Source organism: Punica granatum, chromosome 5 (genome assembly GCF_007655135.1).
Source record: "Punica granatum isolate Tunisia-2019 chromosome 5, ASM765513v2, whole genome shotgun sequence".
Taxonomy (NCBI): Eukaryota; Viridiplantae; Streptophyta; class Magnoliopsida; order Myrtales; family Lythraceae; genus Punica; species Punica granatum.
In genome coordinates this window covers 4,899,836-4,967,160 of record NC_045131.1, presented here as the reverse complement: position 1 = coordinate 4,967,160, position 67,325 = coordinate 4,899,836, and the positions used below count along the sequence as shown (strand labels likewise).

Below are 67,325 nucleotides of genomic sequence, written 5' to 3'. Positions count from 1 at the left end.
ATAATTTCAAAAGATTAAAAAATTACTAACGAAAAAAAGGAGGAAAAGAAAATGAAACAATAATCTTTCAAAGTAGGAAGTAATTGTATATATATTAAAATTGACGGGAAAATTGAACCCAATATGAGAGAAAAAATCCTCACCAACTTTATCATTTGACTACTGGGAAATAAGAATAAGAAAAGGAAAAAGAAAAAAAGAGCCGTAGTAGCAGTTGGCAGGTGAGGCATCAACCACAATTTCCGATTTATAAAAGCTTTTAATGTTTTCGATCTATTTCGTAAAACGAAAGGGATACTGCTGGAGCTTCTATAATCCGTTTTTAATATTGTTTAATTTCCTAATTATTCATGAAAGAGAAAATCATTTTCTTGAAGAAATTCCTTTCACATTATCTCGATCGTTTCTACTTTCTAGCCCTACTTCGCAGAGACTTCCATTTAGAAACAATTCATACGTACAACTTCAATGTCATTTCACGGGGCCATATGGAAATTGTCGATATGGCCAACTTAAGAAAATTGACCAAACTATACAGAAATTATACAAAAATAAAAAGGAGTGATGAATTATATATATATATATATATATATCATTGTGAATGTAAAAAATTTACTTTCGAAGAGTTTTATCGTTTAGTAGGCCGATCCGGCTTGATTGGATTAGTCAATACTCAATTGAGTTTTTGGATACCGGAATCATACCGAAAAATGCAGGATACCGAAATCTCTCATTCAGATTCGAATAAATTAATATTATGTAACTACCAATGATTAGATTCAAAACTTTTAAATCTCGTATAAACATTCGATGATAATTATATATCAGGAAAATGCAGATACACCGGACATGATATTTCGTCCAAATAAATTAATGGTTTCGATTGAATGAAAGTACAAACTAATTACTAAAACGCGGTCCAAATTTAAAATCATGCATTGGCATAAGGTGGTCCACCATATGGAATTGGCCTAGGAAAAATACGAGGGACCCGAAAGTTACCTCCCTATATTATGCATGCCTGGGCCCTTTCGTATCTTATTGCCGTGTTTAAATCGCATGGTTATTAAATAATTGTAAACGGACATTCGAATTTAATCCGCATTTTTAGGGACAGGATCAAGATTTTGAAATAGAGCAGATAGGTTGAAATAGATTAATTTTGATCCATATTTAAGTTATAATGCATGTCTAATGCTTTTTTTTTTTAGTATGCACCATCCGAAAATCCTATAGACCCAAACTGATTCAAGTTCTAGCAGCATCAGCCTACTTAAAGATAAAACTATTTCAATCATGCCTACTTTTATAATTACGCCTCACAAAACATGCGTCTTTTCAGAATGGGAAATTTCTATTTTATGGACTATATGGAGTATTACCATTATTTTGTTCTTTAAAAGATGAAAAATGAAATGCAAGGCAAAGGGGTCAAATAGGATCAAAAAGATCCACATGGAATTACCAGGAAAGCAAGCAAACACACACAACATGACAATATATTTAGAGAAAGGCATGGGACAATAGACAAGAGATTTTTGTTTTTTTGGATTATTCAATATCTAGTACAATAAAAAATGAATAATAAATAACTAATAAATGGACATAAGTAATCTCATTAGGTATCGAAGACCTCTAGATCAACGGGTGAAGGGGTGTGTCATTGCGCTACACCTTCTCCTGATATAAGAGATCTAATTTAACAACTCTTTTTGGTACCGATGTCTTGACAATTGAAGTAATCCCTGACCGCAATATCGAGGCTGGCTTTGAGTTTAGAGTGGATATTGATCAACTTTAGATGCAGCGCCGAGGGTCGAGTATCCACATGGATAAGGTGTTGAAGAGAAACGTACAAACCCTATCTTTGTTTGATCATATTTGACCGGATGATTATTTGGACGATCAAAGTGGGTCATATATAAGCCTACCGGCCCGATCCTAGTTGACCCCTTCTCAAGAACAGCTTATGTATAGCGAAAGACCAACAAAATTTGACTTACTCTTGCTATTTAAGAAATAATTGCACACAAGAAGGCTCAAGGAACTTAAGTAGATGGACTAGTGGGAATGGCCATAAAGTATAATTGACTGACAATAACTTTACAAATTTAGAATTTAGGGGGGGGGGGGGGGGGGGGGGGACATGGCCTTTATTTTAAGAAAATTATGAAAAATGTATTTGTGTAAGGTTTTTCTTAAGAATTAGAGACACATTTTATTTAAATCGTAAAAGAAATTGATTGAATTAAATGTATATTAGTATTTAGAGGGGGACATAAATCCTAGCTAGAGTACATAAAGTCACTCACCGACTCCAACCCAATCTTCAGTAGATTTCCTTATGTGAAAAAAAACATAAAAATATATATGGGTCGTGGAAGCCTCTCTTTATTTATTTTGATGAAATTAGGAAAAAAAATAAATACATAAAAACAAAAGCCATGAGAGGTTGGTGAGAGAAGCTTATCTGGCTATGACTCATGCCAAGTCCACACGTATGCACCAATATTCGGTCTTATCCAAAAAAATGAAGTACTTTTTTTTTTTTAAGAAATAATAAAATGAGACAAAATCGATACATGGGAGAGACCAGACCGGACCACAGGAGAAAGTACTGGTGGGGCCACGTCCAAGAGGAGCAGACCATGGGACCCAGCCAGGCATCCCCCGCTACCAGAAATGGATACGGTGGCACATAGATTTCAGATAATTTGTTTATTAAAATAAACAATAATGAAAATGTTAATATTGATTGGTTGAATCGGTTCGCACTCACCCTTGTTTGGTACAATCTCGTTTGGAGGCATTTAGATGGAAAAGAACCATATACTAAGAGAGTTTTACACATAAGTGGATTAATCTTTGTTCAAATTAAATTAGTCGTGACCATTATATTTTCAAATACTCACAAATCAAAGAAAATAAAGGAAAATAAAAAAACACATGAGTCTTAAGAGATCGTGGTTTCATGGGTAAGGACCAATTGGTACTTTACACTGCTATATTAAGACTTTCCTCCCTAAGAAATTTCATATAAAAACTAAATAGAAGATGAAAAGCTTAAAAAACCTACCATTCTCAGGGTCAATGTCAAATTGGTCCTCAAAACCCTCCCTTTGTTTCCACCGTGCATATCTAGAGAATCCGTTTGTGATGAACCCGGTCCTTCGTTGAGTGGGCTGAACACGTAGACGGTTGAAATAACAGCTATGAATAGTAGGAAACTCGGTTCACCGATCAGGGCCGGTTCCATGAATCGATGCTAGAGATTGTAGGTTCATTGGTTGCGACCTATAGCGCATAAGCTCAGTGAGTATGAGCCTCGGCGAAGTAAGGCGGGCTTGTTAGACTGCGAAGGATGTTTTTTCGATGCTCTCCGTGGGCCAGGGAAGGAAGATATAAGACTCTTGGGGTTGTTTTGAAAGATATAGAAGTTTAGGGTCGAAATGAAATTAACCGAACTACGCAGTATCCCCTGTTGCCTGTGGGCCATGGAAGGAAGATCTAAGACTCTTAGGGAAATTGTGAAATACATAGAAGTTTAGGGTCGAAATGCAATTAACCGAAGTACGCAGAATCCCCCGTTCTTTCTCCGTTCGCGCTCGCACAGTAACATCTGACTGCCACTTCTTTTTTATAAATGGCTTCAGCATCAAAACCAACCCTTCCCTCATATCATACCCTCCCGTTGAGAAAAAGAGACCGCAGACAGCGATATAAGAGCTTCGCGTGCCTCTGCAATTCCATTTCTTCAGGAACAATTCATTGCCCGCCCCGGTATATCGATTCTGCCGTCAATTTCACGTGAGTATGCAGCTCTTGCTTCTTTCCCATTGGTTGTGAGCTGGTGAAAGCTTCGTTAAATGTGAGCTTCCAAGATTTGATTTTTTCGAAAATTTTCGTATGGGGTGCATAAGAGGGTAATGATTCCTTGATTAATCCTTTCTGGGTTCTACGAAAGATAGAATTTTTTTTGCAGAAATTCGGGTTTTCAACATTTACCCCAAAATCTGTGCTTTAAGCTCCTTTGGAGAGGCAATGTAGTGTGCTGAATCTGTCATGCGTGTTCCTCTTTTGGGGTTTCATGAAAGGGCTTTTGCCTCAAACATTGCTTGCTGTAGCTTTTTGGTTTCTGGATGGGGAAGTCTTCCGTTTTCTAGTTGCTCTGAATCCATGGGGAAATTTTCCCTATGGTAGGTTAATAGTTGATATGCATTTATAAAGCATTCTCATAAGAAAATCTGGACATTCCATGAGTATTTGCTGCCTATTCCATAGATTTGGTCATCTATTCATTTGTTTATGCCAATTGGGCGAGGGAGTAAAAGGCCAATTTGTTTCATCTCAATTGCAGAAGCCACCCATCTTATTGTTGTGAATCTAGTCTCCCCAGTACGAATTTATTGATCCAATTTGGAGGCGAAAGTGAGCTCTCCCGGAACAAACGATGGAGGTGAAGGTCGTACAGAGGCCGCAAATCTCGATGTGGATCGAGATGGACAAGATCGGGAGGAAACCGAGTGGTTCGCTTCGGTTTGATCCTCATAGAGCAAGGGGCCAGCAAAGGGTTCAGGTGCTGATATCTGCCCGTCTGCAGCCAGCTAGAGTCTCTAATAAGCAAAGGGCAAGTGCTCTGGAGGCCTCTTATAATTCTTACAAGAATTTCCCAGGTACTTGAATGGACTTCTCTTCGTTTATTGCCTTATCTTGATTATGATTTTGGGTCGTTGTATTGAATTTGGTGGCTGCTTTGTCGTGTAAAGGTTTTCCAGTTTTCCCTTTTTCGGCTTCTTTTCCCTTTCCTTGAATAATGAAAACAGAAAATTGGAGATGTTCTCTATGAGCGATTTGAGCCCTTTTCTGAATTTTGTCGCGGGCTCTTTAGTTTGCAAAATTGTCTTGATTTATCTGAATGACGAGTTGATATGACATCTGGCAGCCCTTGACAGTTCTTTTTCAATATCATTTTTGCAGCTTCAATATTGGAATCCGAAAGTATTAATGGTCCCTATGATGAATCTGTAATTCTGAAGGTATGAGATCATTTTCCTCAGTTTTTTAGTCTTTTGGTTGCTGGCTTTCGCGGCCCATCTTGCTTATTAATAGACGCTGATTCTGATTAAGGCTATGAAAGTTTTTACTATCAGTTTGGTGAATTTAGGTCATCTAGATCATATTGCTGTATGTATCTAACTAAATGTCTGAAAAATTGCAGAATAAATCTCAAGAGATTGAACCATATTTAAGTGGGCGCTGTATATATCTTGTTGGTTAGTTTCTATCTCCTGAACCTTCAGTATCCATCACGTTTCTGTAGAGTATTTATTCTCACCCACAAGATGAAACTGCAGGTATGATGGGCTCCGGAAAAACTACGGTGGGCAAGGTCCTATCGCAAGTGCTCGGATACTCTTTCTGCGACAGGTTTGACTCTTGTTCTCAGTCATATAGTTCCATGTAGCATTTAAAGCCAATTGGGTGCATGACAACAAGAAAAACGGCCTATATAAACTAATTCGGGAGCAAATAAATTTGATTGTCTTGTTGATTTTCAATTATTGATTTCTCGGATGACTAATGTCTCTGTTTTCATATCTGGTGATTCAGTGACTCATTGATAGAAGAGGAAGTAAATGGAACTCCTGTGTCTGATATCTTCCAGCTTTATGGAGAAGGCTTCTTCAGGGACAAGGAGGTTCGTAGAATTTGTTATGACAGGATAGTTGAAACAAGATAAAATCTAAACCAAGAAAAGAAGCATCCCATTTCATCTCAAATTACTGATTATATCATAATAGTTTTGCAGACTGAAATATTGCGGAAGCTTTCGATAATGCACCGAATCGTTGTCTCTACTGGCGGTGGCGCAGTCATGCGGCCAATCAATTGGTACTTCCCGTTAACAAATAGCTTTTCCTCTTTAAAAAACTGGGGGGAAAGAACAATGTCTTTTGGCTCCATAATCATCTTTTTCGACAATTTATTCATGTGTTCCTTTTGTCTCATGCAGGAAACACATGCAGAATGGAATTAGTGTCTGGTTGGATGTCCCATTAGAAGCATTGGCGCAGAGAATTTCTGCTGTGGGAACTAAATCTCGTCCCCTTTTGCATAGCGATTCCAGTGATGCCTACAGAAATGTATGTTCTCTTCTGCACTTTTCCAGAGTCTTTAGTTATAATTCATCTCTGTTTTTCTATTGGCTGAGACTTACGGACATTCTTGCAGACATACAAGCGACTATCTAACCTTTTTGAAGAGAGAAGTGAAGCATATGCAAATGCCAATGCTCGGGTTTCCTTGGAAAGTAAGTTTCTACTTTCAATTTTGTTGAAAGTGAATGCCAATAGGTTTATATTCTCTTGCTTGGGGTCTCTTTAGTTCCGAAGTGGCATTAAGCACATTCTTCTATTTTCTCTACTTTCCAAGAATTAAAAAGTGTTAGAGAATTGGAAGAATCTTCTTTATCATTATTTGTTCGTAATTCTTACCATGGTCGTTCATTGTATGTGAGCTGATGTTTAGACATCTCGACCTCGCAGATATTGCTGTCAAGCTTGGTTACAGGGACGTGTCTACTCTCACACCAACTGCCATAGCAATTGAGGTTCCTCTCTCCCCCTATCTGTCCTCTGGTTAAAACAAAGGCACTATATTGGTCCAACGACTAACTAGAGAATGCATCTCTGCAGGCTCTGGATCAGATTGAGAACTACTTGAAGGATGAAGAAGGCATGTCTTTCGGGACATTCTAGCTTGAATTCGGATCTCGTGTATACCTTATTTTTTTTTTTTCCTTTTTCTTTTTTTCTTTTAACATCGTACTCCCTGTGATTCTTTGTAATCTTAATGAAAGCTTTGCACGTGCCAGCTTCCTATTTTTAGTGATGAATGTGGCACGTGCAGGCATTGTTATTATCCTGGCTATGTAAAATCGGGATGCAAATCGGTTGAATTAAAACCGGGGAACAAAAAAAAAAGAGTAAAAAGTATGTACTGTTTTTCCATGTTTGCAGTATTTCCTTTTTACAGTCCTCAGTCGAAGAAGCCATGTGATTATGTCTCGGATATCTTTTTGAATGCCATGGTCGGTGACACAAGCAGAAAATAGTTGTTAGACGAAAGGGTATATGAATGTGCAGAACATTGTAGTACTCTTGTAGTCTGATGATTTTTCTTGGACGATTGTATCATTTAATCAAATCTTGCGATCTATTGACTTCTAACAGTTCTCTCTTCTGATGGTCCTTTTGCCTTCTGCAATTTGATAATCCCAGTCCACCTCTTGATATATAAGAAGATAAGCCAGGTTTCCGTCGACGTCGAGGACTATTATCAATCCTTTAAATTGGGTCCGGAGGTTGAGAGATCCCATCTTCACTTAGTAAGAAAGCTACTTATCAACATCCCCAACAATCTAATGATTTGTGAAAATGCTTCTCGTGCCGATTGTAGCTGAATTATCCTCACCATCATCGAAGAGGGCAGCAACATTATCAATGATATGACTAGAAAGTTGGTTTTGTTAGACAACATGAATCTCGGCCATTGAATGGTGGAAGGGTTCAACATGAAATTATGAATCCATCTCTGACCTTCCCTGTATCTGATGACCGATGTTGAAGGGTTAAAAAAGGTGGTGAATCGATAAACATGAAGCTCTACATTGTCTGATAAGATCTCGAGTAGACTTGTACACAATCTTACTATGATAGCAGGAGTAACGGGCTTATCACTACGTACATCTACTTGATACATCGCGTCAACACAATTTATACACAATTTGTGGATATGCTACATATCACAGGGTTCTTTTACATCTTATTCACTCCTCATGCTAATCATCCGGATCGTGGATATGCTCGACTTATATTTGGCTTGATAAGCGGCCAAAAGCAAGATAACTGCATCCCCTTTTCGGCATCAGGTAACGATTGGTTGTTGAATAGTAGTCCCAACAGTCTTGTTATCCTACATGAAGAAACTGGTAAAGGTTAGCAAGTTATCAGAGACAAGAATCCTAATACGAGGATAATAAGAACAAATTCGTGCTGAAATGAACCGTTTAACAACGTGGAATAAGATCGTTCTTTATTACATAAATGAACGAGCACAATCATCACGATGACAAATATGCACAAGAAATGAGTTTTTTGCAGTCTATTCTGCTCTTCTGACGTGAATAGGATTCAGTGTCCACGCCAAATATAACACCAGGAAATAAGCCTTGCAAGTAATCCTTTTATATAACCAACCAGCTGCAAATTCTAAAGAATGCCGACTTAAGACAGCTAAGATCCGAATCTATGGCTTATTTGGGAGAATCAAGATTAGAACAGAAATGCAAACTAGGAATCATGGCATCGATGTTCAATGGATTATAATCCATTACCAGGAATCCAACCTTGTATCAGGCCAAATCGATATGCATTGCATACTATAGTAATCAAGCTTTCATGGAAAGCCCAAGTACGAGGCTACCCATGTTTTGAGCTTGATTGAAGCTGAGGTTTCTACTTTATTGCAAAGGCGGTCCACCGCTAAAATATTCAACTTTAGAGGCTCACTAGCCTAATCACGCTCATCCAAGCTATTGGCTGAAGCATTTTGCAGAAGTATGCAATCCAGCTTCGTAACCAGCTTGTTCACGCAATTAACTCGAAGCAGGCAACTACTTCCTGAAACTTTAAACTAGACCAGCCGTATATACCCGCAAAGAAAACTAACCCGAGGAAAATCAAGCAACATCTCGGAAAATGTATCGGATAAAGGAATCAGCAAGAACCGTCACAATGTGACTGCCACACAGTGGACAATTGAGGACCGGGCAGGAACCGTTAAAACCGACTCCGACCAACGAATCTCACCCACCAGCTCCCCATTGCAATCCTTCCTCACCTCAATCTCCGCACACCAGACCTCCATCTCCTTCCCATTTCCGACGGCTGACTTCCCTTCCCAAACCACAATCAAATTACCACCCATATTGGCCATTGTCGCGCCGCAAAGGAACCTCGGGAGGCCCTTCTCGACCCCCTTTAGCTCCTTCCAAAGCCCTTCTCCCCAGTCGAACCCCCGAATCTTGCCCAAGTAGTCGTAGCAATACAAAATTCCATCAACCACGCAAGCTCTCCCTCTCCAGCCATTGTCGAGCTCATTTTCCACCGGGGACCACACCTCCCTCCTCGAATCATACACGACCCCACCCCGATCGGCCATTGCGTACAGTTTTCCATCGATCACCGCGCTCGCGTGCATCCACTTTTCCCTCACCTCGTCCGGGCTCGGTACCGCTGCCCACGAGCCAGTCTTCGGGTCGAGGGCCTCAGCCCAATTGGCGGCGCGAGCCCATGTGTCTGCCACGCAACCACCCATCACGTAGAGCTTACCGTCGACCACACCCGCAGCGGCGAATTCACGGGGGACCCGCATGGATGGGCCGGGGCGCCAGGTGTTAAACCGGCAGTCAAGGACCCAGACCCGAGCGGAGGCCACGTCGTTGTGGGACCCTCCGAGGACGTAGAGCTCTGGACCGAGGACGGCGTAAGCGGACCCGATGTAGGGGGATGGAACCGGGGAGATGGGGACGAGGCGCCGGCGGAGAAGGGTGAAGCAGAGGAGGGAGGAGGTGGAGCTGGAGCGAAGGGTGAGGTAGAGGGAGGGCTCGGTGGGGCTGAGGAGGCGGCGGGTGGTGGCGAAGAGGGCGGAGGAGAGGAGGGATCTGAAGGCTCTGGAGACTAGGCAGAGGACCGGGTGTTGAGACCTCGGGACCCGGGCGAGGATGCTCACAGCGACGTCGTCAGGGAGGCATGGAATCAGAGTCTGAGCTTCCGGCGCCGGCGGAGAAGACGTGGCGGACATCGAGGTTAGGTGGAGGAGATGATCACAGGTCCGGGGAGTGAGGAGGACTGCGAGGGGATGGACAGCTCATATCATTTTCGAGAAAATAGAATTACACAACCCCCTATTCTTAAATAATTCGAAAATGAACCCAATACTTTCATGTCCTGCTTCTGGAAAATTTCTTTTGTGGAGGTTGGGCTCCATTGGACCCACAAACACTTATGGGCCTCGGCCCATCGATTCGTCTTGTTTGTTGAAATCATAAGAGCACACGAGGGAGGAATTGATGGTAAGAAATCATAGAGACAAAGAACACATTTGCTATTCATATATTGGGTTCTTCTACGAAGTTCTGGTTCTGAGCCATTTATGCTGCTAACACTACCCTGGAGAGGAAGGATCTCTGGAGCTCAATTAAGAACATGAAGAATTTGGTTGGGAAGGCTCCCCGGATGCTTGCAGGAGATTTCAATGTTATTAAAGAAACTAGAGAATCAAGTAATTCAGACACCAGTGACCTCCCTGGCATGGCTGAGTTTAAGGAATTGCTTGATGAAGCTGGTCTTGAAGACCATAGCTGGACAGGTTATTATTACACCTGGACAAACAAGAGGGCTGAAGGTTTCATAGCTCGTAAGCTTGGCAGGGTGCTTGTGAATGACTATTGTTTTGAAGGTTTTCCAAATTCCACAGTGGAATTCCTTTCCACCATTGTTTCTGATCACTCGCCAAGCTGTGTCACATTGGGTCAGAATAGTCCCTCTTTTAGAAGCCACCTTAAAATTTTCAATTACTGGACCATGCATGGAAAATAAGAAGTGCGCAAGGTTTGGTCCACTGATATTAAAGGCACTCCAATGTATGTCTTGTGCAAGAAACAGAAGTTATTGAAATGTGAGCTGAAGATATTCAATAGATTAGAGAGAATTATGGGGATATTTCATGTAGAACAAAGGAGATCAAGCATCAGCTGAAAGAGGTGCAAGATGGTATCCTTAGTGGTAATTCAAGTGCTTCTCTCTTAGCTCTTGAAAAGGAGTTGCACGCGCTATATTGAGCTCAGGACTGCAGAGGAGGCATTCTATAAGCAGAAAGCTCGAGTAAGATGGCTCTCTTCAGGGGATCAAAATACAAGTTATTTTCATACGATTGTCCAGGTGAAGAGAGCAAGGAGCACTATTAAGGCACTTATTGCAGAGGATGATAGAAGTCTTCATAACCCCAAAGACAAAAACTTTTTACAACAGATTCCTGGGTACTTTAGATTCTTGTGTTCATGGCAGTAGTGTCTCTGAGCTGCAGAAACTTCTACACTATAGGCTGACTCCTGATCAAGCTAATAGTCTTACTACTAGAGTCACTGAAAAAGAAATTAATTGTGGAGTATGGACAGTGACAGAGCACCTGGCCCAGATGGGTACAGTGTGCACTTTTATAAATCTTCTTGGATCCTGGCTAATCGTCTGAAGTGTTTCTTATCTGAATTCATATCCCCATTCAGATTGCGTTTGTAGATGGGAGAAGAATTGGAGACAACATTCTTCTTGCTCATGAACTTGTTAAAGGCTGTAAAAAGGAAGGTGTTTCTCATAGATGTGCAGTGAAGGCTGACATAATGAAGGCCTTTGACTCGGTTAGTTGGAGTTTCTTGTTGAATATTTTTCATGCTATTGGGCTGCCTGAACAATTCACAAGCTGGATATTTGAGTGTATCACTGGCCCTAGATATTCTGTTGTTATTAATGGGGGTATGGAAGGTTATTTCAGGGGAATGAAGGGGCTGAGGCAAAGAGACCCTCTCTCCCCTTATCTCTTTGTTGTGGCCATTGAGGTTTTGTCAAGGCTTTTTGAGGCTGCAGCTCAAGATGGCAGAATTTCGAGTCAACCTTTCTGTAAAAAACTGAATATCACCCACTTAGGGTTTGCTGATAATTTGCTTATATTCTTGAAAGGGGATGATGGTTCTCTTAGAGCAATTATGGATATTTTTGAGGTTTTCTATGGGATGTCGGGTCTTAGGCTTAACCCAAAGAAGACTGAAATTTATTGTGCTGGTTTGGGTAGTTCTACAGTGCAGGAGCTGCTGCTGATCAGTGGTTTCAAGAGGGGTTCCCTCCTTGTGAAGTAATTGGGTGTCCCTTTGGTTCCTGGTAAACTCAGTGATAAGGGATGTAGGCCTCTTATTGAGAAGATTACAAATAGAATAGATGGTTGGGCCACAAAAAAGGTTTCCTGTGCTGGGAGGCTTCAACTTGTTAAATCTGTCAGACATTCCTTAGTCAAATTTTGGTGCAATGCTTTTGTGTTGCCCAAAAAAGTTCTTAAAACTGTAGAACAAAAATGCAGAAGTTTCCTTTGGAAAGGAAAACAAATTGATGCTAGGGGTGCTAAAGTGGCATGGGAGGTGGTTTGTCTTCGCAAGTGTGAGGGAGGGCTCGGGGTTAAAAAGCTTGATGACTGGAATGCTGCATGTATCTTGAGGGCTCATTTGGCTCTTGTTTCAGCAAGCTGGTTCTTTGTGGATAGCCTGGATTAGGGCTTACCTGATTAAAGATAGGAGTCTTTGGAGTCTCAATGTTTCTTCCTCTAGCTCTTATGCATGGAGGAAACTCCTGAAAGTAAGGAATGTGGCTTATTCTTTCCTAAAGTATACAGTGAAGGATTGGATGAGCACTTAATTTTGGTTTGACAACTGGAACTCTCTTAGTCCTTTGTTGCAGCTTACTGAGGGTGCTTGTTGGGGATTCCTCTGTTTGCTACTGTTGCTGATGCCCTCTGATACAAGATGGTTTGGGAGGACAAGCAGGGACCAGAGGAAGAGAAGGTTGGAGGAGGCAATAGGGACTACTAGGCTTGGTCCAGGGCATGATGTATGTGGTAAGACAGACCGTAAGCAGGAAGGGGGATTTTACTGTCTCTAGCACTTGGAAAGCCTTGAGAATAAAGAATCCTGCAGTTGGATTGATGAGCTCACGAACCAGAACTGGATAAGGAAAAAGCGTGGAGGGTAGAACCAACAAAACTCACTCGATAAAATGACTCGCCACGAGTAAGAAAAGTCGAGTTGATTCGCCACGCTCAAGGATAAACAATAATAATCGGGATTTTAGCCACTAAACAAGAAACTTGTTCAAATAAGAAAAGATAAAAAACGTTCTAAGCAATTTCATTCAAAATATTTATCAAATTCGTATTTTTTTCACATTTCGTCCTAGCATATATATATAGAGAGTGAAGACACCTCCCTTAACTCCAGATTAGGAAACTGACATCTAATATTCTCCAGATTACTTTCTTAAAATAGAATAAGAAAACAATATGAAATATGAAACTTAAGACTACTGAATCAAGCTAATAATGAAAATAATATCTAATTAAGAGAAACTATATTATAGCAATATAGAAAACTTAATATCAAATTAATCTAAATTCTTATTTCAGAGTCTTCTAGAATGCGTATCTAGTCCCGAAAATTTGAATACACGTTGGGCTACAATCTGAAGCACATCATGGATGGTATAGGCTTATCTGGTTCTACCCTTGCATCCCGAGGCATTGTTTCATTAGTTGGCTAGCAATTCATAATAAGCCTGCTACTCTTGATAGAATTGCCTTGTGGGGTCATTGGATTAACACTGCCTGTTGTTTCTGTATGCAAGAAGAGGAAACCAAAAGCCATATTTTTTTCACCTGCCCTTTCACTAAGAAAGTCCGGGAGAGAGCTCTGCAGATGAATTGTGTTAGCAGAACGGTAGATGATTGGGATAGTGAGCTGCAACGGGCACTTTCCTCTCTCAAAGACAGATCCATTGAGACCATTGCTCTTAAGGTTGCTTGGAATGCATATTTGTATTTTGTTTGGTATGCTCGGAGCCGGCATCTCCATAAGGGTATCGCACCTGCTATTGAAGGCATTTAGCATTCGGCGAGCAAGGCAGTTGAGGGGAGGCTGCTGGTTATCAGCAATTTGCACAGGAAAGTAAAGAATGATGCACAGAAGCTGATACTTGTAAATTGGGGAGTTGCTGTCAACAGTTCAAATTTCTTTTCTCGGGTTTGCACGCCTCTTTTTTTTTTTTTTTCCTGTGAGTTGGTTCTGTGAGGCCTGCGTGTCTCTTTCTTGGGATGGGCTTAATTTCCTATGATTTTGGCCCTCTGGTTAGGCAGTGGGTGGTTGTAATGTGTTGACTATTTGATGATTAATATAAGAGCACTGATCTTGATCGGAAAAAATTAGCCGTATAGATTAGTGATTGACTTGGGTTTGCCATACGGATAAGAGAAAGAACTATCAAATCCGAGGATTGAGAACAATCACTCAGGGTGTGACTGTTTTAACTTAATTAAAATAAATACTTAAAAGTCAGTTACAAATTAGTTTTAAAGGAAAATGAATGGAAGGAGGAGGAAAAATGAGAAATGAGGGTGAAGCAAAAATATTTAATTTAATGAAATAAATCATTTTTCACTTATTAATATCATTTCTCATTCACAAAACATATCATCATCCTTATTATTTATTCACTCTTCCTATACATTTATTTTCTTAACTAATTAAGCGTTTAATTTATCAAACGCCACCTTACTTTATGTTCCTACTTTTTTTTTTTTGTAAGCTCCCTTCTGAGATCGTATGTGATAAAAGAAAATATCAAAATATGATCAATAAAGCTTAATAATCCTCATGCATGTTAACTATGCTATTGCTAACATCGTATTGGCCAAAAATTTGCTAAGAGCTTGTTATTGATAGTGTAACATGCATGCACGACATACAACCTTTTATGGCTCTGGGATCATAAGGTTTTCCATGGAGGATATTCGATTTTGGTTCTTAATATAATCCTTGAACACTGATATGCACCTTAGCTTTTTCTAAACATGTAAAAATGGTATACGCATACTATATCAACACCACCGGGTTATAGGGATCGATGCGTGTTGACGTGATTCAACGTCAAAACGTGTGGGAAGTGCCGCTTCTATCTTGCGAGTTAGGAAGGGCTATCGACTCGAGAAAATAATAAGATAAAAAAAATCATACAAAATTAAGTTGACGGACGATTAGGATACATTTGTTATTGCGCTAAAACAAATTTTAGCATAGAGATTAGCTGACGAGAACTTTCCTAGCATAGTATGTGGTACCTTCGTATGCTGTCGTTCGCTGTTGTGCGGTCTCCCTCGTGATTAGGTCATTCCTTGTCTGTCATGGTCGGATGGTCCTGCTCTTAGCCTCTTACCAAAGGAGAGGGAATTCCCTACATGTGCCTCCGCCGTTCATTTGGTATAGTATAGTCTCGACTTATTGCAACTCTCGATTTCGTCTCCCTGACAGTTGGGTCGGCTTGACGATGAGCCGCGAAGATATGATTAGCTAGCTATAGCTATTCAAGAATTTGGGACACTCTATTGGCCTGGTTGTAATAATAGAATCAAGAGATAAATTTTAGGTTATTTTGCCTTGCCTTTCAAAAGAATGATTCATAAGACATCCGTATACCGTATATTGTGACATATATTCCTCTTATTTTGTACATTAATACTTTCGCGATTTGGACTTTGGAGGCAGGTTGCTTTTTCGTCCAAGGCAGAAAGCTATTCAGGCAAATATACCGATATAATATATATATATATATATATATATGCGTGAAAGCTACTTTTATTAACTATTTTTAAAGGCAATTGGACGGTGAAAAGTAAACTATAGCCAGTCAATAGGAGATCGTGCCTAGGATTAAGAAATTTGTCGAGAAGACTATGGAATTAAGAAATTCGTCAAGTCAATTTGAGACTCTTTGAAAAATGAGCTAATATTCGATGAGTACTATTCAGCCACTTGACTGTGTAATACTCAATCAAAAAGTATGTAAGTGAGAAATTAACTCTACAATGGGTCCGTAAATTCACACTTATAAGCATTCTGATTGGTTATTATTTATCTAAAATAGATGGGTAATATTCAATCAATATTTTCTCTTGGAAAACGCATAAGAAATACCTTTCAGTCAATAACTTATTTGAATAGGTAGCCATTATGTTTAACTCGATCATATAGACCCACGACTAAATAGTAAATAGATCGTATCACGTCATAAGAAAATTAATAAAACACGTTCATTTGACTGAGCATACTATGTTTTCCTTATATCGATCGATCTCTCTCTCTCTCTCGCTATATATATATATATATATATATATAAAGGTCGCTACATGTAAGGATGGGCCGAGGAGGTAATTGCCCAATCACCCTCCCTCGATAATATGAACCGAGGGGGCAGTCAATAGACTCCATGTATAACCTGTTTGAGTAGGCAGTCATTATATTTAACTCGATCATATGGACCCACGACTAAATAGATCGTATCACCTTGTAAGAAAATTAATAGAACACGTTTATTTGACTAAGCAGCTTACATATGATTCCTCAAATCTTAATGAAATTCTTTATATCGTTTTTCAGGTGAAGTTGTCGTTGCTTAAAGTCTATTTATTACATATATCTTATTTATATCCCGTCAATGAGTGCATGTCTCTCCATCAAAAAATATAATTAGGAAAAAGTATAGATTTGATCCTCTAGATTTGAGCACTTTTCTATTTTCTATCTTTTTTATTATTTTTTCTGTTTTTATTTTTTATCTTTGAACACTTTTCTATTTTAATCATTCCGTTACAAAAATTGTTAAATGTGGCTGAGTTGAAGCTGCAACACATTCCACGTCAATATTAGGAGAAAGAAAAAAAAAGTCAATAATGGAAAATAAATTGACTTCTTCGGGGAAGGCAACACCAAGAACTCAAACAGTAACAACGTCTTCTTTTTCTTCTTCAGCTCCGACATTGAACTTTCTTCTGCTGACATTCGAAGAAGAATTAATTGGATTCTTCACCTCAGCCACATATGGAGCTTTGGAAGCACCAGAGCCCAAAAGCGAACACACGCAGCGTTTTCTTCTTTTCGGCTCCAACACAATCGATGATTCCAAGGAAGAGGATATATCCAATAGATGTCCTTCGCAGCTTCACTTGAAGAACAACTCACAAATATCTGAACAATTCAACACAAAATGCTGTAAAATCCCCTAATTTCAGTGCCTTGATCTTTGTAACAAAATTTGAAGTTGAGCCCAGCTTGGTTTACTCTAATTCACACTCCCCATCTCATCATAAGCTTCCTGTAAAATGCTATTTTATTGAAGAAGAGGAATTGAGCCATAATTGGTGGGGCAGGAAGACAGAAGAAGAGAGAGAGAGAGAGAGAGAACTGAACAATGGCCGCAACAATTTTGACAGTGGTCTAGTAGGGAATTTTTGTTTTTGATGGTGGCCTTGGCGTCTTCTCGAATCTTCAAAATACGTCAGCCTTCCTTGCCGATGAACTTCCCAATCTGTCTCGACAGGACCATTTTCAGGAATATCACGTCCTACGTCACCGCCCTCCGCTTCATCCCCGATTCCTCCACCGGCCCCCTCCTTCGCCCCCGCCCGACGCTTCGTCGTGGAAGAAAGGCCCTGCTTGGCGGAGATTCCAGGGATAGAAGGTTGTGTTGACTTGTCGGTATTTGGGCCGTGCAAATTGTAGAACTAAAGAAACAATTTTTTTATTTTATTTTGACCGGAGGAAGAAAGTAGGAAGCCAAATGACTTGACTATCGAGTTTTCCTTTTTTTGTTTTTTAATATTGACGTGAAATGTGTTGTGCATATGGCGACTGATGTAGTTCCAACTCAATCACATTTAATGTGTTGTTCAAATTTAGAGGATTAAATCTATACTTTTTTCAATATAATTATGAGACACCTGTCACATTTTTATTTGTAAAGAAATGAAATGTCACGTAATAAGAGGCTTGTTTTGTATTATATTTCTGAGAGATTTGTCTACAAGATGGAGCAGAAATGTGAAATAGCTGTCATTCCATTGCTACTGAACTTCATCTTAATTTTTATGTCGTATATTAGAAAATGTATAGCGCAGTGATGCATACTTTCGCCTGGTAATCAAGAAGTTTCAGGTTTTATGTCCAAATGGTGGGACTAGTCGTGTTCCTTTATTTAATGTATAAGATTTCTGTTTCATTTAACTACACTTGTGAGCCTCATTGGTAACATTAAAAGGAAATATATATATATATATATATATATATATAGATGATTAGGCAACAAATAATAAGACCGTGTTTTCAGGGCAACTGCCGCTATATTAACCCATAAAAAGATCATTAATATATAAAGTCATGCATTTGTCGTCGTTGAACATTACGCTTTTTATTAGAACGATCATTGATATTAATGTCAATATTATTGTACATCATATCAAAGGAAACTTGAATTCTCTTTATATACCATGCATTTTGTCAAATTCATCATGATGGACCGTCAATATCATCATTTTATTTGGAGATGAGGGGAGAGCCTAGTACGTGCAAATTAGTAGTCAACATGTCATATCATCCAGCAATTTAAGCCATCTAAACTAATTAAAAACAATATTCGTTTTTTAATCATCTTCCCATAGATTAAATTTAAGACACATATATATGTTATAGATGTCTTAGGCTGTCTATTGTCCCACTCTGTGGTGCGCTGTCATATAGGTTTTTTCAGTATAGAAATTGAAGAAGACAAAGTACGTAAAAACCTCCCCAACTCGATGATAAATTCATAAATCAACGCCTCGAACGAGACACCCACATCTCTTTGCAGTACATGTGAATGGAAATTCCATAGTCAAATTCCCTCCCACTTTCCTCTTGATTCCACGCGAAACTACGTGTGTTTTCCTAACAAATATTAATAGTTGCATGAAAGCGTTTGTTATCAGACCAAAAGATTATTGGTCAACCTGTCCCTCTCACAAAATCTTATTCAAATATCGTTACCAACAACCTTAATTTTACCTACTGTAACGTAAGCAAAATTTAATTCGGTTTGCGCGTGAACGGGAATTAGTCTCAGTTAATAAGTTCATGAATTAATCAAAATAAAATTAATGAAAATCTCCTTTCTGTACTGCTCCTCTCTATAAAATCCCTTCTTCGCCTTTCATTACAAACCACTTCAAACGTTAATAGAAACCTGCAAACAAAAACACAAACAGTATATTGATGGAGTATTTTGGGGTTTCGAAAGACACGATATGGTGGCTCTTCACCCTTCCAGCTTTCCTGGGCTCCGAAACCCTAGTCGATGGCTATTTCATCTTCTCACTAGCTATGACCTTCCTTGCACTAGGGTTTCTCTCGTGGGCTGTCACGAGCGGTGGAACCGCGTGGAAGAACGGTCGAAACCGGATTGGTTTTGTCCCTGTGCCAGGACCCAGAGGCCTCCCAATCTTTGGGAGCCTCTTTGCGCTGAGCCGAGGACTGGCTCATCGTACCTTGGCTGCCATGGCTCGCAGCCGAGGCAGCACTCAGCTTATGGCTTTCAGCCTTGGCTCCCAACCTTTTGTCGTGGCTTCCGACCCATACACTGCCCGCGAGATCCTAACATCCCCTTCCTTTGCTGACCGGCCACTCAAACAATCGGTTCAGAATCTCATGTTCAGCCGAGCCATCGGCTTTGCACCTAACGGCTCATACTGGCGACTCCTAAGGAGAGTAGCCGCATCCCATCTCTTCTCGCCCCGACGTATTCTGGCCCACGAAGCAGGTGCATGGTGATGCAAAAGAGTTTATTTGTGTACTTGATATATAATATTTTTAAAAACTCTCCGCGAGATAATCTAAAAGCTTAGCTTTTATTTAAAAAATTCACTATATATCTACCGAAAGAATATTCATTATATGGACACAAGAACCAATATCTCTATTTTTTTTAACTTTAAACCCAATGATTTCTTTCTATTTTTCCGATGTGAGATTGATAATTGTCAACATTACATTATACAACTTAAATACTAATCAGTTCAATTTGGTTAATTTTTAATATAGATCGCCAACTAGACTGTGCCATAATGATTCGAGACATCGAGAAAGAGCAGAAAACTCGTGAATTCGTCTCTCTCAGGAAACACCTCCAGCACGCAGCCCTAAACAACGTCATGGGAAGTGTTTTTGGAAGAAGATACGACCAGGTCCATGACTGCGAAGAGCTCCAAGAACTGATGGAAATAGTGACGGAAGGGTTCAAGCTGCTGGGTGCTTTCAATTGGTCGGATTATTTGCCATGGCTGCGCTATTTCTATGATCCACTGCGTGTGGAGGAGCGCTGTGCAAAGCTCGTGCCCCGAGTCAAGAAGCTCATCCGGAGAATCATCGATCAACACAGACTCGACGTTCCAAAGAAGCCATCCGATGATTCTGACTTTGTCGATGTGCTGCTTTCCTTGGAAGGTCAAGAGAAGCTTCAAGAAGATGATATGATCGCTGTGTTATGGGTATGCATAGTACTTCGTATTATCTAACTTTATAAGGAAAAATTAGTTGAAGATTTCATCATACTTTTAATGCTAAATATAGCCAAAAAAAAGTCATCACCAGAAAAGACTAATTCATTCCTTTTTTGTTGCATGGTACGTGGTTTTCTATTATTAGGAACACTATGAATGATGAAAACAATTAATGATAGTGTTACTATACGTATTTATAATGGAAACTAATTTTCTAGGAGATTTGATAAAGTTTTATAAGATTATGAAATTTTACATATTTTTCTAACTTTTGAAAACTGAAAGATTAATGTCTAAAAAATAATTCTCACACGTACGCACGCGCGCATATATATATATATGAAATTATAAGAACTATATATACTTACTAAAAGATATATATATATTATAGACTTTTTTTTGGTGAATAATATATACGATACACTATTTACCTTCTTTTTAGTGACAACACTTATGATTTACGAAGAATCATGTTGGCTCGGGTGACTTGCACCTATTTCGCAGGAAATGATCTTTAGGGGTACAGACACGACTGCTCTATTGACCGAGTGGGTTATGGCTGAGCTGACACTTAACCTGGACGTGCAAGAAAGGCTTCAGAGAGAGCTCGACAAGGTTGTCAGGGACAGGACCTCCACCTTGATCGACTCTGACATTGCAAAGTTACCCTACTTGCAGGCAGTGGTGAAGGAAACCCTAAGAGTCCATCCTCCTGGCCCTCTCCTCTCGTGGGCTCGCAGGTCCACATCCAACGTCCAGTTCAGCAATGGGATGGTCGTCCCAGCCAACACAGGCGCCATGGTCAATATGTGGGCTATAGCCCATGACCCGCAAATTTGGGATGACCCGGATCAGTTCATGCCTGAAAGGTTCCTAGCTAATGACATAGATGTAAAGGGCGGGGACCTAAGGCTTGCACCCTTCGGGGCTGGCCGGCGGGCCTGCCCTGGCAAGAACCTGGGCCTGGCCATGGTGGCCCTATGGGTGGCTGAGCTGGTGAGCCACTTCGATTGGGTTCAGCACGTGGCGCATCCAGTTGACCTCACCGAGGTCCTGAAGCTGTCATGTGAGATGAAGCACCCTTTGCATGTAGTAGCTGTGAAGAAGACGAGAATTTCCGTTTATATTGGGGCTAATTCTGGTACATCGATTTAAAATTATTCCAATTGAAATAATGTCTTAATATGATTGCGCTAGGTACTACCATATAAATGGGTTTTCATAACATTTGGAATGATACTATGTTAGAATTAGGTGCGTTTACAAGGTCACATATGTAACCTAGCAGTGAATGTTTGATGTACCTTGATGTTACACAAAAATAAAATTTGTATAATATTTTGATAGATATTGTAAGTAATATTCGACCTACCAAGCCCTAAAATGAATAAGTTCATTATGTCATTATGTTTTAGTACAATAAAATAAAATTAAAAATTAAATTGATAACGAAAAACTAGAGATGATCATTGTCATGTTCAGCTGAATAATATATATATCTCAATTCTTAATGCAGCTAAGATTATCCTTGCATAAAATGTCTTAAATAAGTTGTTTGAGTATTCATATATATAATATCTAAGCAAATTGCTAGTTTGGACCAAGCTTTCCAATTATTTTCGGGCTCCTCATAAGGAGGACTCCAATCAATTCGTTCTATCATCCTGCCATTCCACTTATACGTAAGACATATTCATCGATCATCTCTTCAGATTTTCTGTATTGAAAGAATCACCGTCTGCCTTATGCTTTATGAACCTGACCGACCTGATTTATATGCGAACCTTTTCGATTATCTAAGTTTCACACGTACTGAACGTATATTCATTTTGAAAGATCATTCTAATCATTAGTGACGGCGTAGGATCTATACATAATATTCATACCTGTGCAGTTTTGGAGGCATCTACACGTACCTCAGCCGCATTTCTGTTTCGTCATACTCAAATAGTTGTAGTGATTGTTATCGAACTTTATCTTATAGTCTTTTCTTAAATGTGACTGAGACCCACAAAATTGTCCGTTCTGAATACAAGAACTGTTGCACTGCTCAGGGAGATCGTAAGCATGCATATATATATATATATATATATATATAGGTGTGTGTTTGTGTGTCTAGATATATATATATATATATTTTTTATATAGTATATATATAATCATATAATCATATATTATATTGTTTATGATTCAACAACCTTGAATAGTCGATAGTGGTCGAATATTGCCATATTTTTTGTGTTCAAGGAATCGTAGTTAAGGTCGCATTTGCACCAAAAAACACTAAGGTACAAGATCCTAACATATCATGTTATGTTTATACAATCATGCATATATCTCAGAGATCGTCAAGATATAAAGCTATATTACTTGGGGCCGATATCAAAGGTTAATCTTTTGAGCCATTTGGGATAATCATATGAGTAACACATCGGGTTTACTATATGGAAACCATCTATCTCCGAGATGATGATGGACCAGGGAGATTTCAATTCTATGGGCTGCTAAACAAGGTCGATCTATACCGAGCTAATATCATTCTTGCCGTACTAATTAGTAGTTCCTGACTAACTTTGTTCTTTTTTATCGTAAAATCTATTGAGACAATATAAATCTAGATAGCTACATGTGGAATAGGCGAAACTGAGGTTATGGATAGATGTGATGTAATTGCAACTTGGGCGTTCGATATATGACTGCACATATAATGCCAGAACTATAAAACAACAATAACAACAAAAACATGCTTTATATATAGATAAGTAGCCCTCTTGTTAAATTTTAATTACTACTACGTGCAATAATAATAAGGCGAATCCAAGGGATTAGATTATAATTAAATCAATTAATAGAGGGAAATTAACTTATGCAACTGATCGAGCTTCACCAATTAGTGATATCAGATAATTGATGTTAATCAGATCTATTATATACCCCTGTGCCAACATTTGCTAATTCCCGTTTTCCCAATTAACTCCTTTGGTTGTTCTAATTAAGTTGATGTTGACCTTTTTTTAATTAAATCATCAATTCGTGGAGAGATTAATCTTCTCTTCTCTGATCAATTAACTAATCTTTCCTAAAATAACGTGATTAAGGAGTACATTTTTACGCCATTTAGTCGACATTGAGGAAATTGACTAGAGAAACTTGTCTGCAATAGTCGACAGACGTTACAAAATATTAATTATAGGATCACTCCCATTTCACGTATAAGAAACGATAAAATAATCGAGCTCTTGTACTGTACTAGTTGTATTGAATCATAGAGATTCCCTGGAAAGTTCGTTGCAGTTTTTGGAATAGTAGCTTTTTCGATTGAAAAATAAAAACAATGAACCCGGTACAAATAAACTGAAAAGAAAATAAAAGAGGTGTAGGTAGTTTGGCCAATGAAAATTGAACCTAAAATCTCTAGATTAACAAGCAAGGCATGTGTTTTTGCACTACACCCCTTTCTTTGGAATGTACGGTTTAGTTTGTGAATAGTGTATATAATGTTTATACTAATCTATCTATAAGTCTATATGCTAAAATAGAGATCTAAAATGAAATTCTTATGAAGAGTAGAGCATTCTTTACTCTCACAATTGTTTTTTTCTTCTTTCAATTTTCACTAAGAAATAAGAATTAGGTAGTGGGATTGTAATAATTTGATTTTTGTTTTAATGAAAAGTAGCTAGGTAATAAGTTCTAATTAAACACACTAGAGTTTGCACTCGCGCTACAGATACGCGGCGCACAATAAAAAAACGTGATTTAAAACTTCCTTTTGTATTTTTAGCATTGTATACTATACAATTCCGCTAGGTTTATAAGCGATTAGGCCTATCTTTAACTCAAAAGTTCGAGCTGATAGGTCGTGGAACCCAATTTCATATAAACCCATTCAGTTACTCTTAACTTTTCCATGTGAGATTCTAAATCTTAAAATCCATCCTCATGTGGCAACGCGTAGTCCAGCACATGCCACGTGGACTTAGAACTCGCCCTCAAATTGACCACGAGCCGGACATATTATCTTCCGTGCTCGGGTGAGGGGCACAAAAATCAAACTAATTACCATGAATTCCATTGGAGCGTACTCAAACTGACCACGAGCCGAAGATATTATCTTCCGTGCTTGGGCTATGAGGGGACAAATCAAACTAATTACCATGAGTTCCACTGAGGTGCACTTTTGGCTACCTTGAAACTGAACGTAGCCACACTTGGGCCAAACACAAAGATACATTAGACCTGACGTGGTGCGAGCCTACACGGGCGCACGAAAATATGACTCACTTTGATATGATGCAAAATTTCACTAAGCTTATAAGCGATTATGCCCATCTCCAATTTAAAAGTTCAAGTTGATAGATTGTAAAACTCAATCTCATATAAACTCATTCATTTACTCTTAACTTTTTCATGTGGGATTCTAAATCGCAACATATACCATCCTTAATTATACATAATTGGGCTATAATTTTTTTTAAGAGAAAAATTGAGAAAATAAAAATAACTTTTACTTTTTGGTTAAAAGAAAAGAAAAAATAACTGAGGTTGAGAGCTAAGAGAAGAGCAGGGAGGTGGCTACGTGTAAGTGAGATGAGAGAGATGGGAAAGATGTGGTTTAAAATATGAGTAATTTTACAGTTTTATCCACGTATTTATTGTTCAGTTTTATTTTTCCAATAAAATAAAAGAATATGGGGATAGTTTCGTAAAATTACACATAAAATAAATACGAGGGAACACCAAAATTTTCCTTTATGTAGTAACATGGATATCTCTTTAATTATTTAAAATTAGTGTTTTGGTATGATTTTTTCAAATAAGTTACTCTTTTTCATACAATGGGACTTCTAGCCAAAAAGAAGAATTTTACTTTCAATAATAAATTTATTTATGTTTAATTTTTGAGAAATTCAATCACATAAAAAAGAAGCACTCATAAAATATTAAAAATTAATTTTACAATCTATTTCCTTTTTTACTGCATATAATTGATCTAAATAGAGAAATTTAAGACAATAATTCAAATAATATAATATTTTTCTAAAAAATTTCATGTAGCCTATTAATATTTGATGCTCTGTAAACTGAGTTAGTTGTTATTTTAGGCTTAATTTTTGTTAACTATTATTTTTAGGCTTAATTTTTGAGTAAGGTATAAACTGAAATTCGTATATCATGGCCTAATTATTTTTTTAATTATTGAACAAATAGGTATTATATATAATAATAAACGAAATTAATTTTTGCAGCTGGGACACTACTGGGCTTCACCAATCGATTTAGGTCCAGCCCATTATCGTTTAAGAAATGCAAATTATGGCGCCAAATCCCAACTACCATAACCTTATCTCCTCTCTCCATCACCAACAATGGACTGAGACTGAGCCAACACAAGCCACAGGATAAACTTCTCGCCACGAGAGCTCGATTCTCATGGCTTCTTCTCTAGTAGAGCTCGGCGGAGGCGTCTGCGGGTTCTTCATCGCAGCTCGGAGACCCAAGTCCCTCAAGACTCATCAGAGATGGCGGGTCAGAGCTTCCTCTGCCGCCCCTGGCATCGACTTCAAGGCTCTCGAATCTGCCATTGATAAGGTTCACAGGACCCTCTTTAATTTTCTTCCACTCTTTCTTTATTTTGGGCTGAAGGGCGAAGGGCGATGCTTGATTTCCCCGACTGAATTATGTGGATATCAACAGTACAATGGATTCTGAAGTGACGAGGATTAGGAATTTTTAGAGGGGCTAGCCGAGTGGAAATTCCGTTAAATTTGGATGAACTTAAGGAAAACTGAATAAGAGCACATAAGAATACTACCAGTAATGTCGAGGACTAGAAGTTGCATCCGTAAAAATAGAAACTTGTCATATTTAAACACTTCGCACTGATGTAAGTTTGTCCAATGGCTGAGATGCTATAATTCTAGCTGAGAACTAATTCTGTAATTTCCAAGCCGCAGCATTTGTCTTTCGCAGTGAATCACTAGAAGGCAGCAGAGCAGATCAACTAACTTTCGCTCTGTGACTGTCGGCTGCCAATTTGGGCTCTTAGCGTGCATGATCGATTTTTGTCTTTTAAAAAATGCAACATCTTCCATCTCGTGATTATGATGTTTGGTTGATGACTAAATATTCACCAGAAGTTTTCTACGAGGAAGATAAAATAGCGGGTCGGTTTATATTTACTGCAGAAAGATAGCAATGCAGTGAAGGAGGCTCTCAATCAGTTGAGCGAAACGGGTTGGGCCAAGAAATGGAGTTCTCAGCCCTATGTCTCGCGTCGCATGGTCAGTTGCTCAGACAAATCCTAGATGATTGTTTTATGGATTAGATGTTATGTCTGTCTGTTGTTCAATAACATCTGTGTGCATCAGACATCTCTTAGGGAGCTGACAACTCTTGGCATAAAGAATGCGGAAAACCTTGCCATCCCGAGCGTCAGAAATGATGTAAGCACTCTATCACTTGATAATTAAGCTTCGTAGTTTGCACTTGAACTTTTTTTTTCCCCCGTTAAGATGTTACTTCTTACTCATCAAATCAATAGTTTAGATAGAAGTTGTAATTTCAATATTTTTCAGTAGTGCAGGCGGCATTTCTTTTTACAGTGGTGGGAACAACCGGATTTTTGGCTGTTCTAGCTGGTCAGCTTCCCGGGGTAACTATGATCTCTTTCGGAATACTGCATCTTTCAATCCTCTTCCTTTTCCCGTGAAAACATCGATCTGAGAGTAATCATACTTGCTTGATCATATTACGACAATTTTCGTTCTATTTTTGAAGATACTTACATGAACATAATCGTATTGTGCTTTATCATGTCAACTTTTAACCTGCTAATGTATCAGTATTCATTTTCCTATCTTACGAGCATTTTGCTACTGCAGGACTGGGGATTCTTCCTGCCATACCTGATCGGGAGTATTTCTCTTGTAGTTTTGGCTACTGGGAGCATTTCCCCGGGGTGAGATGAATCACCTCTGCTCGAGTAGTTTCTATGTTAACATAACGATTATTTATCCATTTGTTTTTTGTGCTGCTGTAGTCTTCTTCAAGCTGCTATCAGCGGATTCTCGTCGTTCTTCCCTGATTACAAGGAGAGGATTGCTAGGCATGAAGCAGCGCATTTTCTAGGTGACGTGCTAATTACCAAACGTTAATTATTTTTGAGACTTCCAGTCTGTGCTGCGGTTAGTCTTCTTTGAGCTGCCATGGGCGGATTCTCTTCATTCTTTTCCTTCTGTTCCCCCGGACAAGCAAATGGAAGAAAAACGTGTCTTAAGTCGATCGAAACTTCTGATTCATCCCTCCATTTTCTTCTAAAATTTGTAATCTGTATCTAACTTTCAGTTGCGTATCTCCTCGGGCTTCCAATTTTGGGATACTCGTTGGATATCGGAAAAGAGCATGTGAATCTCATAGATGAGAAGCTGGAAAAGCTTATATACAGTGGGCAGCTCAATGCCAAGGAACTCGACAGGTATGATCCCCATTGGTTCAAGGCAATAAACACTTGAACGAACCAAGGAATGCATTGAAAGTATGTTCACAAAGAGTTAAGTCGGAAGATCGTTTCATTATATATGTATATCAATGTTCAGCAAATATCTTTCTTTCAGGCTGGCAGTGGTGGCTATGGCCGGATTAGCAGCAGAAGGCCTCAAGTACGACAAAGTGGTTGGGCAATCGGCCGATCTTTTCACCCTCCAGGTTTGAATCTCTGTTCACTTCAAATTGAGAAATTACAGACACTGGTCTATAGGTAAGTGATGGCAATCTGCAGCCTTGTCACTTTGTGTGTAGAGATTCTTAAATCGGAGCAAGCCTCAGCTCAGCAAAGACCAGCAACAGAATCTCACCCGATGGGCTGTAAGTCTTTGAGCAGAGACCGACCTATCATCTTCCCGTTTTCTTCCTTCTTCGGGCTAACTCGTGATGTTGAATTTATGCAGGTTCTGCTTGCGGGGTCACTGTTGAAGAATAATGTCTCCCTTCATGAGGCCCTGATGGAAGCAATGTCCAACAACGCTACAGTGTTACAATGCATTGAAGCTATAGAGCGAGCTGCCTAAACAACCATGAGTATAAACAAACTCCCTTTAGTTGAGAACATCTCCTCATACATTTGTCATTTGAGTTCAAACTCGACTCAAGTTCTGAACATTCGATCGAGCTTTGTTATTATTCGTACACCAAAGACCTGCAGTCGCTTATTTCATTCTTTCCCTGTTGATACATAATATGAAGTGGATCCATGTTTTGGAGCAAATCGTGCAGCAAGATGATAGTGTTGTCTGCTCGAATTATACAGCAAGTTCTCTTCACGTAGTTCCTTCCCAATTTATCGACCCTGATTTATTGATTGCTCCTATAACATATACCAGGACCGATGCAGACTTCTTGGCTCTATAACCGCCCATAGATTGAAAGTAGATCTCTCAGATTGGCAGCTTCCTTCTCCAAGCGGTCGAAGCTCATTGAACTTGGTAGCCTCCAATCCCAGTTCCCAAACTGCACAAGAGAGGGAAGAATTGCGAAAATCAATTCAATACCTGCAAACAGATCTTCTTCTGAGACTATGAATAGTAAAAGAAACAGTTGAAAGTATCGGAGCTAGTACTGCATCGAGCATATTTGCATAGCTTAGCATGGAGGATAAACTTTATTTAGATGATGTAATTATACCATAGTCGCAGGTGTGTTCATTCGAGCAGAGTTTCCAAGACCAAGAATATCTTGCATGGGCACGATTGCGATACGGGCCACAGAAGATAGTGCAACTTTGATCATTGCCCACGAGATATTGTCATCTTTGGTGATCGAGAGATACTCTTGCACCTGCAAAGTTAACATCACCTATTAGAACGCTATGAACTTCATATCAAGTATTAGAAAGCTATGAACTTCATATATGTTCCGTGATAGAAAGGAGTCGCTTTTTAGGACAGACAACTCACGTGGGACTTCTCTTCTTCCTTCAAATTGTCCCACCATCCTTTAACCTAGACATGGAAAAACAATGGTCTAGTCAGAATCCTCTCCTGAGGCAGAAAACGATGAAATAGAGGATGCAGCATAAAGAAGGTATACTGTGTCATTGTCATGGGTCCCAGTGTATACAACTTGATTCTGCTCGTGGTTATGAGGCAAATGAGGGTTATCAGCGTCGCTCCCAAACGCTGGACCAGAAAAAAATTACCAGATTTATATTACTAACCAGAGGAACACCCAGAAATCAGAAACACAAATCATCAGCGTTAAGGATTACACAAAATAACTACAACAATAAAAAAAGTAAAAAATGCCTTATTACCAAACTGGAGAACAACCATTCCAGGTGCCCCAATTGATTTTCGAAGGTGAACTACATCCTCAGTGATAACTCCCTGACATGTTTTAATACATAATCCATGAGTAAATTAATGAAGGCATGACACTCTCAGCCAATTCAAACCAACTATGCTGCGTAGAATATTAGCCAGAGATAAGGTATCAGAGTTCAGGGAAATGGTCTATTTTTCGGTTTTATTAATAAGGACTAATTACAGAAATTATTTTCAACAAGGTTTGTCCTATGCCATTGTTTAGCTTCACCAGAGCCCCAATATATGTCCCATCTCCAGAATCCAAAGGGAAAATTACGTATCACATTCAACATTGTGTATTAATTTTAGAACGTAAACAATGTCAGCAATGTGTAGCATTAGAAGAAGGCATACCAAATCCTCTGCTATAATATTGATCAGTCCAAGATCTCTAGAAATAGCATCAAACAAGGATTTGCCAGGTCCCACCTACTGTCAAAAAGTAAATGTTGTGAAATGAAATGATGATTCACAGTAAAGCTGAATTATCTTGGTTTGTCCAGATTTTACCTTCCATCGTCCAACTGTAGCAACTTTCGCTTCTGCACAAGCATGGAATATATAAGAATGATCGATGCAAAAGTACAAAGATAAATGCTACTTCTGTAGATCCACAGTTGTCTCACCAGCAGGAACAGCCCAAAAGCCTGCAAATCCTCTGAAATGGTCTATTCTGAACTCATCATACAGATCTTGAGCTCGCCGCAAACGTTGGACCCACCATGAAAACCCGTCTTTTCCCATTTCTTTCCAGTCATACAAAGGACTTCATAATATAAATAAATAAATAAGAACCTAAGTGAATATCATCAACAAAGAGTAAAGGCATTGGTACTTTATCAACAAAATGATTAACGGAACAAAAAATGTCTTAACACTGATAATGCCAACAGCAATCATCCAGAAATTTTCTTTGGGGAAGCAACAGCAAGTTGATAAACTTGCGCAAAAGAAGAGCACAATCTATCGACTAGTCTTTATAAAACTGAAATGCTAGAATATTCATTTGATGATCATACTATAGATTTGTGTTTTATGATATTCACTTCTACAGATACAATGATCTTCACGTCACATGAAGAACTACATTTGGAGAGCAACATGCAGTTCGATTCATGCATGAAAAGAAAATACAGCTACACTAAAGAATATTTCAGGCATCATCTCATGTTTATATTGCAATATATAAGTACCTCCCCCACAATTGACCAGTTTCACTAAAAGCATCTGGAGGAACACCACTAACAAGAAGGGGAGAACCTTTCCTGTTCTGCACGATAAATCTCTAGTTAATAGCCTGTCCAAGGGTTGCAGAGCCATTTACATTCTCGAGAAAAGATAAACTAAACAACTAGCAGGAAATATGCTCACCAACAAGAATTGTTTCTTATTTGCCCAAACATCTGCACTGTGATATCCAACATATATAGGCATGTCTCCCATTATACCAATACCTTTCATTCGAGCATAGTTGCGAACTTTCTGCCACTGCCTTTGGAACAGAAATTGTTTTGCAATGAAAACATCTATCTACAGTAAAAGAATCATGGGTAAAAAATCAGAAGGTTTGATATGAGAAACTAAGCATGCTCGAGAGTTTTATGATCATACAAATTCCAGTTTCTTCTGGTAAATTTCTTCCAGTGCAAGCAGGTGGCGCTCTTTTAATGGTTGAGGCCAGAAATACCAGCTGAATGTATTCAGGGTGTCATCAATAGCAGCAAAATAAGCTGCATCTTGAAGCCAACCTACAAAGATCCTAAAATAAAATTAGAGAACTGCTCACAGAAATTTCCAGCTTGTTAAGTTTCACTGGTGTGGAAAGGAGCAATTGTATCTCAGACAGAAAGACCACTAGTTAAGTTGATAGTCTACTACACAAGTTTGTGGCTCAATGATCTTGTTGAAGAACATTTGTATCAAATTGTAACAATTTGATACAAACTGGCTTCTTCATATATGATCCAAGCAACAAATATATGGTAATGTTGGCAAAATCCATACCGAGTGCAAAGAGAAGAACATAAATCAACCTGCTACACAAAAGCCAGCAAAGCATTTCCACGAACAAGAGACATGACGAATGGTAACTGTATTAATTCTATTATTTCTTTTCTCTGTAAATATCCACATCTTCGCATGTGAGTCACAAAAAGCCAAAAGTTGAATTCAATAGAGAAAGTAATTTATTTGTATAGAGACTCATGGTCAGATTGTCTTAGACCAAAGCTTAAATAACTCTCGCCAATCTCACTGAGATAACGCTTCTATCATCACTTCCATATTAACTCATATATAAGTATGGAGAACTCTAAGGACCGATGTGATAGATCTTATCGGGAAGTGAAAGACATCTCAGGACACAAAGGAATTGCATCAGGCATCATCTATGAAAGAAATCTCTGTTGGAATAAGATAAGAAACAGTGATCATATGTGAAGAAAAATTTTCAAAGATCAATAAAAAGGGCAGCTCACTTGATATGCTAGGGTCACCACGGAATTCTTCTAATTGACATTTGAGATCTCCTTTGCTCTGGACAAGCCTCTGTGCAGCCTAAAAATCAAAGAGCAGATCATGTAACAGCTCTCATAAAGTGATATTAACTACATCAACTAATTGGCATCACAAAGAGTCGAAGAAGTTGAAAATTATGAAATTTACACTTGCTTTGATAATAAAAGCTTGGGGGATCAATGAATAATTTCTATTAAAGTATCACATTATAAAATACCAAACATGAAAAAATTTCAGTCTTGAAAAATTGTATATTAACAGAGATTGAAACAAAAGACTTCTCTTGTATCACTATTCTATAATTTGAAGTAATATGCATCGAGTGATCCTTTACTAGAATGTGAATTACAATAATATGGATGATCCAGCCCCAAAATGCTTTACCTTTGCAATCAAAGGATCCTTTAGTTCAGCAACGGCTGAAAAGTTCACTCGGGTCTGCTCGCTGCATATAGAGAGTATTACTAATTATAACACAGATACGTGAAGGAAATCCCTTGGATTCATTTTGACAGAAACAAAATTTCTGCATTTCCTCACACTGGTTCCGGCAGCTCATCCTTTTTCAACAAACCATCCTTAACCAGCTCGTCCAGAGATATCAAAAGGGTGTTGCCACAATTCGCATCCTGAAATCAACAAATAATCGCATTAGCGCTGATCAAGACAGAGCCTTCCAACTTTGGAATTTCACGAAAAACATAATTTCAAGAACCTAGAATCCAAAATTTTGTTTCCGACTACGTTTACCGGTTTACGAAGAGTAAGGAAACTGAATAGTTTGAGAGAGTAATGCACCTGCCCTGCATAAGGAGATCCTCCTTTATCTGGGGGCACAAGAGGAAGAACCTGCGCACAGAGATGGCACTCATACATTGCATCATTTGTATATCATCCCCAACGATTATCGCTGATGGATCGCAGATTAGAGCCATATAGTGTTCTTCAACCCAATCAAAAGTCGGCGACAGAAATGGAACAGCGAGAATAGGACGTGCCTGCCAAATTGAGCAGCCCGCGTCGTGGAGCCAGTCGAGGAACCTCAGTGCCTCCTCCCCGAGATCCCCGATCCCGTACGAACCGGGCAACGACGTCGGGTGGAGCAGCACACCGGCTCGCCTCCTCTGGGCGGGCCCCGCAACGGGGACCCAGTCGGCGTAGTCCACGGGAAGGTCCTCTCCGACGGTGGCGCCGGCTGGGGAGGACGAGACGGCGGCGCTCATTGAACAGAGGGCCGAGGAGGCCCGAGACTTCAGCTCCCGGTTGAAGAAAAGGATGCGAGAAGGGAAGCTGACTCTGGGAGCGGCGAGGGGCGTCTTTGAGAAGGAAGACGGGAGGAGAGAGAAAGAGGAAGCTATTGCCATGGCGAGAAAGAGACAGCTCCAGCTCACGGGAGTGGAATGCTGAAGGTTGGAGAATCAATGGCAGCAGCTACTGGAAATATCTCTGACCTGTTGAAGAAGAAGATAGATCAATCGAGCAGAGTTGACGAAAGATGACGCCTGAAAATATAATAAATAATTATTTTTTAAAGATAATTCGGTTCACAAAAAAGAAAGGGTAATTCAACGCAAGCATGAGGAGCACGTGGAAATTGTTGGCTCTATTATTGCATGGGTCCGACTCAGCGGCCCATAATCCAAAAAAGAAAGATTTTAAAAATGATTTTTTTCTAACTCAGAGTATTCGGACTTCACTCCCCGTACGAAAGGATAGTCCAAAAGCGTTCTGGTGACTCCAAAAGAATTTAATTAGGTGGATACTTAAACTCTTTCTTAACTATTAGGTCAAATCCTGAAGTTAATTGCATGATTTTCATTTTTTCACGGGCAGTGGACACGGTGGCATTCATCTAGAAGATTTTTTCCGATTAGTGTCGCTTCGAGTGCATACGGACCTTTCATATCCGATGAGGAAGAAATGAAAATTTGTATACCTAAGCTGTGATTATTTTAAAAGATTCAGGTGGCACGTCGAAAGGTGGGGATAGTTATGGTAAACTCCTCTTGTATGACGAATCAATAGGAGAGGAATATGCGTTTTATCTCGGCACACGTGATAATCTAATAAATCACTTATATTGATGGGTCACAATCGTCACGTCACGGCTCGAAAAGTTCTCCAAAATAGACCAGGGGTTCTATTCATTGAGAAAAAAAGAAGTTATATATGGATTAATGTCTAAACTCAGGATTTTAAGTTTTGATTAACTGTGGTGTGATATTATTAAGTAGAATACCCGCTACATATAACATTTTGTCGTGAATTTGAGGTGGTGGATATGAAAATCTGCCGAAACACTTACTAAAAAATTGCCGAAATTTTGGAGAGATCATTAGGGGAAAAAAAAAAATTGACCTCTCCATGCATTCCCAACAAAACAGTTGCTTAAGGAGGACATTTCGGCCCATGTCAACCAACAAGATTAGGAACGCTGGATCCAAAGCATATTTGACTTGCATTAGTTAACGTAATTAAGAGAACGAAGAGTTAGAAAAAGTTAAACCGAAATTAATTCATTTGCACGTACGAAATGACTCGTTCTGCGTTTTCTTCACTTTCTTAAATTTCTTTTGAGTGTGTATATTCTCACTATTTGTCCTAATATAATCATATAATTTCTGGGAATGACTCATTTAATCATCTTCTGTTAGAACGTACACACACACACACACACACACACACACATATATATAATTTCTAGAATTGCTACTCCACATCTTTGCATTATTAACTTCGACCTCTAAAATGAAATAAAGGGAAAACGTATTATGAGATGGGATGCTAGCCCCTCCTCGGACGGGTTTGCTGGCCAGGTTTCCTAACTCCAACAATCAAATCATCAACACGCGACAATTAAACTGAAATTCGTAATCATGTAAAGGAAAAATCAACAGAAAAAGAAAACGTCAAGAGGATCTAATTCGACATCATCTTTTTTGGGCCATATCTATCGGTGTGGCTCAATACAATATCGAGGGTCTTTGCAGATACTTATATGAGAACATCCCTTGATTTGGGTCCCCCCCGATGTCGACCTCCTCGCGAAACTTCCCCTTGCCGTATATCGTCCTTCTTACTATTGTTCTTCTTGCCATTATCTCTTTGGTGTTACGCAGACAAGGGAAATAATGCTAATTAGGACTTCGGAGGACGATGGCAAGGGAATACTTGGCAAGGAGGACGACGACAAGGGAACCCAAATCAAGGGAGTCCTCATGTAACCGCCCCTCAATGACCCTCGATGATATTGCAATAATCAACACTATTCGCGACCAATTTGCTTAATATTTACGTTAATATTCGGATGAGACTTGATGATTAAAATACCAGCATGCATATAGTTCATAATCCTTCGGACTATTCCATCAGAATTAACAAGCCCAAAAATGCATTAATGTCTACAATATTCATAATCATTCCCTGCTCTTTTTCGAAGTTTCTTCTTTTTTGGACAGAGCTCATTTTTGTTTGAAATAAAATACGTTCAATTTTCATAATTATGATCCACTTCTATTTTTTAGGTAAATTACCAATGCATCTATCCATCCATCCTTGAAAGTTATCCTTTTTACAGAAGAAGCTACAAAATCCGGCATATATATGTACTATCTATATGTAACTATATTATGTCCAAAGTGTGTCCAAATCATATTATTCAATGCTCAGATTTCGTCAGACCAGTCACTGAGCTCGCTCTCATAGAAGAGCCCATTGACGATCTGATCAATTAGAGAGTCTATCAGCGTGTTGCATCCTACAGTGAAGATCCGGCCGACCCGGTTCCTGGCACTCGAAAACCAAGCAAAGACCGCAGCGCAGGTCACAGCTCCCAGACACAGCCCGGCTGCCTCTTCGATCCCTTGTATGTCCATTTTACTGAACAGGGAGTTCCCTGTCACTGCTTCCGTCGTCACAGTTGCGGCGAATACAATCTAATAGGATAGGCCATAGATATATAAAAACGAGCAAAGCTTCATTTATAAGACATCGTTTATATATATATATATATTAAGCAAGAAAAATTGACAAAAGGACAGGGTAAATATTATTTCTCTTTCTTTTTTTTTGGTGATGTGATGGGCAAATAATTCATGAAAGGACATTGATTTGATTGGCTACTGATCATAAAAAGATCTTCTTGAATATTCAAGAGTCAAATTGAAACCATTTTATCCACCAAAAAAATTGTAACCAATTTTATCAAGAAATGATAACAAGGAAAATAGGAAATTAGATGGATGATAAGATTCTAATGCATATCTCACTTACGAAACACAAGAAAAATTCTAATATCATTTTATTGGGCAGCAATCACATAACGAATTCCATGTTATTACATGGCAAATATTATCACATATGCTTGGTATTTTCTGATAAACAATAAATGATTTGATCACGATACCGACCTTGTATATATGATGGCCAATTGTTAGGGTTCTATTTCTTCTAAGCGATCTCATTTATATGTGATATTTGAATTGATCTATATGGACATATGCTCGTGCATATTATACAAGGAAATAAAAGGGGAAACAATAAAATGGTGGTGCAGCGCAGGAGGACTATTCACCGATTATTTAGAAATTCTATATTCAATTCTTGAATTAATACTTCCTCTACTCATTTATTAGGTTCTAATATTTCCTGCTCACAAAACTTTTTTATAACTGAAAAAATAAGAAAATCAATAAATATATATTAGAAATTAGAAAAGAACAGAAAAGAGAAGGGGGCATAGTGATACACATAGCCAAAAAAACAAGACGTTTTTAGATTGAATTTGTGCCAGCAAATTACCTTTGTCCATCTATTCAGACTATTAATTTTTTTGTATTAAGTTCATGAATCTATTTTATAATTAAAAGAAAAAAAAAAGGAGGAGAAAAGAAGGCAAAAATAAAAAAATAAAGTCACGGGAGCAATAAAACGGGAGAGCTCACCATAGCCAAGCGACCGGATATGATCTCGAAGTCGTGGCTCTTCTTGGTGCTCTCGATGTACTCAGACAGCGTCTCGAAGAAGGGCGAGACCTCGTCACAGCTCTCCTTTCTGGTCCTGATCACCGCCATCCCCACCGGCGGGCGATCCGAGCCATATGATCTCAGCGTGCACAACCTCGGCTGCAGCATGATCTTCCCCGCACCTTCGGACAACGACTGATCACCCGCCGATTGCTTCGCCCTTGGAACCGAAACCAATGAAGGGATGCTCACCGGCTCCCTCCTTGCTGCCGAAGGCTCCCCGCCTGTGGATGGCAGCTGGCAGTGAACTGCACGCGCCACCGTGGCCATGAGGGAATCAAAGGTAGAGAGAGGTGAGCTGGGCAGGGCCAGGGGGATTCTGACGAGAATCTTGAATATGGTATTGGTTTGGCATCGAGGTTTCTCTAGTTTGTCCCCCCCTCTCTCTCTCTCTTTTTCCCTTTTATTTTTTTTTTTCATGTTTTTATCTTTTTGGCAACTTTCGTGGAATTTTAGAATGACACGTCTGTCTAGTCTAAGGTACGATTTGTGAGCCATGGAAGTAACATCCAAGTGGGTCGACGTGGCTCATTTTACGATCGATAGTGTAGTTATCGACAGGAGGATTGGGAGTTCGGAAAAATTTCAGTTGGGCATGCGACGTAAGAAGGATCAATTATCACATATTCGTGCATTAGATGACCCGTCAGCACTCATCCATCAAAATTATGAATAGGGCACTAGCACCTGAACGTTTACAGAGCACGAATGCGCGATGTGTGGAGTGTCCTGATTCACTACCGTATTCCTAATTACGCAGATGTAGCTAATGCATAATGAGCACATAAGTGATGCAGTACCAAATTAATATCAAGCTATAGAATGCATGTATATTAATTAATATATGTAATTCTGAAAGATGTCATCAGATGAAGATATTATATTTGAGCATGTTTAAGATTCAAATTCGATAATGTTATGAAAGGTGTACATGATGCTGAAACTCAAAAAAACTTCACACAATTAATACTATCAACTAGCATAATCCATAAGCATGCATGGCTATGAGTTTCATCTTCTATCTTAAACATATACTATTCACGGTTAAGAAACTTATCTGAGAAGTTATACAAAAAGATAATGCGTATATGTGATATTCATTCATGTGTATTCCATTAACTTAGACTCATGCTGCATGTCCAAAGATATATGAAAAACCTTGGACGACATGTACAAATAATGCATAACATGACAGACCAAAAACATAATAAAATATATATTGCCTGAAAAAAAAAACAAGTAAAAGCAAATGCATAGCTAGTAAGAGCAATTCATTGTCTTGAAAGACGCTAGAGATATATGTTAATATGTACATCCAATGAGAACAGAGGTAAAGAAATAACTAACATATATATATATATATATATTCTCTAAATTAAAACTGAAAAGGTGGAGGAGAAAGAAAAGATTTTTTCATTAAAAACCATAAAAGAAAGAGAGTAATAAAAAGAACTCTCCATGTAACCTTATAATTAGATCTTGCAGATGAAATGAAATCTCATGAATTCTCTTCTCTTACACTCCCCTTTTCATTTACACCTACCAGTTAAAGAAAACAGTATTAGCATTCAAACCTTAAACTCGAACATACCCGAGAAAGATAAGTCTACAAATCCGCCATTCGTCAGTCGATTAGAATTCCACGTCACGGTTATAAAAAGGCGTACTGATTCTTGAGCCCTAATAGCTAGCTAGGATTATGTCGTTTGCGCGATAACCACGCTCCTGTTGCTGGTCGATGTTCGCTGGATCAGATCCTCACAAAGAATATGCTGAGCTCAGGCCCGGTGTTTCCCTCGGGACTGAGCATGTAGAGCGTCTCGGAGTCCTTGGACCCGACCACGCGCTCAAAGTGGGCCCGCATGTAGGCGAGCTCCCCGTCGGGGCCCTCCACGTCCGAGTTCCCCGGCAACACCCCTGCCCCCATCGACACGGCCTTGAGGAGCTCCATCACGTTGAGGTCCTCCCCGTTGGCCTCCCTCTTCACCCCGTACCCGGTCTTCTTCCCATTGCAGTACATTGTCCAGAGCGGCTCATCCAGCAGCTTCATCTTGTCCTTGTCGGCCCTCTTCTCGCACTCGAGGGCGATGCGGACCATCCCCGACCCGAGCTCCTTCTGGAGGGCGTTGGTCTGCATGGCGAGCTCGACCACAAGAGTGGGGAGGCACTTGGGGGTCTCCTGCACCGAGAGGCTGACCCTCCCCTTCCGGTAACCGAAGAGGGTGCCCGTGACCCGCGAGCCTGAGATGGTCCGGTGGGTGTCGGGGAGACCCATGGGCAGCGAGGGGAGCTTGCACACGGGGGTTATGATCGGGAAAGACCGGAAAACAGAGCGGAAGACGCGGAAGACCTTAGGCTTGTGGCGCTTCTTCTGGGAGGGCTGGACGAGGGAGACGGGCTGGCGGGGTGGAGGAGGAGGCGGGGCCGGGGCTGCGGGGAGGGCATCATGGCGGTCCTGGTTGGACGATCTCGGCTCCCCCATTAGTGGATAATCATGAACCAGCAATGAAGGGTGCCCATGAGAGAGGAGACAGGGGAGAGAGAGGAGATGATGATCTGTTTTGTTTCGGTTAAGGTTGGTAGTTGTTTTTTGAGGTTTGGACGGGTCTTATGGGAGACCTTAAATTTTGGAGTGAGATCCCTATATCTGCTCTCCATATATATATATATATATATATATATAACCACATGCAACGTACAAACACATTGTCACATATATACATGCATCAATAACCAATGAGGCTATATATTTCGATTACAGGTAAGATCCATGCGCTTACTACAATGAAATAAAAATTTTAATAACTAATAAAAAAGCAATTGTAGTCCCATCAAATACATTGGATCTGGTACTTCTTGATTATCTAGTAAGAGCGTGCGTCATTGCGCTACATTCTCTTCGATAACTAATGATGTTGTTTAGACTTCTAAACAATAATTTAAATGGTTCCAAATAAATTTTTTTTTAATAAAAAAACAGTTCATACGCCAGATGGGTAGGTTAAGTGGTTCTCTGCACTTCTACTCTGAATCAAGGTGTTCAATGCAAGTTTATTGAATAGGAAAAAAATTCACGATGGGAATATTTTACCACTTAATAGGTTAATTGAGCTTGAATATGAATTAATCAGAACTAATTAGATTTTCGGATACTAGATAGTGGACAATAAAAAAAAAGTTTAAACATATATTTTTTTCATGGAAAATACAAAAATGAAGCTCACTTCAAGTAGAAGCTGCAAGGTGGACATCTTTTCACGAAAGATATATAACTCTTGTACGTACGATCGATTGCTTGGGTATGGAGCCCTAACTCGTTAGCAACATTAGGCGAGCTTTTATATATATATATATATATATACACACGCACATAGAGCCGAGATTGTGTCTAACTGAGAATCGAATTGGATTTTCAGATACCGAGATTTATACCTAAAAGAAATATTCAATCAAGGGGATTAGTCCAAGTGTTTCGACCCATATTTTTCCTTAAGTGAGATTTTCGATTAAATCTTGTCTTGTGAATGGAGAAAATTCATGATTAAGAAGATTTTAATTTTGGACTAACCCAGCTTAACATGAATTAGTGGTGGCTTATTTGGTTTCTTAGGAAGAAATCAAAGTGTTCCAAACTTCGGACTGAATTGGGCCCATTTTTTTTTCTGCATTAAATGATCATATGTTTGGTCAGAGTTGTAAGGAGGGAGATCGAGTTCATGGACGAGCGTTTGTCCCGTAGAGAGCCTCTCTGTCAGCTCTGTTGGCCCAACTGGTCATTTCCTCCGAGAGGAGAATAGGCCCACCAACTAATGAACTAATTGCGATGAGAATTAATAGGGACATTTGTCATTCAAAAATGAAATTTTACATAATTAAGTGATTGTACATTATTCACCAAATATTTTCTCAATTGTGATGGCTAACAAGTGCTTCTGATTGACACGAGAAAATACGATTACCAAGAAAATATTAGTTGAGCGGTAACTAATAAGCAATTGTAACTATTAGTTGAAACGGTTTGACACTTGTTTCGATTAAGTTACGTTTCGGGTTTATGTCCTTGTGAATGCAGAAAATTCATGTTGGGAGAAATTTACCATTTAGTAGACCGATCCAGCTCGACTGAATTAGTCGGAGTCTAATTGGACTCTCAAATACCATGATTTACACTGAAAAAATGGGGAATGCAATCGAGTTTCGATAAATGCATTTATTGCGAGGAAAAATAACATTTAACACTTGATCACTCGTAATTGCAAACGTAATATTTTTCATAATTTTTTCCAACTCATAAAGGCCATCAAAAAATACATTTTTTATGGATTGAGAAAATACGATTTAGGGGAGAAAGAATCAATTTCTTCTTGGTACTTGAATCTTTATGGCAAGAATGGTTTTATATGACCGGATGTGCGGTCATATGATCTTCGGTTGCTAGGTAGCAGTATTAGAGGCCTCGGTTAATTACATCAGGTTCGGGGCAACCTGATCTCGTGATGCTTAAAACTGTCTCGACTTGATGATAATATAAAAATATGAACTTGATTTGACATATGGTTTCTTAAGTGGTATTAAGATGTATTAATTACGTCATCCAACTGGATATATGAGTGAGGGAATCCCAGAGCATGCAAGCCAAGCCATCAAATGATTACCTTACCACACAAACTCCGCAAGCATCGGATCAAATGCAGGGGGAGAATCAAAGCATATAAAGGTAAAAAATGGACACGTGCTTGAATACATTTCTCTTTTTTAAAAAGATGGAAAAGTAATGGGGCAAAAGAGAAAATGGAAGAAAGTGAGGGACTGACTGGCAACTATCAAGTGGGAGACACGAGGGGGGCATCAGACGCGGCGTGCGCACGTGCGAAGGGATCCCAATGCGGTGCTGCCTTGCCAGTCGTAATTATTTGTCTCCTTCGTCTTTATTACATTGCGTACGACACCGTTTCTGTCCCCAGCTTTCATGTCGACTTTTTATTGCTAAAATAAAACACGTAAAAGAAAATGGTTTATAATGCAAATTATTAAACTTGCGTTTGATTTTCAAATAACAGTTTTACCCTATCTTTGTATCTCGCTTAACTTTATTCTTCCTTAAAATTTAATACGATAATTATTATTATTTTTAAATTTTTTTTCTCATTTATTAATAAATTTTCACTGATATTTTTTTAATCATCTTTATAATAATTTTTTTAATAATAAATTTTCAGTGTACTTTTACATTTATATATATTCTTATACATCTATATATTTACAATAATTTTTTTTTTTTATTTCAAAGTAGAGTATAAAAAAATCTCAATCCTACGCTAAAATCAAACATAACATAACAATCCGATGCAGTATTTTTATTTATTTATATCGTGGTGAAGGAAATAGAAATAAATATATAGGTGAATTATAATAATTAATTAATATAATTATAAAGAAAAAAAGGAACACCCGTTGAATAGTGCCAAGAATGTTTGAAATTTCGTTTATAGTGAAAACAAATATAGAAAATGACCGACGTTCATCCATTCCGGACATCATCGTCTTCTTTGGTCATCGCCTTCATTAATACTCCCACTGGCTCTACTAATTAAAGAAGAAAAGGATAGGCAAAGCACTCCACCCTATTGGTCAATAAGGGAGGACCAGCCTTGATCAAATTTTTATCACATCCAATGCATATATAGGTAGCAATAGCACGGGGTTCAAGCGAAAAAGGTACCCAAATAGGTGATCAATATTGACTAGATTGTCTTGGACTTGCTTCATATATTACTTACTGAGATGATTTACCAGGTCATATATATCAATCTAGTGTAACGAAATTAAAATCAATGCCCACATTCTACTATCAAATTTAAACTCAAGATCATACAATCAAAATAAACTCTTTTACCGTATAAGTTAGATTCTAAACAAAATTATTTAAATTTTGAGATGTGATACGGTGTGAAATTTATGAAATCCGGTAATATCCTACAATAATGGTGCTAATATATTAAACCACTCATTTCCCATAGTCTCGAATAAAACTCTCTTACCAAATCAGCCAAATTTATTAGGAGTTAAGCAATATATATATATATATATATATATATATTACGTGTATGTGGCATGTCTTAATCTACATGTCGCTGACTGAAGGCTTGAGGCTTTTCTTAATATTATATTTGGTTTTCCCTTCACCTCCCCCCTTGAAATTCAAGGCCAAGGCCTCACTTTTCCATCTCTCTCTCTCTCTCTCTCTCTCTTTCCTCAACTACTCTTCTTCCTTCCCCATGCCCCCCTCTCTCCAAACTCTCATCCCAAACCATACAAGAAAGCCCTTTGACCATTTTTCCCCAAAGGGGTTTTTCTGATAAAAGTAATAGTAATATTTGATGAGATGGTTGAATTTGGGGAAGAGCTGATAATAGACAGCTTCAGGATCCCATGGCTCATATGGATCCAAGTCATAGTGATGCTGCTGCTGCTCCTCCTCATCTACTCCTTCAGCCTCGTCACCTCCTCCTCATCAGATCTCTCCCCAGATGACCCCCTCTGCTGCTCTTCTCCTCCTTCCTCCTCTTCCCAGATCAAGCTCCAACAACAGGTATGTGTACGTCCATACAACATATACATATATAATAGATGTATTGCTCAGTTATCTGTGTAATTAGAGAGATGCAGCGTGTCCCTGTGCTTTTGAAGATCTTGGACTTTTGACCCATCTGATTTTCTCATGTTCTTCCCATTGTTCAGCTAACTGGTATTTTGATTTCTACATGTCTCCTGGTTCTGCTCTGATCCAAGAAATTTTGTTCGATTAGTCTGTTTTTTGAAGTTTATTAGTTTGTTTCTTTAGTTTTCAGATTTTATATACATATATAATTGTTCCAATTTTCTAACATTGTAAAACCATGAAAGTTGCTTTTTTTTTTAATGAGGAAACCATAAGACTTGCTACTTTGCTTGTGTCTCACTCTCATCCTAGCCTTCCTAGGTGAGTTTGGAATACAGGAAAAGCAAAGTTTCTATTCTGCCACATTAAGCAAACTCTAAGAACATGAAAAAAAAAAAAGAAAAAAAGAAGAAGAAAAGAATAGAAAGTAGGTATATTGATTTCCAAGAAAATGGAAATTGAGGAGGCTCTTGAATTGAACTGGGCCGTCGGAATTAGTTGGACGAACCCTTGTTGAATAAAGGAAAATTGAATTGGTTGGCTTTACAGAGAGCGGCATTTCCCTAATATATATATCCTGAAATATAAGAAAAAATAAAAAATTTTGTTGCAGGAGAAAGTGTTATATGTATCCGGTATATCACAGCCATATGCATCGCAAGTCAATAATGATTTACTAAATAAATAAAGGTTTTTTGAAATATTATAGAAAAATTATATTTGATAAAAAATAAAATTATTTCTGATCTTGATATATCTATTACGCATATCAACAGGGCCCTGCAGCCTGCTGTAATAATATTCTTTGTTTTTTGCATGGATTTACCCAATAAAACACCCAAGAGAAAATAACTAATTGTCAATTTTATTCCTTTGCCTTGACCCTTCGTTACTCATGATGTTATGTGGGACCCTGTTGGACGGTACCGACCATTGCAGTGGATTCCTCTGAGCTCATGAAAAGCAAAAGAAAAGATGGATTCTCATAACCGCGGGACATGCAGTTTGCCTGCCTGCCTTTCTCATTATCACAGCATCATTTCAGCTGGATTGGATTCTCATCCACACCTTTCCTCCTAATAAGAGCCCTGATTAGACCATAACAACTGAAATTTTCATCCCCAAAATCAATAATAATACGACTAATATAAATTTTGTACATACAAGCACATTGTCGTTTGGTAATTTGTCTCGTACCATATGAAATTTTCCGAACAGGACGTTTCATGCCTATCATGTCGACGATAGAGGTGGGTCATTGTTACCCCTCTCTGTCCGATGGGTCCCGAGCCTTTTTTTGCCTTCTTGTGGTTGTCCTCGTCAGGCTGTCGAAGGACCGTTCGATTTGATCATGTTTTCTTCTAATACCTCAGTTGTCTCTGAGCTGTTCTGTTTTGCAATTCTTATCATATACTTAAGATCCTCTTGAATACATTATTATCTGCACGGATTAATTATTTAATTTCGGTGATTAATTCTTAATTAATGTCTTTGTCCGATAAAAAAAAAAAGGAGTACGTTTGAGGTAAATTTAATATTTTTGGAAACTTTGCTTTCGGTCGGTTGCAAAATCATTTTATAATTGGTGAGGGTTAGGAAGCAATTGGCTTTGCTTTAATCCAAAGGCTGCCATCTATATTATCTAATATTTGATTTTGTCTTGGTGTGGGTGATTAGGAGAGACGTGCATCACTCTATTTGCTCAGATCATATTGTATGTCTTGTCATTTTTGAGGATATTAATGTGTTAATTTAGGAAAGATGAGGCTTGTTAGAGAGTGACTCCATCGGAGTGGATGGCAGTTCCGAACGTCGGTCAGATGTGGCCTGACCGACCTCGTTCGGACAGGGTCCGAACCTGTCAAAGGGATCGCATATCAGCAAGAATTTCAATTGGATTCAGTTATGTTATAAAAACGCTTTAATCAGAACGCATTGTTTTGGGACAGTGGGACTAGACCATGACTAACTTGCAGTCTGATCGACTGATGGGTCAAATATATGCATATGCAGTAGAATTGATGGCACGGGATGGTTTTGATTATGAGCGGAAATGTATTGGCAGGTCGGAGAAATAACCGGAGCAAGCAGTAGATCATCAATAAGCAGGAACAAATCTGGAAATCATCAAGAAGGTCGAAGTAGAAGTATCCGTAACAACGATAACGTGAACAAGGAAGGAGGAACCTCAGCATTGATAAACGACAGATCAATATCATCTCAAAGTCTATATAACAACACTCATCATCCTTGTAACATTGTTAGGCTTGCAAAGATTGCTTTTCTCAAGTGTCTAGGACTCGATAATAACCCTACAACTGGCGTTCCGAGCCGTCGTTCTTCCTCTTCCAGAGAAACACACGAATGAGAGGTAATCTATGTCAACTAACATGTACAAATGATCGATTCAATTGTTCGTGTATTGTCATTCTTGGCTCGGGAATATATGTGCGTGATAGTATGCGCGTAGCACTCAAAGAGAGAGGTGGATTCTGGCCCTAACCGGGCAAGAAAATGACTAATGAGGAGTAAAATGAAGTGAAACCTGTACTCCCTGGAAAGCTATTGCTAAAAGTTGAAAAGGAAAATGCTTCTCTTTATGTAAAGGTCCCCTATGAATTGCCAAACATGAGCTTTGTCCAAAACGGTAACGTAATTACATAACATGGGAGATGAACCATTCTCGATGTCTTCACAAGCTATAGGAACATCCTAGGATTTCGATGCCGATATGGAGTTCTTTACAAACGACAATCTGCAAGCAGTCTCTAATACTCATTCCAGCAAGGTACCACCAAATAATTGCTTGGAAACTCATCTTGCAATAAACTCTTGACATCGGTCATACCCCAAATTTGTCTAGACAGCAAGACAGGAACTATGAACAGGGCATCGAGACTGCCCAATTAGTTGATTCCATATCCGAACTGCCTCATTAGTACTCTCCTTGTATTCCTATTTCCTCCTCCATTTAGCTAAGTAGTTGAGAGCTAACCGAGAAAACCCGGCGAGGGATAAGAACATCTGAAATAAGGAACGGCCCTTGACAATGCGTTCTCGTATGCTCCGAGCTGTTATAGCCACAATTGGTCCTGTAGGCTCAGTTTCCCGAGTCATCACCATCCCCTGCAACGAAGCTAATTAAAGTGAAGATGAAGTAAAAACTCACAGGTCCGAGTCGCTGAGGCATGTCATGTTGATTAAAGGTTATCAGGCGAGAGGGCTCACCTGGTGGCATCGTGTTGGTTATTCTCCGCAGTCTCTCCTCAGCTACGCGAACAGCTCGAGTGGAGCTTTTAACACCCTGAGTTATCTCCTGACTGGACAATGTAGTTGAAGAGAAAAACAGAGTACATAATGACTCTCTGATGGTATTTAGCACATAAGTTTTAGCAGAGACTGTTTCAGATAAATCATAGTACAGATTTCATAGACATCGATGTTGTTTGCTCTTGCAATCCTCAGTTAGTTTCCTATAAGTCATAGATTTCATAGGCATCGATGTTGTTTCAGATAAGTCACATTTTTTTGTTTAGCTCATTCATAGAATATGATGAGGTGGATTAGCAATGCTGACCCAAGATCATTGAGTTCCATAGTCAGGTCACTGATTTCCATTCCCGATAACCTAATAGCCGCCATTGTATCAGGAAGCTCTTCCCTTGTGGCATCCATCAGCTTCTCCAGCGACTCTGCTGCTCTCTTGAAAGCCTAAAAAAGCGACATTGGAGAATAAGACTTCTTTACCCAATGTGAGTCAAATTTCCTGCCTTAAAATAAAGTTGATGGAAAGGAGAAATTACGGAGTCACAAACCAGAAGGGCAGGAATTGCAGAGAAAAATAACCATGTTGCTGAAACTGCTGCCTGCAAAGAAAGAGGAACTAATCGTTAAAAGACAATACTATCGGCAGATGTTGCTAAAAACAGCTCACTTGAAGAGAATATCGTTTGCTCGTTAATTAAACTAAAAAGGCAACGACAGAGTATAAGTTGCAGATTGTGCCTCGAAACCGCTTGGCCAAATAATCATTGAAATTAGAGAGGATCATCGATTCCGCAGTGTATATAATAGCTTCTCTTCTCACTTCTTTCACAATAATAAAACACGGAAAGCTCCATACCGGACTCTAAAGAAGGAACAAAATCTTAAGGAGATTATGTCAAGAGCTGCAATCAATCCCTTTCTGTGGCTAAAGTTCGGGAATCGTGAAAACATTGACAATCGTCATTGTCCTCAGTAGCCTCGATCCGATACCATTACTAAAGCTCCAAAGAACAGCCAAAATGATAGATTTGATGCAAGTGACTTTGAAAATATGAAAGATAAAGAAGGATCCCATATGACAGTAAGAAGTATTAGACTCTTGTTTGCTTAATGGAGGACATGCTACATACAGACAGCTCGAATGTATCCATTTTCAGCTCAGGATGTTCTTCCCTCCCATCTTTCATGCTTCTGACTAAAGGATCAAAGCATCGAATGCTCAACTAATCAAGACAGAGCCAGGAGCTAACACAAGGAACGATGATGCGATCGTTGTCAAGAAATGGAGCTCGAAGACAATCAGAACAGCTAATTCATTACGGGGAGAGAGAGAGAGAGAGAGAGAGAGGTTACTGCACAAGCGACGACGTTGAGCATAAGAATGTGGCGCTGAGTGAGGTTCCACTGAGAGAGCTGAAGCGCCGGGGAAGGCGATCTGACGGACGTCGTGTAGTTCGGCGATACTGAAGGCTGGTATTCCTCCTCCACCGCCGCAACGCTGTATCCCGCCTTCACTGACGGCAACGGAAGCCGGGTTCGCGGCAGCCGCAGCTTCCGGACAATAAACGGCCGCCGAGCTGGAACAATTCGTCCAAACGAGCCACAGTCGGAGCTCGGACCGATCCGGGAGCTCGAAGCCTGCAATTTCACCGCACAGTACATCTCTTTCTCTCTCTCACTCTCTCAGAGCGGAGAGCGAGTGCGTCGCCACCTCGCAATCTCCGACCAAAGGACGGGGATGGTGGCAGGTTTTGTAATTTTGGCGTCAGAAAAGGGTTAATTCATAGTTCCACGAGGTTTGGGATTGTATTGGGCCGATATCTGGGCCTAACTGGGCGGGACTCGATCTCGTTGGGCCGCTACTCCGACGATTGTCAATTATACCATGAGGAAAGGCAAAGGAAAGGAAGAGGGGAAGTCTTGTAGTTCCTATTTGGCAGCTCGATTTGATTTAATCCAAGGCTAATTCTTCCATAAGAATATGGATATTCCAACGAGTGTACATTAGTTCCCTTTGTATATGTAATGTACATATGGATGTATGCCTACAACCTAAGAAAATCGGGCCAAATTGAACTCAAATAAGAAAATTATCATATATATATCAAACATTTCACATCATCTGTATGTTCGGACGACCTTTATTCAATATGTAATGTTATAAATATTCGTTTTGCTCCTAACTCCACCATTGTCTCTCTTTGGTAATGATGGAACTATATGAACCATAACTACTCGACTCAGACAATCTCCGCTCGTACACCAAATTATGGATATTCGTCGTGCTTACAACTCTATTGTTCGTCTTGTGAGGATGGAATATGAACCATACGCGTTCCATGCTGATCGAAATTTAGGAACTATATGAACCGTTTGTATACTAAATTGATTGAAAATTAGGATTTTGTTTGTCGGATAAGATGCAGAGCTTACCCTAAATTATGTGACTAAAATTACACTCTTATGACATGACCATAAGCTTTGAAGACTTAATTTCTTGAATAAATAACATTTGAAGTATAAGATCAGATCAAACTCGAACACTTGAATAAATCAATGGATCAAATATATCCCTTTACAATAGAATTTCCATGAGGGAAAAAAATGGAGATAAATTAGGCCCAAAATAGCAACAGGGCCTAAAACCAATCAAGGGGGAAGAAAGGGGGAAGAAAAATTTGAGGGAGGAACAAAAAAAATTGGGAGGGGGGTCAAGGAAACCAATAACAAAAACAAAAACAAAAACCTAATCCAAGCACACATGTACATTTCCTTTTTTCCATCATCGAATCAAACCGATATCGAACACAGATCATCAAAAACTTGTCTGATGTTAGGCCTTTCATTTACAGAGAGGATGCACCGGAGCGATACCGCAAGCAACTCGTCCATCGCTCTCGAATGCTCCTCCCCTGCCGCAATGTCCCGGTCAATGCAGTCCATTCCCCGTCCTTCCTGATCGCAGAGCCGGACCCAGTCTGTCAGATCGACTGCCCCTGATTGCCCTGATATTATGTCCCCAGCGCTTCTTCTTGTCAACAGCTCCATCAGGATGACCCCAAATGCATATACATCTGCCTTTAATGATGGGCTGGGCTTGGGGGCATTCTCGAGTTCTGGGGCCCGGTACCCTAATGCCCCGAGGTTTAGGATCTGCTCTGCGATGCCGGAGGGTGTCATTAGGCGGTGGAGCCCATAGTCAGTGAGGTGAGCATCGTAGTCAGTCCCAGTGAGGAGGATGTTGGTAGGCTTCAAGTTCCCATGGGGCAGGCCCTTGTCATGGAGATAAGAGAGAGATCGCGCAACATCTATGGCCAGTTTCAGCCTCTGTCGGAATGATAAAGGAGAGTGCCTCCGAGGTGTCGTCTCTGCAAGACAGCATGCACAAACTGTATTAACTAAAGCCACAAACCAAATTACACAGCCGCTCTTGCAGGAAATGACTTCATTTCAATTCACTTGAATTTATTACTAAGTGCAAAGAGATCTTACCATAGAGATGTAAAGCCAGACTATCCCCGTGGATGTAATCCGCCAAAAGAAGCCTCTCCTGCTCTCTGGGGCCCCAGTAGTAAGCCCTGAAGGGAACAATCCCAGGATGCTTCATCGACCCAATCTTCTTAACCTCCTTTGCAAACTCCTTCTTGTTCTTGACCAGCCCGACCCGCAACCACTTCACAGTCAGCATGTGCCCATTATCGAGAGTGGCCTTATATAGAGTTCCATGGCTGCTTCTCCCGAGAACCTCTGCTGGTGCTCGTGACAGCTCCTCAGCAGTAAACACCATCGAGGAAGGGTCTAAGAAGAATAGCTCTCCTGCCAGTCGATCTGGTGAGTAAACATCCAACATAACTGGCTGTTCACAGACGTCAATAAATCTCGGCGAAGAAGATACAGTAGGCGAATCAGGAGAGCTTGATTTTCTTCCTGATGTGGTTGCAGGGTATGCGTCCATTAAATTAGGAGGATTTGAAGGGACCGAAGAGTGCTCGACGATCTCAGCTGGGAGTTCTGGCTGTTGCCCCGACAAAGATCTCGAGTTCGAAGTCAGCAAGTGGTCATTCGAGAAGCTCAATGAAGTGGGTGGGGGCTGACCGCTCGAATGGAACTTGAAGAGGGAAGAAGGCCTTGGGCTGCTACTGAATGCACTCCTTCCGTGAAAGTCCTTCGTTTGAGACCGGTGATATGCAATAACAACAAAAATAATCATCACAGCAGCCCCCACGGAGGCAACGATAATCGCCACTCTCGCGCTATTCTTCGAAGAATGGCGCTGCTTGTTTTCAAAATTCCCATCGACTTTAGGTAGCTTATGACCACTGGGAAGTTTTAGCAAGGGATTCCCCAGGAACGATGAAGGAAACTTCAGGAAGAGATCCTCTGGGACATCCCCTGATAGATTGTTGTCTGACACATTGAATACACTAAGATTTTGCGAGAGATTCTTGGGAATTGTGCCAGAGAAATTGTTGCCAGACAAATCAAGGTGCTCCAAGAAAGTAAGATTGCTCAGTTCACTGGGAAGTTGACCTGACAGTGAGTTTCTCGCAAGGTTGAGCCCTCTGAGTGACACCAATTCACCAATCTCCGCAGACAATGGGCCACTTAACTTGTTATCTGAGAGATCAAGATATTCCATAGGCCGTATTGAGGGCACAACTGACAGTTCATTTACATTTGATCTCTGGAGCTGAATTGATCCATTAAACTGATTCCTTGAAAGATTTAAGTAGTTCAGAGCCGACATGAAGAACTCAGGGGGGATCTCCCCTTCAAGTTTATTCAAGCTAAGGTCGACGGTAGACAATTTCCAGAAGATTGGCAGAGATGGCAAAGCACCTATCAAGGAGTTGTTGCTAAGTCTAAGTGTAATTAAGCTCCTGTAATGTGAAGCCATATCCGGGCAGCTTCCCGAGAGACTGTTGGAGCTCAAATCTAGGTACTCCAATGGCGTTTCCCAGTCCTTTACAGTCGATATGTTGCCAGTGATCATATTTCTGCTTAAGTCCAGCCTGAGGCACCTTCCAATGGAACTAGGCAAAGAGCCAGATAAGTGATTTGAAGAGAGATTCAAACTACTCATCGTTGAAGAGTTAATATCTGGGATCGAGCCTGAAGAAAACAAGAGAATTAATCAGATTTATGCGACGACCCTTTACCTTAAGTCCCGGAAACAATAATAACTTATCACACTCAATGATCACTTACAGTAAGGAGATTCAGAGGTTCTCCACAATCAAAGATGGCACCGATCAAGTACTCATCTTGACCTTAGGTGCATGCATGAAGCACCATAGTCTAACTGTAAATCATTTCCAGCATGAACTTTAACTATCTCGAATGGCAAATGCAAATGCAGAACAAAAAATGCACCAGGCAATAGAACCCAACATGGGTGTCGAAACAAAAAATTGGGAATTGTTTCTTCATCTCCCAATAGGGAACCCACCACCACGAGTTAAATCACGGCGACATATCCTAAAATTGAGGATTTGTGCCCAAGAAAAATCTACTAACATATCTAGAAACCTAAAATTGACCCTAAGATCAGGCTTATGTCAAAAAGACCGGATTTTTCCACCGCCATATCTTCTACTTCCTGATGACTCCTAAAAAAAGTAAAAGACAAACGAAGTCTAAGTGATTTATCGCCGAATTAAATCCCTGTCTTCCACGGAATAAAGATCACATGCAAGTCTACAGAGTCGCCCTTGGAAGGTATAGCTAAAAATATCAATTCAGGCCCGGAAAATTCAAACATATCATTGTCAAAGATTTCGATGACCCGAATCAGGAAATCTGCAATTTAATGAAAAAGTCAAACTGAATACCTGTAAAGCCATTGCCGCTGAGATCCAATTCTTCCAGCGGGATCAAGCTGTCAAGCAGTTCTTCGGGTATTGACCCGGACAGAAGATTGTTCCCCAGTCTCACGACCTGAAGGTTGGGCAGCGAATCGAAGGACGGCAGCTGCCCGGTGATCAGATTGTCCCCTAAATCCAGAACCCTCAAATTCCTAAACCTCTTTATCGAATCGGCATCGAAGAACTCCCCATTCAGCTTATTGCGGCTCAAGTTCAGAACTTGCAGAGTGTTCGCTATACTCGAGACATTCTTCTCTCCGATGGAGACGCTCCCAAAGAACTTATTGTTACTCAAGTCGACGAACTCGACGTTCCTCAGCTCGGAGAGAAGCTGGCCGACGTCACCCCACAGATCGTTGGAGTGCAAATCGAAGAATTTGAGCTGCTGGAGGTTCCGGATTCCGTCCGGGAAGCCGCCGGAGAACCCATTGCTGGACAAATTGAGGTAGTTGAGGCTGTACATGTCGTTGATCCGGGCGGGTATGGGGCCGTAGAAGCTGTTGTGGGAGAGATCGAGACGCTGGAGGGAGCCAAGGGAGCCGAAAGAGGGGGCGATGCGGCCGGTGAAGTTGTTGCCGGAGAGGGTGAGGTTGATGAGCATGGAGAGAGGGATGAGGGTGGTGAACTTGAGGTCGCCGGAGAGGTCGAGGCCGTCGAGGGAGAGGGAGGAGACGCGGCCGTCGGGGGAGCAGGAGACGCCGGTCCATGAGGAGGCGCAGGAGGAGTCGTCGGAGTGGAGGGTCCAGGAGGAGGTGACTTTGCCGAGGGGGTCGAGCTTGATGCCCTTCTTGAACTCGAGGAGGGAGGCAGAGTCGGACTCGGAGTCGGATCCGGAGGAGCAGGCGAGAAGGAGGAGGAGCAGAGTGAGGAAGTGGGGGAGAGTCATTTGACTTGTGCAGATGGAGAGAGAAGGGATGAAGTAAGAAACCCTAGAGATGCATTTGACGGGGAAGGCGAGGACTCGAAACCCTAGGATGAATCTCAAGAACGCCACACACATTAACGCAGAGTCTTTCCACACGGAGTGATAGAGAGAGAGAGAGGGCTGCGGGTGGTCTTAGGGTTCTCTTTCCTGAGCAAGAAAGAAAGCAGCATGAGAGAGAGAGAGAGAGAGAGAGAGAGAGAGTGAGTGAGAGAGAGAGGCCGTTAAAAATGGCGGTTTAAGGGAGGATGGGAGAGAGGAGTGCAGTTTGGTGGGGGTGAGTAACTACAGTCTGTAAAGATACACACATACATCCACACTCTCACCACAATCTCCTCTCCTTCCCTTTCCTCCCTCCAATTTTATAGCTATCAATATTTGTGTCCAATTTGAAAAGTTCAAACCAATTTCACCCCCAATAAGAAGAGTCGAAATCCTGATTCGATCCGCCGTGCCCTTCTCTTGTGTTGGTCCGACAACCCTTGAAAGCCCCGTAGCATGGATTGTGCTCCTGTGCTGACGCAATTTCCCTTACTATGTTCTGCCCATTCAGATTCGCTCAAAATCAAGAGGAATATTTATCAAGATCAGAGAACAAATAATAAATTATTGACTGTTATGAGAATATAATTTCTTGAGGATTTAGCCGGCGAAATTTTCAATAGACGGACGAGCATCTAGGAACAGAGCCGGCATTGCGACTCCATCATTGTATGGCATGCAGCGGGTGACCCGTTACCGCCATTGGGATCCAAGGTGGGTGTAGTCAAAGAGAGTGGGAATATCGGAGCGTGAGGGGGGAGGGGTAAAATTTGAGAATTTGAGAAGATTGTAAAATTGTAGGGACTATTTTGAGAATTGGGAAAAGACAGAGGGGAAGCAAAGGGAAAGGACAGTCACTCTATTTCTTCGCTCTCTCTCTCTCTCTCCCCTCCGTGTCTTGTTCTCTCTCTCTCTATATATATATTGTATGTATGTATGTAATGGTACGTCTGAAATGGAAACAGCCAAGGGGGGGGGGGGGGGGTGGTGGTGGCAGGGGAGAGAGTACAGCGAGGCCCACTCACGTGGTTTATTCCACTACCGGTTCGTCTTTTCACAGCACCCTTCTCAACCCCCCCTCCCCCCTTCCTGTTTTTCCATTTTATTTTTTTTTTAACCAATATATATCACAAATAATCGAAAAAAATTACACGACATTTTTTATGAGCATAATAATCTACGTTAATTTCTTCTTTTGGTTGTCGATCCTATCGTGAAAGTTAGAACCGTTGGTCCATGTTCATGTACTCTCTCCTTCATGCGGACGCATATGGACTTTCGGACAGGAATTTATGTCAGTAATAATATGTCATGCAGGAAAAAAAAAAATTAAGTTGAAGTTCTCGATTTGTAATTTACTATTCATTATCAAGCCAATTTTAAAGCGCAGTCATTTATTACTAATTACATGTATAAATATATATCGAATTAATTGCAAATCCGACCAAATAAGGAATCTATATTAATTATCACTTCACTTATATATAGTTATAAAATGAAGACCGTTCAACACTTAACCCCAAAAAAAATGAAGCTGTAATTATTAATCTTCAAAAAAAAAAAAGGCCTGATTTGAACTTGAAAACTAGGCTTGGTCGATTGCAAATTATTTCTTCGAACTTTCGTTGTGTTTGTTGTTGCGAAGACATTAGTTTTTTTTTCCCTTTTTTTCCTTTAAAATATCATACACAATCATATGACTAATTAGGAATTTGTACATTCCTTGATTTGTTAATAGATCAAAATGATGGAATGATGAACGACGTGAAGGAGTATGTTGGACTTAGTGAGATATATCTTTTTAATAATTATGTGTCAGATCAAGACACGTAATTATTCATATCCATATTATCTCACGTTCATTAATCTGGAATGTGAAAATCATAAACTTTTGGGTCGGTCAATCTTTTGCATGCTTCAATCTTTGCCCTGAAATAAACAATAATTTTGAATTTAATTATTACGTAACAAAATATTAATTATATTTCAGTAGAGTATATGTATATCTTGGTTCAACTATTTCTTTTTTCTTTTAATAAATGCTAAATACTCTTAAAAGATGTGCCTAATCATTCACTCAATACTCACATGTATTAAATTACCCTTGGATATCGATGAAATTACGACCCATAACACTGCGAGTAGTTAAGAGGATTTTAGGATGATTTAGCAAAACTCATTTTTTTATTTGTTTGAAAACTTTTTTGAGATTTTTTTTTGGGAGTTTCTTTTTCAATGCTCAATCAGCTGTCTTTCTTTTCCGTCAAATGGATTCAAATCCTTAATTATTATTATTATTATTATTATCGACAAATCCGAAATTACATGTCGCTTTCTTCTTTCTTTGTCTCCACACTCTTTTCCACTTTTCTTGCTAAAACGTAAATTTAATAATTCATCAAAGCTTAATCAAACCAATCAACTCATTTAAAAATAATTTATTTCTAAAAAAGATTATAATACAAAGTGACGACATATTAGTTTAAAAAAAACAAACTATAGCTTAGCTGCACCGTAATTTACCCCCCCCCCCCCAAAAAAAAAAACACTAATGCTATCTTAGCTAGCAAGCAGCTACTATTAAGAATACGTCATTATCTTACAAGATTATCGTCACCAATAGCCTCCAAAGCGTACATATGTTTCACGAAAATGGTCCGGCGTACCGATTCGTAAAAAAAGCCCCACATTGGAAAATAATATTTCAATACTTTTTCATGAGAGCATACAAATATGTATGTATGTATGTATGTATGTATAGATACATATATATATATATATATATATAAACATCTAATGCATGTGAAAGTGAAATTTAAATAATACGCATGTATGGGGTAGGGGGTATATAGCTGGCATAGGAGAGGAAGGTTGTTATTATATTCACCACCCAAACATGCCTCGTGGAATTTGCTGCCCGGAATAGAAGATAAACGAAAATTTTAATCTTATGTTTGTTCATCGTCAAGCATTATATAAAGAGACGGATTAAATAGTCAAAACCTTAATTAATTTTCTGGTCTGCCTGCACAAATTCAACAAATTGTCGATGCTTTCTTTGGAGGAGGAGAAGAATTTATTTTATCTATTTTCATGATTATCCCCATGCATGAATGTGCATTATTCACCTAATCATTTTCAAAAAACATAGTTTTCTGGGTCGCAACAAATCCGATCGAACGAGACAATGCGTCCGTACATGCCTCATGGATTTTAACTCGGAGTCGAAAGACAACCAACCTTGGCGTCTTTTCTTTTGCTCACGCCCTCTTGGATTTTAACTAGGAGTTCGACGACAGCCAACCTTCGTGTCTTTTACTCGGGAGTAACCTCAAAATGCATGGGACTGGGACCGGCCTGGGGGGGGGGGGGGGGGGGGGGGGGGGGGGGGGGGATCGTGTAGGCTTGGCTGTAAATAAAAGATCCTTAGGGGAATCTGTTGAGACAAGGGACAAGATGAGAACTTCTAAAACACTTGCAATCACATCTATTATCATGTTTTTAATATTGCCATGTTAATGCTCCCGAATATTGATCTATATGATATAATATAATACAGTACGTATAATTGCAAAAGGGAAGGGAGGGCTTATATATGCTAATGGCTATGGGCGCATAGAGTACTCTTATTCTGATTAACTGTGCAAAGGCATGTGACCCTAAAAGCCAATGACACCTGTTGGTCAACATGTTTGTGCTGCCACCGTACCACCCAAAATAATCATAAATAATAATTATTATCATTATTCTCATAAATTGGTAAATTTTATACATCTTACCAAATAGGTACAAAGTTCGAGCTTTAAAGACGATATACAGGATTCTATCAAAAAAAGATGACATACAGGAGCGTAACAATATACATGTATCGCGATTACAGACAAACCAGATCGTTAATACGAGCATTAAATCGAGAGAAAATCACGAAGTTATGGGTAATTGATCAGAAGAACAAATTCGAATTACTTCTCGAGTTTGCGAAACATCCCACCTAGGAAAAATTAGATGGGTGGGAGGCTACACATGTAGGGACTTAGCATTAACGGTTAAACTTCCAATTATAAAGCTGCACTCTAAAGTCTAAGGACAACAGACGGGTCCCCCCTTCGCCTTTTCTGCCCCTAATACCTCTTTCTCACTTTCCAAATATAGACATTACTGATGAGATTACCCCTATGAGCAAATCTTTGGGGTTAAGACAAGATGAAAATAATATGAGCCGGCCTAAATACAGTCCACCCAGTGATTCATTGGCACGGCAATTTCTCGATGTGACTTGAATCGGACCAGACACTGAGGGTGAGTTGATAACTTACTCAGCAACATGTTAACAGTTGTGGCTCCTACTAGCAAACTTCTCACTGAAACCGGCTTCTCTTGGGGTTTGAATGTTCTCTGCATATCCGGAGAAAATGAATCTCAATTCGTTTAGGCTAAGGATAAGTCAAGAATTTCGGTTGTTGATACTGATGCAGAAAGTGAACCTCTCTACCCATCCGAGATCGACCAAAGAAGAACTTTTGCTTCACTTACCTAGTCTCTAAGCAGTTCCCGTGATCAATCTCTCCCTTTGATCCAACTTTTTCACCTTTATGATTCCCACAAGAACTTGCAAGCCGAAAAATGTGCAAACCGCATATGCTATCATCGCGGGCATCTGACGCACATAGCAGTTAACAATGTACAAGTGTGAAAGAGTTTTCTTGTCAAGGCAAAAAGTACCAAAAGCTTCAGAAGGGAAACAGCAATAAATCTAGAAGAGGAGCTCTTACCCGAATGGAGTTCAGATACAAAATTGTTGCAAGGTTTACTAGGCTCCCAGCAGCAACCGCCTGTCAGATTATCCAGGAGATAAATGGTCATATCTTGTAATATTTTGTATATGATTCGAAACGAGAGGGACAAGAACCAAATCTCTTAGACTATTAGTAGGGGTGCGGTCAGGATCACGGTAAATTGTTGGAACCAGCCTGAAATATAGGTTTCTAGGTGGTTTATTCCATGTCTGAGGGGGTTCCTCTTCCAATTTCAGTTTCTAGCAGAACACAAGTCTATAGGAAATGATTGGAATTCCAGCTGTAAACTCACATTTCCGATGGTTTTCTGGACAGCTGCTACACGCTGAAATGCCCTCTCAGACTCCAGAGCTCGAACTCGGAGTTTCAGATCACCTTGCTCCTATACATCATTAATAATATTGCTGAAATAAGGGATACGATCTAGAGGGAGCAAAACTAGATAAATTCATCTGTAGTATTTTGGAAAGAGAGATTGATACCAATCGTTGGATTATCCCTGCCAGCTTTTCAACTCGGTCAGCTTGTCTGAATAAGTTGTAAAATGCACGGGACTGACGATCCAGTCTCTTTCTGAAGTCCTGGAAGATTCGAATAGCACATATTGAAGTGGTATGATAGCACTTTCACACAGTAGAAAATAAAAACAGTAGGATAGGGACTTGCCTTCAAAACAACTTCAACACCAGCTTCACGAAACCTTAGCAGTTCCAATGCATAGCTACAAAGTAAAGCATGAAACCATAGTCAGACTCAGGGTATAACACAAAATCTATATGGAAAATTGTTGCATGGAAGGGATAAAGAAGCCTTTGTCGCACCCAGTTGAAACAGTCTAGCAATCCAGTATATTTCAGTATCCGTAGGATTGAATCAATAAGTAGTTACAGTAAATCCAAGCTTACGGTTTAGCAATCTCAGTGATGTCAAATCTAGGATCCAGTCCCTTCCCGATGCCATCTAGTACTGCAAAGAAAATAGATTAAGTCTCTTAAGTTTAATATTGCATGAAAAAAAGAAAAAAATATACCAGCAAATTCTGGAGTCCTCTTATATGGTACCAGAAAATGCTCTCACAACGAATGTGAATGTTGCAGGAAACCGGAAGGGTTGGTCTGCAGCAATGGCTAAAAGATCTTCACCTGTTAAGATGATGCAATAACTTGATAAGTAAACGCATCGAATAATAGCAAAGCAGACTAATGACTCTACATACTACGTTATGAAATTCGCTCATAAAGAAAGACTTCTCTAGTGACAGGAAGTTTAGTCACAAGAAGATATTGCTTGCTCGAGTCAACATCCCGAAAGAGATTGAAGGATATTGACTCCAGCACACGTGGAAAAATGTGTTCTTTTTCCTGATTTAATTTAAATTCTGTCGCTGCAGCAAATTAGATTTTATCAGAGGATTACCAATAGCAGCAAGACGTTGCTTCTTCTTCTCCATCTTTTCCTCCTTGCTTAATGGCTTCTTGAATCCAAGTTCTGCCGCTGCCAACTCTCTTTCTCTTCTTTGAACAGCAAGGCGCTCTTCAAAACTAGAGTTCCAAAGAATTTCAATCAATAAAAAATATTTAATCCCAAATGACATCTACAGTAAGACAAGACCGCCTCCAAATCCCACCTGTTGAGGAAAAACTGAGCTGTTCTTCGGACAGCTGTCATATCTCCAGTCGGCACAAGAACACCCATTTGAATCATTGCTTGAAGGACCTGCACCCATGAAAAGAGTTCTCATGTGTAAGAAAGAAAAATACAGCAAGTACAATCCATGCAGCGTCTGGAAACCTAGCCAGAACTCTTAGCCACTAGAAGTCGGAGACATAATCACCTTGTCTGGATCCTTCTCATATACTCCATAAAATGTTTCTAGCAAACCTTCTCTTATGTTGGGGCTTATACTGCAAGATCAAAACAGTAAATTGTTGCCCATAAGAGAAGATTCATAGGGAGCTAGCTCGAGGAGATATCTGCCTTCATGAAGATAGTATAAAAGGGTTAAATAAATACCTTCCCATCATTCCAAAATCATAAAAGATCAACCTTCCACCATTGACATCATCAACAGCTATATTACCTGGATGCTGCAACAGAAATTTGAAGGGAGTAAGAATATGCTCTCAATAATTAGAAATAATTTTGAAATGCAGGCCATATTGTTGGGTAACTCATTTTCTTCTCAAATCAACAATTTTTTATGCCACTATTCTAACAATTTCCCACAGCAATTTCCATTGCAATAAGAAAGGAAGACCGGATACAAGCATAGCAAATACCAAGAAGAGCAATTCTAAAAATATCTTTTTAACGAACTTTTTGCTTTCAATTTTTTTTTTTGACAAGTAGTGGCATGAAACATTAATCACAGGAGCTCTTATAACTAAGGGGGATCAACCTGACAACTTGGCAGTGAAGTTACTGAACTGTGACTTCCAAAAGAAATTCTTTAATGAATTATCTCTGAGTTTTTGAGGCATCCACCAAAACTAACGTCTGGAAATGGATTTAGGACCCTCTAGAATGGGCAAGGTAGCAACCAGAGTAAGTTCCAAGTATTCCCAAAATTTTACTAGTTCTTCTTGCCAAAGATCCTACTCGAAATTTGCTAGCACAGTGAGTTAAGGCTTTGAAAAGCACTCACAGGGTCGGCATGGAAAAATCCATGAGATAGTATCTGTTCCAAGTAAGATTCAACAGCATATCGACTCAACCTGCAGATCGTGACATCAGAACATATATTGGTATTTCCGACTACGAACGCACAGTATAACGAAATAGATGAAGAAATTAACCTTTTACGATCAACTCCGAGCTTATCGAGGGCTTGTATTTTGTTTATTTTGATACCAGGAACATATTCCATGGTCAAGACCTGTAGAGAATGGCACAAAATACATTAATAAAGACGAGACATCTTCCAACAGTTTGGATTTTGATGTTGCTGAATGGCACAACACCTGCGGGGTAGTGTAGTCCCATAATATTTGAGGGACTTTCACATATTCCATGTCCTTGAAGTTGCTTGCAAAAAGCTCTGCATTCGCAGCTTCCTTGGTATAATCAATCTCCTGAAAAACTAACTGATATTAGATACTTCCCAAATAGAGTTATCACCCCAGCTTTCCAAGTGTATCCACTACTCCCAAATAGAGTTATCACCCCAGCTTTCCAAGTGTATCCACAAATACTATAAAAATTGTATAGAAAAGGCAACAAAACAATATCGTATTAGACCACCACTTTATCATTTTAGAATGTTCATCCCTTCCAACACTTTTTGCATTAGAGAAATTCTCAGCTCCACCAATCGAAACTAGAAATCTAACAGTTTTGATTCCAAAAGAAATTGGAGAACAGCATGCATTGGACTAGCTGTCATAATTAAGTAATCCCGCAAAGTTCATTTGAGCTTTTAAATCTTCACTACCTGCTCACACCTTCTCGCAACAATTTAATCTTCTAGTTCTAGTTAATGAGAGTTTCGCATAGGACAACTTCAAATATTAAGTCAAGAAAGACAGCTTCAGGAACTATAGGTGACAAGGACAAGGGCAATACTATCAATCAAATGAGAGGGATCAAACCTGATACAGGACAGCTGCACACTCATCATAGATAGCGACCCAATCTCTCTTAGCACCATCAGATTTGGGATCAATCTTTTGCAGATATTCTGCAATCACCTGGAAAACACAAATTGAAAGGAAGATACTGACATCAACTTCGTGAGTGTGAAAAGGGAGGGAGGAAGGGGCATTTAGAAAAGCATTTCAGGAGTAGAAATAAGCTAACCCTTAGGTTTTTCAGATCAATGTCAAAAAGATCCTTCAGACCAGGCCTCTGTACTTTCACAACAACTTCCTGCCCCTTCAGTTTTGCTCGATGCACCTGGCCTGCATGAGAACATGGAATTAGGTGGGACCCAAGCTTAAGCAAGCTTCCAATTATTGCATCAAATTACAAATTTTACTTTCAATGGGCGGTCAAAGTGAATATAGAATTACATACCAAGACTAGCAGCAGCTATTGGCTCATAGTCAAACCGATCAAAGATGTCACTTACAGGAGCCCCCAGCTCTTCTTCAACTATAGCAACAGCGACATCTGATGGAAAAGGAGGAACTTGATCCTGCAAGAGGAGTGAAGCTATTTATTTCAAAAAACTTCATCAATTTGAACATCTATTTCAATCTTAAGGAAAGCATAGTCACTTTGGCAATTCGGTGGCAGTGGTAACCATAGAATATGTACCAGTGTTAGTAATAAAATAGAAAAAGTTTAAGACAAAACACAAACAATAAATCCATTTATCACATCTTGGATGATTGATTATTACCTGGAGCTCTGACAGTTGATCAACATATTCCTGAGCAAGGATGTCCACCCTAGTTGAAAATTGCTGACCAAGCTTGATGAAAGTGGGACCTAATCTTAAAATGGTTTCTTTCAACCATTTGGCCAGCTCCTTCCGCCTCAAGACCTTCTTCTCTTCCGTCATTCCTCCTGAAATTTCTCACGCTTCAAGTCTATGAGTAATAAAGGTAATAAATCAAAGAGGCCAGACTGTTAGCACTAACGAAAGGCAAGTGCTGCATGTTTCAAAGGATTAGTAAAATTGACATGCAGAGAGCAACTTACCTCGATAAGAGAATTTCTGATTGTTCAACCATGCTTTGAAGATAAATGTCAGAACAGAGCCCCATATTTCGAGGGTCCTCTGGATAAATGAGTAGGTTTTAAATCTACTCCACCGACCTCCAGGGGCAACAGAGACCTGCAACAACCTAGTAAGGTTACTAAACAAACAACTGTTGCGAAAAAAACAAGACAGAGACAGGATCATAGAACAGAAGCAACCAAAGTAACCATAGCCTAAATTCCTTCAAGAACAAAACATGCATATATGTTAGCTGAAGAAGCTAAGGTATGTGAATCACCATATTGAAAGGTCTACGATCCATCTCTGCTATTCTTGGACAATTTCCTGGTTTCGGAGAATTAGTAATTCCGATGCCAACATATAAGTCAACCTAAATTCCACTATCTTCCGACTATTATTATAGAAATGTAAGTTCAGATTTTGCAGTCTAAGTTGTCATGAATTTCAACGAAAGAAACCTCCGATTCTCCGAACTAATCGCAAATCAGCATAAGCAGAACGACTACGAGCGTATGAAAAGCAAGGAAACAAAAGCATTAGCTAAATTCCGCAGTTGACTTTAATGCACCTCGAGCTGCGGTCGTCCCTTTTCCTTAAACCACGCCTCCTCCTCACCAATCTCTTCGATCCTCTTCTTCCTCGCGTCCTCTTTAGCCTCCACCACTTCCACCTCCTGAACTGCTGCGGTGGACGCGCCGTTGCCGTTCACGTACTTCGCCAAGCTCCCATTTGTCGCTCCGCGCTCCCTCTCCTCCACGCTCACTGCAACCGAGACCCGAGCCGCTCCGTTTCCATTGGAGTCGAACCGGCTCAGCTCTTCCGCGATCCTGTCCTCCTCGCGGACCGCGCTGACTCTCCGACCCCGGAGCTGGCCGTGACAATACTTTCCAGTGAGGGGGAGCCGGGAGATGGAGCGACGCGAGAGACCGAGGCGGCGGCTCTGCCTCGATGGGTTCACTGAGCTAAGGAAGGGGAGTTCGGGGAGAATGAGGGTAGTTGCCATTGGAGAGTATGAGGTATGAAGCTTCACTGGGAATCCTGCATCCGTCCGATTTCCATGGGAAGTGTCTGCTTCTGCTCACACCGAGAGAGCGAGCGGGCGAGAGAGAGAGAGAGAGAGAGAGAGAGAGAGAGAGAGAGAGAGGAGGGAGGGAGGAGGGAGGGAGGGAGGGAAGGGGTGGGTGGAGGAGGAGAGGACACGTGGCAGGGAGGAGAGAGCGTGGTGTGAAGATGTTGGACGCTCGGATTGGCCGATGCGGTCTCGAGCTGAGAAAGTGGGCCCAATCATTGCTGAGCTGGAGGGCTCATAGTTCCCGGTCCATGAACCTAACCTTCGGTCGTGGCCACGAGCTCGGAGTTTTTGGACGCTTTTCGGCTTACGTGGCAATATCCTTAACTTGGCAGGGGAGGTGCGAATGCGCCCGGTTCATGTGCTCCTTCAGAGGGACATTCCGTGGGGCCCGGAGAAAGCCTTATCTCAGGGTAGTCCGTTCGCCGGTGAATGGGCACCGGACGGTTTTTAGCATAATCCTTGACCATTTCGTTTGGTTTCAGAGTTAAAGTAACTTTGATTTTGATTGTGGAAAAGGACAAATGTTATATAGTGTGTTGAGTTAAAGTTAAAGTTAAAATTTTTGACTTGGAAAATGTGTATTTTTGTTGTGTAGTGGGTTGAGTTAAAGTTAAAGTTAAATTTTTTGTGATTTTAACCCTAAAACCAAACGGACCATTCGAATTTTCAGTTCAGAAATTTCATTAACCGTAATCTTAGCGGAATGAAAAAATTGTCCCAAAAGAAAACCGGTTTTCCAGTTTGGTTAATCAGATTGAATCGATATTGAGAAAATAAATTCTAAAATCAAGAAATTAGCGGACTCCGATTCATTCATGAAAGATTTAGCACATCACAACGATAAAAATGAGGATTAGTGTGTAAAAATGAAATGCGATTAGGAATTTAGATTATATTATTGGACATTTATTTATAATTGTAATATAATATTATTTATATATAAAAAATATAGAGATCAGTGTGTAAAAATGAAATGCGAATCCTGGAACTAAGATTGGGGATTCAAAGACAACTATTCTACCGACTTTTATATTATATGATCATCAATAATAATAATTAATAATAATAATAATAATAATATAATTAACTATATATTCAGGACGGACGGTTAACTGCGGTTTCTAATTTTGAAAACCATGAACGTTCCCTAACCAGTTTTCCTATCAAATTCTCAAACTGAATTATTTCCGTAACCGATTAATCCAGTTTTTCAGTTCATTTCGAAACAGTACGGTTCGGTTATTGGGATTTTTTGCACAGCCCTAGGTGTATATGAGGAAGGGAAGCGAGATTTTTGGACGAAATTATGATCTTTGCATACTGAATTTTCGTTTACACCATTTAGCACCCCAAAAGTAAAACCAGCATCAGCATAAACAACTAATTTGAATTTTGCCACCCCGGAACTTTCAACTTAATGCGTTTCCGCACCCCCGAGGTTTACATGAATCCATTTTGGTCCCTCGAGTTCTGATTTTACTTTTACTTATTACAATTGCACTGGATAAATAAAAGATTAACTGCTCATAAGTGAATAGAAATTAATGAGAATAGGAGATCTATGGAACCAATAAAGTTGAAACACAGCTTGGAGCTAAGAGGTTCTGTTATTGAATCTCGTTAGAGGAATATTTTGTACTTTTTTATTTATTTTATTTTATTAGGCCATGGTCCTCCCTTTTAATCGGGGAAGAACTCAAAATCCATAATTAGATAGGCGTCGGATTAGTGCCTAATTTTAACTTACTGTTGTTATTATCCAAATTGGTACTATTTTATACTTACTGGGCCGGGTTCGAATGATTTGGATCAAGAAGTACTCGGCTCAAGTGAGCCTTATTGGGTCCAAGCCCAAATCACCAATCAAAGAAATTGGGAGCTCCAATTTCCTTTTATATATATATATATATAGGAAAAAAGGATGAGTATGTTGGCCCTAAATGTATATAAACTATCACTTATTCAGTTACTACTTTTATGCATGACTTGCTATATACCACAAGAAATTGAGTTTACCAAAATTAAAATGATGAATATATATATACTGATAAAATGAGATGTGGCCATCTTACAAATTGCAATTTTAATGGGGATTTCGGCAAGCCGAAATGCTGGTTGCTGTGTAGTTGGCCGGCAAATAGTGGCAGTCAACTTAGCAATAATATATATATATATATATATATGAGCACGTATAGATAGGAAATTTATACTAGCTAGTATAGGTCACCTAGAAATTTATTCAAATGGCTCAACATTATTATTTTAAATTCAGAAAATCATTAAAACAAAGCAACTTGTGTGTAACATGACTAGTAATAGGAAGATCCGACACAAAAAGTTTAACAAGGAAATTACAAAATCAAGACATTAGAGATCGAACTCCACTAGAGCAACAACTTTCCGAAGAAATCACGGTCCTCAGTTTTGGTTAAGACAATTATTTTTCAGACGTCAGTTTAACTCTAGTCACGACATGCTTCTAATGAATTTCAAATTTTTTTTATTATAAGATAGGTCAATGGGTATTGTACGATGACATAGGAATTTTAAATAATTAATAAAGGGAACTAAATGGTACGAGTAATTCCACTAAATATTGAACTTGGAATCTCTTGGTGATCTGTCGAGAGTGTGCGTCATTGTACTACATCATCTTTTGATGATTTCAAACCTTTTCCTGTAGGTAATAGAGTGCAATTTGAAAACTGTATTGCGCCTCGTGGTCAAAGTAATTGTTAGAGCTTTCAACTTAGAATAGCCAATACAGTATAAATTCTAATAGTTAATAAAGTAGTATGAAAAATTTTACCACAAAAATCGAATATGCAATCTATCGGCAAGGATGGGATCTTTCTCAGCAGCTGATTACAATTTACAGCAAAAAAACAGATTCCGAA

General features: G+C 39.6%; 11 protein-coding genes across 19 annotated transcripts; 4 read left to right on the top strand and 7 right to left on the bottom strand.

Moving 5' to 3' along the window:
- The first annotated feature begins 3,649 nt into the window (after positions 1-3,649).
- LOC116207676 (shikimate kinase, chloroplastic) lies at positions 3,650-7,062 on the top strand. Its single transcript, XM_031540733.1, has 11 exons — positions 3,650-3,807; positions 4,358-4,673; positions 4,978-5,036; positions 5,219-5,273; positions 5,355-5,427; positions 5,611-5,698; positions 5,810-5,892; positions 6,014-6,143; positions 6,232-6,310; positions 6,546-6,610; positions 6,696-7,062. Exons 2-11 carry the CDS (start codon positions 4,451-4,453, stop codon positions 6,756-6,758), a joined length of 918 nt encoding a protein of 305 aa, XP_031396593.1. The 5' UTR covers positions 3,650-3,807; positions 4,358-4,450; the 3' UTR covers positions 6,759-7,062.
- Positions 7,063-7,630: 568 nt separating this feature from the next.
- Positions 7,631-9,939, bottom strand: LOC116207675 (F-box/kelch-repeat protein SKIP6-like). Of its 5 annotated transcripts, none has more exons than XR_004156957.1 (2): positions 8,731-9,937; positions 7,631-7,987 (listed from the first exon to the last, which is right to left on the bottom strand). XR_004156957.1 is itself a non-coding variant. In XM_031540732.1 (2 exons), exons 1-2 carry the CDS (start codon positions 9,862-9,864, stop codon positions 7,970-7,972), a joined length of 981 nt encoding a protein of 326 aa, XP_031396592.1. In that variant the 5' UTR covers positions 9,865-9,939; the 3' UTR covers positions 7,631-7,969. The 5 variants fall into 5 exon arrangements, 3 of the variants coding, with proteins under 3 accessions (XP_031396592.1, XP_031396590.1, XP_031396591.1); XR_004156956.1 differs by having other exon boundaries at positions 7,631-7,974; positions 8,731-9,935; XM_031540732.1 differs by having other exon boundaries at positions 8,902-9,939.
- Positions 9,940-18,932: 8,993 nt separating this feature from the next.
- Positions 18,933-21,588, top strand: LOC116208741 (cytochrome P450 78A7-like). The gene is made up of 3 exons (XM_031542290.1): positions 18,933-19,499; positions 19,781-20,226; positions 20,743-21,588. The coding sequence occupies exons 1-3, from the start codon at positions 18,956-18,958 to the stop codon at positions 21,391-21,393; spliced, it is 1,641 nt and encodes a 546-aa protein (XP_031398150.1). The 5' UTR covers positions 18,933-18,955; the 3' UTR covers positions 21,394-21,588.
- Positions 21,589-25,599: 4,011 nt separating this feature from the next.
- On the top strand, positions 25,600-28,470 carry LOC116207378. 3 transcript variants are annotated; one of them, XR_004156912.1, is made up of 10 exons: positions 25,600-25,830; positions 26,427-26,522; positions 26,610-26,684; positions 26,825-26,893; positions 27,123-27,199; positions 27,281-27,369; positions 27,586-27,715; positions 27,855-27,945; positions 28,019-28,104; positions 28,188-28,270. XR_004156912.1 is itself a non-coding variant. In XM_031540291.1 (10 exons), exons 1-10 carry the CDS (start codon positions 25,672-25,674, stop codon positions 28,305-28,307), a joined length of 972 nt encoding a protein of 323 aa, XP_031396151.1. In that variant the 5' UTR covers positions 25,602-25,671; the 3' UTR covers positions 28,308-28,470. The 3 variants fall into 3 exon arrangements, 2 of the variants coding, with proteins under 2 accessions (XP_031396152.1, XP_031396151.1); XM_031540291.1 differs by having other exon boundaries at positions 25,602-25,830; positions 28,039-28,104; positions 28,188-28,470; XM_031540292.1 differs by having other exon boundaries at positions 28,019-28,470.
- Positions 28,321-33,604, bottom strand: LOC116207376 (4-alpha-glucanotransferase, chloroplastic/amyloplastic). 2 transcript variants are annotated; one of them, XM_031540289.1, is made up of 16 exons: positions 33,116-33,602; positions 32,916-32,966; positions 32,658-32,746; positions 32,502-32,562; positions 32,078-32,156; positions 31,212-31,348; positions 30,972-31,130; positions 30,794-30,870; positions 30,227-30,366; positions 30,111-30,142; positions 29,955-30,029; positions 29,549-29,621; positions 29,326-29,414; positions 29,193-29,237; positions 28,921-29,073; positions 28,321-28,746 (listed from the first exon to the last, which is right to left on the bottom strand). In XM_031540289.1, the coding sequence occupies exons 1-16, from the start codon at positions 33,479-33,481 to the stop codon at positions 28,642-28,644; spliced, it is 1,731 nt and encodes a 576-aa protein (XP_031396149.1). In that variant the 5' UTR covers positions 33,482-33,602; the 3' UTR covers positions 28,321-28,641. The 2 variants fall into 2 exon arrangements, with proteins under 2 accessions (XP_031396149.1, XP_031396150.1); XM_031540290.1 differs by having other exon boundaries at positions 28,646-28,787; positions 33,116-33,604.
- A 2,004-nt stretch (positions 33,605-35,608) lies between these two features.
- Positions 35,609-37,539, bottom strand: LOC116207379 (stress enhanced protein 2, chloroplastic). Its single transcript, XM_031540293.1, has 2 exons — positions 37,061-37,539; positions 35,609-36,052 (listed from the first exon to the last, which is right to left on the bottom strand). Exons 1-2 carry the CDS (start codon positions 37,409-37,411, stop codon positions 35,783-35,785), a joined length of 621 nt encoding a protein of 206 aa, XP_031396153.1. The 5' UTR covers positions 37,412-37,539; the 3' UTR covers positions 35,609-35,782.
- A 1,009-nt stretch (positions 37,540-38,548) lies between these two features.
- On the bottom strand, positions 38,549-39,736 carry LOC116208074 (protein MIZU-KUSSEI 1). The gene has a single exon (XM_031541292.1). The coding sequence runs from the start codon at positions 39,621-39,623 to the stop codon at positions 38,892-38,894; it is 732 nt and encodes a 243-aa protein (XP_031397152.1). The 5' UTR covers positions 39,624-39,736; the 3' UTR covers positions 38,549-38,891.
- Positions 39,737-43,341: 3,605 nt separating this feature from the next.
- LOC116208075 lies at positions 43,342-46,271 on the top strand. The gene is made up of 2 exons (XM_031541293.1): positions 43,342-43,733; positions 45,868-46,271. The coding sequence occupies exons 1-2, from the start codon at positions 43,527-43,529 to the stop codon at positions 46,168-46,170; spliced, it is 510 nt and encodes a 169-aa protein (XP_031397153.1). The 5' UTR covers positions 43,342-43,526; the 3' UTR covers positions 46,171-46,271.
- A 100-nt stretch (positions 46,272-46,371) lies between these two features.
- On the bottom strand, positions 46,372-48,817 carry LOC116208072. 2 transcript variants are annotated; one of them, XM_031541291.1, is made up of 5 exons: positions 48,423-48,817; positions 47,618-47,668; positions 47,380-47,513; positions 47,031-47,122; positions 46,372-46,928 (listed from the first exon to the last, which is right to left on the bottom strand). In XM_031541291.1, the coding sequence occupies exons 1-5, from the start codon at positions 48,729-48,731 to the stop codon at positions 46,903-46,905; spliced, it is 612 nt and encodes a 203-aa protein (XP_031397151.1). In that variant the 5' UTR covers positions 48,732-48,817; the 3' UTR covers positions 46,372-46,902. The 2 variants fall into 2 exon arrangements, with proteins under 2 accessions (XP_031397151.1, XP_031397150.1); XM_031541290.1 differs by having other exon boundaries at positions 46,381-46,939.
- A 772-nt stretch (positions 48,818-49,589) lies between these two features.
- LOC116207955 (probable inactive receptor kinase At5g10020) lies at positions 49,590-54,116 on the bottom strand. Its single transcript, XM_031541100.1, has 3 exons — positions 52,901-54,116; positions 50,562-52,181; positions 49,590-50,437 (listed from the first exon to the last, which is right to left on the bottom strand). Exons 1-3 carry the CDS (start codon positions 53,931-53,933, stop codon positions 49,860-49,862), a joined length of 3,231 nt encoding a protein of 1,076 aa, XP_031396960.1. The 5' UTR covers positions 53,934-54,116; the 3' UTR covers positions 49,590-49,859.
- A 3,693-nt stretch (positions 54,117-57,809) lies between these two features.
- On the bottom strand, positions 57,810-64,482 carry LOC116208574 (protein ACTIVITY OF BC1 COMPLEX KINASE 8, chloroplastic). The gene is made up of 21 exons (XM_031542091.1): positions 63,925-64,482; positions 63,335-63,470; positions 63,033-63,199; positions 62,705-62,825; positions 62,489-62,589; positions 62,281-62,379; positions 61,654-61,764; positions 61,489-61,568; positions 61,338-61,407; positions 60,707-60,780; positions 60,528-60,597; positions 60,321-60,409; positions 60,110-60,234; positions 59,755-59,835; positions 59,599-59,659; positions 59,360-59,414; positions 59,176-59,274; positions 58,986-59,075; positions 58,670-58,729; positions 58,431-58,554; positions 57,810-58,292 (listed from the first exon to the last, which is right to left on the bottom strand). The coding sequence occupies exons 1-20, from the start codon at positions 64,357-64,359 to the stop codon at positions 58,438-58,440; spliced, it is 2,241 nt and encodes a 746-aa protein (XP_031397951.1). The 5' UTR covers positions 64,360-64,482; the 3' UTR covers positions 57,810-58,292; positions 58,431-58,437.
- Positions 64,483-67,325: the final 2,843 nt, after the last annotated feature.

Bases quoted from the DNA above. Each gene is read 5' to 3' on its own strand.
- LOC116207676 (XM_031540733.1), top strand. From the start codon at position 4,451: ATGGAGGTGAAGGTCGTACAGAGGCCGCAAATCTCGATGTGGATCGAG. The intron at 4,674-4,977 runs GTACTTGAATGG...TCATTTTTGCAG, and splicing joins TTCTTACAAGAATTTCCCAG to CTTCAATATTGGAATCCGAA. The intron at 5,274-5,354 runs GTTAGTTTCTAT...ATGAAACTGCAG, and splicing joins GCGCTGTATATATCTTGTTG to GTATGATGGGCTCCGGAAAA.
- LOC116207675 (XM_031540730.1), bottom strand. From the start codon at position 9,864: ATGTCCGCCACGTCTTCTCCGCCGGCGCCGGAAGCTCAGACTCTGATT.
- LOC116208741 (XM_031542290.1), top strand. From the start codon at position 18,956: ATGGAGTATTTTGGGGTTTCGAAAGACACGATATGGTGGCTCTTCACC. The intron at 19,500-19,780 runs GTGCATGGTGAT...TTTTTAATATAG, and splicing joins TATTCTGGCCCACGAAGCAG to ATCGCCAACTAGACTGTGCC. The intron at 20,227-20,742 runs GTATGCATAGTA...CCTATTTCGCAG, and splicing joins ATATGATCGCTGTGTTATGG to GAAATGATCTTTAGGGGTAC.
- LOC116207378 (XM_031540291.1), top strand. From the start codon at position 25,672: ATGGCTTCTTCTCTAGTAGAGCTCGGCGGAGGCGTCTGCGGGTTCTTC. The intron at 25,831-26,426 runs GTTCACAGGACC...TATTTACTGCAG, and splicing joins TCGAATCTGCCATTGATAAG to AAAGATAGCAATGCAGTGAA. The intron at 27,716-27,854 runs GTATGATCCCCA...TCTTTCTTTCAG, and splicing joins AATGCCAAGGAACTCGACAG to GCTGGCAGTGGTGGCTATGG.
- LOC116207376 (XM_031540289.1), bottom strand. From the start codon at position 33,481: ATGGCAATAGCTTCCTCTTTCTCTCTCCTCCCGTCTTCCTTCTCAAAG. The intron at 30,030-30,110 runs GTAAAATCTGGA...TTTTGACAGTAG, and splicing joins CTACAGTTGGACGATGGAAG to GTGGGACCTGGCAAATCCTT. The intron at 29,622-29,954 runs GTATGCCTTCTT...AAAACATGTCAG, and splicing joins ATATTATAGCAGAGGATTTG to GGAGTTATCACTGAGGATGT.
- LOC116207379 (XM_031540293.1), bottom strand. From the start codon at position 37,411: ATGGCCACGGTGGCGCGTGCAGTTCACTGCCAGCTGCCATCCACAGGC. The intron at 36,053-37,060 runs GTGAGCTCTCCC...CTATCCTATTAG, and splicing joins TATCCGGTCGCTTGGCTATG to ATTGTATTCGCCGCAACTGT.
- LOC116208074 (XM_031541292.1), bottom strand. From the start codon at position 39,623: ATGGGGGAGCCGAGATCGTCCAACCAGGACCGCCATGATGCCCTCCCC.
- LOC116208075 (XM_031541293.1), top strand. From the start codon at position 43,527: ATGGTTGAATTTGGGGAAGAGCTGATAATAGACAGCTTCAGGATCCCA. The intron at 43,734-45,867 runs GTATGTGTACGT...ATGTATTGGCAG, and splicing joins AGATCAAGCTCCAACAACAG to GTCGGAGAAATAACCGGAGC.
- LOC116208072 (XM_031541290.1), bottom strand. From the start codon at position 48,731: ATGTACTGTGCGGTGAAATTGCAGGCTTCGAGCTCCCGGATCGGTCCG. The intron at 47,514-47,617 runs GTTTGTGACTCC...TCGCTTTTTTAG, and splicing joins CTGCAATTCCTGCCCTTCTG to GCTTTCAAGAGAGCAGCAGA. The intron at 47,123-47,379 runs GTCAGCATTGCT...TACATTGTCCAG, and splicing joins ATGGAACTCAATGATCTTGG to TCAGGAGATAACTCAGGGTG.
- LOC116207955 (XM_031541100.1), bottom strand. From the start codon at position 53,933: ATGTGTGTGGCGTTCTTGAGATTCATCCTAGGGTTTCGAGTCCTCGCC. The intron at 52,182-52,900 runs GTATTCAGTTTG...TGTTTTCTTCAG, and splicing joins CAGCGGCAATGGCTTTACAG to GCTCGATCCCAGATATTAAC. The intron at 50,438-50,561 runs GTAAGATCTCTT...GCTGTCTTGCAG, and splicing joins TCTGGCTTTACATCTCTATG to AGACGACACCTCGGAGGCAC.
- LOC116208574 (XM_031542091.1), bottom strand. From the start codon at position 64,359: ATGGCAACTACCCTCATTCTCCCCGAACTCCCCTTCCTTAGCTCAGTG. The intron at 60,598-60,706 runs GTATTTATTTAA...TTGATCTTGCAG, and splicing joins GATTTTGGAATGATGGGAAG to TATAAGCCCCAACATAAGAG. The intron at 59,275-59,359 runs GCAAGTCCCTAT...CGAATCTTCCAG, and splicing joins GTGTTGAAGTTGTTTTGAAG to GACTTCAGAAAGAGACTGGA.